The sequence below is a fragment of the Arachis ipaensis genome, chromosome B1 (genome assembly GCF_059453495.1).
Source record: "Arachis ipaensis isolate K30076 ecotype BB chromosome B1, ASM5945349v1, whole genome shotgun sequence".
Classification (NCBI taxonomy): Eukaryota; Viridiplantae; Streptophyta; class Magnoliopsida; order Fabales; family Fabaceae; genus Arachis; species Arachis ipaensis.
The window spans coordinates 142,981,268-143,053,356 of record NC_142436.1 but is presented as its reverse complement, the minus strand read 5'-3'; the positions used below and the strand labels follow the sequence as shown (position 1 = coordinate 143,053,356).

The 72,089-nt window shown below is 33.0% G+C and overlaps 6 protein-coding genes and 1 non-coding gene across 7 annotated transcripts in view; 3 read left to right on the top strand and 4 right to left on the bottom strand.

Annotated features, from left to right (window-relative positions):
* The first annotated feature begins 41,373 nt into the window (after positions 1-41,373).
* Positions 41,374-44,502, top strand: LOC107637855 (primary amine oxidase). The gene is made up of 5 exons (XM_016341136.3): positions 41,374-42,220; positions 42,305-42,686; positions 42,789-42,902; positions 43,484-44,022; positions 44,109-44,502. Exons 1-5 carry the CDS (start codon positions 41,430-41,432, stop codon positions 44,305-44,307), a joined length of 2,025 nt encoding a protein of 674 aa, XP_016196622.1. The 5' UTR covers positions 41,374-41,429; the 3' UTR covers positions 44,308-44,502.
* A 2,994-nt stretch (positions 44,503-47,496) lies between these two features.
* TRNAP-UGG (transfer RNA proline (anticodon UGG)) lies at positions 47,497-47,568 on the top strand. Its single transcript has one exon. It is a non-coding gene; the product is annotated as a tRNA-Pro (tRNA).
* Positions 47,569-47,620: 52 nt separating this feature from the next.
* Positions 47,621-48,710, bottom strand: LOC107637843 (AWPM-19-like family protein). Its single transcript, XM_016341130.3, has 4 exons — positions 48,570-48,710; positions 48,262-48,481; positions 48,131-48,176; positions 47,621-48,011 (listed from the first exon to the last, which is right to left on the bottom strand). The coding sequence occupies exons 1-4, from the start codon at positions 48,685-48,687 to the stop codon at positions 47,901-47,903; spliced, it is 495 nt and encodes a 164-aa protein (XP_016196616.1). The 5' UTR covers positions 48,688-48,710; the 3' UTR covers positions 47,621-47,900.
* Positions 48,666-52,292, bottom strand: LOC107637831 (glutamine synthetase leaf isozyme, chloroplastic). Its single transcript, XM_016341122.3, has 15 exons — positions 52,021-52,292; positions 51,615-51,871; positions 51,495-51,534; positions 51,304-51,407; positions 51,163-51,211; positions 50,976-51,082; positions 50,790-50,877; positions 50,550-50,678; positions 50,388-50,462; positions 50,165-50,218; positions 50,057-50,094; positions 49,818-49,977; positions 49,668-49,728; positions 49,357-49,491; positions 48,666-48,803 (listed from the first exon to the last, which is right to left on the bottom strand). The coding sequence occupies exons 2-15, from the start codon at positions 51,866-51,868 to the stop codon at positions 48,745-48,747; spliced, it is 1,353 nt and encodes a 450-aa protein (XP_016196608.2). The 5' UTR covers positions 51,869-51,871; positions 52,021-52,292; the 3' UTR covers positions 48,666-48,744.
* An 8,500-nt stretch (positions 52,293-60,792) lies between these two features.
* LOC107637813 (uncharacterized) lies at positions 60,793-67,361 on the top strand. The gene is made up of 14 exons (XM_016341115.3): positions 60,793-61,158; positions 62,222-62,303; positions 62,992-63,095; positions 63,231-63,357; positions 63,454-63,548; positions 64,066-64,189; positions 64,295-64,375; positions 64,617-64,715; positions 65,314-65,472; positions 65,566-65,626; positions 65,723-65,793; positions 66,051-66,095; positions 66,363-66,536; positions 66,635-67,361. The coding sequence occupies exons 1-14, from the start codon at positions 61,121-61,123 to the stop codon at positions 67,190-67,192; spliced, it is 1,818 nt and encodes a 605-aa protein (XP_016196601.1). The 5' UTR covers positions 60,793-61,120; the 3' UTR covers positions 67,193-67,361.
* A 248-nt stretch (positions 67,362-67,609) lies between these two features.
* Positions 67,610-70,427, bottom strand: LOC107613769 (uncharacterized). The gene is made up of 2 exons (XM_088502020.1): positions 68,161-70,427; positions 67,610-68,076 (listed from the first exon to the last, which is right to left on the bottom strand). The coding sequence occupies exons 1-2, from the start codon at positions 70,339-70,341 to the stop codon at positions 67,645-67,647; spliced, it is 2,613 nt and encodes an 870-aa protein (XP_088358146.1). The 5' UTR covers positions 70,342-70,427; the 3' UTR covers positions 67,610-67,644.
* A 1,500-nt stretch (positions 70,428-71,927) lies between these two features.
* The window catches only part of LOC107637802 (mitogen-activated protein kinase 15), a 4,505-nt gene continuing 4,343 nt past the window's right edge, over positions 71,928-72,089 (bottom strand). The window contains exon 10 of the mRNA XM_088502021.1: positions 71,928-72,089. This exon is cut by the window's right edge and continues 569 nt beyond it. The gene's annotated coding sequence lies outside the window, so the exon portion shown is untranslated.

The window sequence follows — 72,089 nt, the reverse complement described above, 5'->3', positions numbered from 1 at the left end:
TAATAATCATTACTATATAAAATGTGATTAGTTAAACTTATTGTATTATTATGCTTATTAGTTATCGTAATAACAAATGAATTTTTATTATGTTTATTATCTGTACTGCTTATTATATATTGTAACCAAAATTCTGAATTTAATAAAAAATTTAAAATAAATACTTAACAAATAAAACATTTAAAATAATTGATACATTCATGAAACTAATAATACTAACAATAACTATATAATAAAATTTTTGTAACAACATATATCTTTTAAAATTAAGGAGAAAAACTGAACAAAAAAAATTTAAACACAAAAACAACAATTAATAGATACTACAAAAATATTGATGTCCTATCTCATGTATTTAAAAATAAACTGTACAAATTATATGGGTCCTTTTTATTATAAAGTCATTAACAAATTAAGCATTTAATAAATGGTGAAATTTACAAATAGCACAAAGTGTTCTAATTTTTTAAAATAAAAAAAACTAAACATTATATTAAAAGTTACAAGTCAACACGTAACTAAATAATGTAGATTTCAAATTAAAAACATAGATAACGGTATATACATTCTTATGAGTTATAAAATTTTTTTTTAATGAATCACTAATTTAAGTACTAACTCAAAAAAATGCTACTACATCGTTTATCCAATAGCAAAAACTATGAGACACATAATATTATTTAGTGATGCAAAATAAATTTTAACATCGTTACAGTTATTAGGGAATAAACCCTTGATGATAACAAGATTATCAAATTAAAATTTAATAATATATAAAATATTATAAACATAAACACCAACAAAAATAACAAAATAAAAAAACACCAAGTATGTTAACCATAAAAAAATATTTATGCAATTTTAATGGACAAATTTTTTATTATATCGTTAATTTATCATAATAATTTTAAAAAATATAATTAAAATTATTACAAATTAGTGGGCAACATTCAAAATTTTCATAAAATTAAATAGCAAATAAAAACACAATAGAATTATATCATTTTAAAAATATTCTTTGTATATTTCAGTATAACTCAGAATAAAAATTTGCTCTATTAAATATATATTTAACTTCATATATTACCTAGAACTTCAAACTTTGACAATCTTATATGAGTTTAGGCAATAGAAAAATATAGAAAAAGACACGACATTTTTAAAAATTACGTTTAATTTTGAAAACACAAACCTCAATTGAAAAGTTGTATATATATTCTTTGTTCACCCTTGATTTCACTATCTAAAATAATATGAAATAATTAATAAATTCTACCCGAGTACCTAACCATACAATTATTGGCACATGTAGGAAAAGAAATCTATAACATAATATTTTAATATTCCTATGCGAGTGCAGAAATTAGACACCATGTCCGAACATCTCAGAATTGTGCTCGAAATTTTCAAGAGAATACAACAGTGCTTCAAACTACACTGCCTCCTACAAGGACATATACACACTGTAATGCACGTCTGTTTCACCGTGAAACATTTGACATGTGTTGCAATGGAGGAAAAGTCTCTTTGCCCCAAGTAAATGCTCCTCAGGAATTACTAGACATCTTCTTAGACCCTTCTGCAGAAGGAAACCATTTTAGGAAACACATTCGTGGTTACAATCATGTTTTTTCATTCACTTCGTGTGGTGTACACATAGACGAACAATTAGCTTCAGCAAGTCATGGTGTATATACATTCCGTGCTCAAGGATCAATGTACCACAGTATAGGAGGATTTCATCCGGATCAGGGGGCGCGGCCACACTTCTTGCAACTATATATATACGATACTGATCACGAGTTACAAAATAGGATGCTGGAGAACACACAACTGCATAAAAGTTTGGTTTTGAAGCTACAACAATTGTTGCACCGATATAAACCTTTTATCCATGTATTCCACCAGCTTGCACAACGACTAGATGTGCAAGAGTGTAGTTTGGTGATCAGAGAGCGACCTGCTAATCAACCACAATACAGTCTCCCAACTGCTTCACAAGTAGCAGCCATAATAGTCGGTGATGATATTGAAACAATGGTGCGAGGACGGGATATCAAGGTTCAAACTCATGCTGGTAACCTCAGAAGGATTCAAGAGTTTATTGGGTATTACAATCCACTACAATATCCTCTTCTTTTTCCATTTGGAACCCATGGATGGGATATAAATACTCGAACTCAACGTGGAAACAAAGTATCATGCCGGACATATTATAGCTATATGCTCCAGGTACAAACTCCTATATTTGTTACATCATTTATAGACTTCCGTAGATGATAGTTTGTACCAATAAATCATTTCACAATTTCTAACAATTTTCTATAATCCTCAATATTCGTAGATCCGCCCCAATGATCACTCAACAGTTTTGCAAGCGGGGCGACTTCTTCAACAATATGTTGTTGACAACTATGTGAAAATGGAAACAGGCAAGTTAAGATGGGTTCGACAAAGACAAAAGGAACTTCGAGCTGAACTGTATCAAGGCTTGCAAGATGCTTTGCACACAGGAGAGAATAATGCTGGTAATTATTCAACTTAACGGCCACATGATTGATCATTACGTGTTCCTAAATTTAAACTTTAAAACTAATAATACTTTTCTCTAAAATCTGTTTTAGAAAATGTTGGCAGAAGAACGATATTACCATCGTCGTTCGTGGGCAGTCGTCGAGACATGACTCAACGGTAAGAGGATAGAATGGCTATTGTTCTTAAAGAAGGCAAACCGGATATTTTTCTAACTATGACATGCAATCCATCATGGTCAGAAATAGTTTCGAAACTCAATCCTACTCAAACTCCACAGGATCGTCCAGATCTAACAACTAGGATTTTCAGAGCCAAGTTCGAACAATTAAAGCAGGATGTTATTACCAAAGGTGTATTGGGAAAAGTGAAAAGTTATATTTATGTCACCGAATTTCAGAAAAGAGGATTGCCACACGTACATATGTTGCTAATCTTAGAAAACAATGACAAGTTGAGTGATCCTGACCAATATGATAGTTTGGTCCGAGCGGAAATACCATGTAAAGAAACAGAACCCCACTTACATGAGGCAGTGCTAAGGAATATGGTCCATGGTCCTTGCGGAACACTAAATCAATCTTCACCGTGCATGAAGAACGGTCAATGTAAACGCAACTACCCAAAAGAGTTCGTACCAGAGACACGACGAGGTGATGACTCATATCCTCAATATAGGAAGCGATTTGATACTCCAATCCCTATAAACCAAAATGTCACAATTGACAATAGATGGGTGGTTCCGTACAACCCTTGGCTACTACTAAAGTATGATTGTCATATCAATGTAGAGATATGTAGCAGTATCAAGAGCATAAAATATCTATACAAGTATTGCTATAAGGGACCAGACCGTGTGGCAATGGAGGTTCACAGAAGTTCTCATTATGATGAGGTGCAACAGTTCATTGATGCAAGATGGATTGCCGCTCCAGAGGCATGTTGGAGGATATTTAGATTCAACCTTTACCGAATGTATCCATCAGTTGAAAGGTTGCAAGTTCATTTGCCAAATCAACATCAAGTGAGCTTTTATGAGCACCAAACTATTTCTGAAATAGTTAATAATGACTATTTCTCAAGAACAATGCTCACTGAATTTTTTGCACTTAATCGGGCCGATGACCAACAATCTAGGCATCTTTTGTACAGGGAAATCCCAGAATATTACAGTTGGCACAGCAAGGAAAAAGAATGGCATCGACGCAGGTCACAAAAGAGAGCTATTGGTCGGATCTATACCGTTTCGCCAACAGAAGGTGAAAAATTCTATTTGCGTATTCTGTTGTCAAATGTAAGAGGCCCAACTGGTTGGGATGATTTGCTAACAGTCGATGGTGTCCAATATTCGTCCTTTAAGCAATCCGCTCAGCATCGAGGACTGTTGGAGAGTAATAGTAGTATAAGATCATGTTTGGTTGAGGCATCCATTTTAAGAATGCCATGTGCTCTAAGAAGGTTGTTTGCCACCATTCTAATTTTTTGTGAGCCAACAGATGTAAGAAGTCTGTGGGACGAGTTTCTTTCATGTATGGTGGATGATTACGCATCAACAAGCACTACAACCTGTAATGGGTTGACAAATCGTTTGCTTAGGGATTTAAATGACATCCTCCTACAACATGGAAAACATATTGCACAATACGATTTACCAGCTCTAACCTCAGATAACGACAACGACAACTTCATGTCTAGAATTATTCAAGAAGAAATGTCCATCGAAGTTCCTCAAGAAGACCTGTGTTCTATAGAAAGATTGAATCATGACCAGTCTGCAGCTTTCAGGTGCATTATGAATACAATTGATCGAAGAGAAAGTGGAGTGTTCTTCGTGGATGGACCAGGAGGAGCAGGTAAGACATTTCTTTACAGAGCTATAATTGCAGACTTAAGAAGTAAAGGGCATATTGTCTTGGTAACTGCGTCCTCAGAAATAGCTGCAACTTTACTGCCTGGTGGTCGAACAGCTCATTCTAGATTTAAGATCCCAATCAATGCAGAGCCATCCTCCACGTGCAATATAAGTAAACAATCTGATCTTGCAAAACTGATTAGGCAGACGACCGCGATAATTTGGGATGAAGTGCCATTGACTAATAAAGAGACAATGGAATCACTGGACCGCACATTACGAGACATCTTAGAAAACAATAATCCATTTGGAGGGAAGGTGATGGTTATGGGAGGGAATTTTTGCCAAGTACTACCTGTTGTGCCGAAAGGAAGTAAGTCGCAAATGATTTCAGCTTCTATTGTTAAATCACATTTGTGGGCATTCACCAAAATTTTCCACCTGCGACAAAATATGCGATCTCTTAATGATCGTGATTTTGCGGAGTATCTTATGCGCATAGGGGATGGGATTGAGCCTACCATATGTGAAGACTTGGTACAAATAGAAGTAGGCATGGCAATACCATGGGAAGGTGAGGCATCATTACACAAATTAATAGAAGAAACCTTTCCAATTTTACAATCTCATGGGTGGGATGCATCTTATATGGTGGAGAGAGCGATATTGACACCCAAGAATCATGATGTGCAACAGCTTAATGATATTTTCATCAACCAATTTCCGGGAGACGAACGAATTTTAGCATCCTTTGATGAAGTAGAAGGAGATACAAATAATCTGTATCAACAAGAATATCTTAACTCGATCTCTACAGGTGGATTTCCACCTCATATGTTGAAGGTAAAAAAAGGTGCTCCTCTGATGTTACTGAGAAACATAGATCCTAAGGCAGGCTTATGCAATGGCACAAGGCTACTGTGTCGAGGAACTTTTCAAAATATGTTAGACGTGGAAATCTTAACAGGCCATCACTCTGGAAAAAGAGCTTTTCTGCCTCGGATAAAACACAAAACAATTGAGAACTCAGGACTATCCTTTGTGCTTATTAGAAAACAATTTCCTGTAAGGTTGAGTTTTGCCTTAACGATAAATAAATCACAAGGGCAAACTATCCCTAAGGTAGGGATCTATCTCCCTAAACATGTGTTCAGCCATGGTCAATTATACGTTGCTCTACCTCGAAGTGTTTCTCAGTCAACCACAAAAATCTTAGTCAAAGAAGGAACAGTAGATGGAAAAAGGGGACAATTCACAAAGAATGTGGTGTTCAAAGAAATTTTGTTACCTGCACCTCAGGTAATTTATGTCCTTGGCAAATATGTGAGCCTTTTTACAAGTATAATCCGTGTATTGTGTAATTTTATCATTACAATATCAACATTGGAATAGATAGTTTTGTTCACTAATTTTAACAACTAATGACTAAGATTTTTAACAGATAAATTGATATCAAGAGAGCTCATCAGCATATTAAAAGAGATAAGCGAAAGGAACTGGAACCTCTACTTTACCCAACAGGTATGCACCAACTACGATTCACATATAAATTATAAAAATTATATCATACATCCTTAAAATATATCATTATTGGTTTTTTAATAAATTATAGTTTGCAATGTTTGTATATACTTTGAAAAGAATTCAAAATTTGATTTCTTTAAATGTTGCTATCAATTTTATAATTTTATCAATAAAATTATAAAAATTAAAATTTTAAAACTAATAAAAAGTAGAGGTATGTCTTATTTGGGATATATCATTACTTAATTCTACACTACTGCAATATATTGTGATACATATATGCAATAAATTACAGGAAACAGGATTTCAATCGTTATGGAATACATGGAAGGATGAGCAATCAATTGCATCAATGAGACCAATCGACAATAAAGTAAGGATTACAGAATTAATGACAGTGACAACTACACTGATGATACATATTTTTGTTTTAGTGTTACTGATCAAACGTGAAATTGACACAGGTTCATCCAATCAAAATTTATTCTATTGGTTGGGGAGGTACAGTTAAAGCAGACAAAACTCAACTATGGAAGATGGTAAAAAGAGAAATATTGGAACAAAAAAATAAAAGGAAATGCAATAAACTTTTGTTACATAATAAATATTTCCGTCTATTTCGTCCTATATACCATATATGTTAAAACTTTAACTCTTTTCTTTCAGCCATGAACTTAGAAGAACACAACTAACTCATTTCGAACCAAAACAATATCATTGCAGGTAATTATTATTAAAAAAATTCCTAACAAAAAAAGATGTAATTTCATTTAATTTACATTTTGTCAATGATAAACAAGGATTAATGTCATTTCTTTTGTCCTTTTAGAAAGTTCAATGCAAAACAAGATGTCACAATTCTACAGGTTTTAATTAAATTCTTTTCTATAATAAGCAATCAATTTAATTGAATAAACCTTAAGCGTTTATACGGTTATTTTTATGATAAATAAAATCTTACAGTTTTTCAAGATACAAGAAGTTATTGACAAGGAGATGTATGATGAATTACAAAGGATTTTTTCCAGGTACACATTCAGTAATACTCTTATAGTTTGATCTTTTAAAACGAAAAAAATAAGCATATTCATTTCTTCTATCCTTCCATTATTTGTAGGAAAATGCAAGTCTCTTCAGATTCAGAATCATATTTTGGCCTACCACTTAAAAAAGAAGAAGACAAACATGAATATCCATGATATTTAGAAAAAATTAATCTTTTGTAAATAACTAACATGCATTTGGGTTTATAGATATATACTCTTTTTAAATTAGGATAATATTTTTGTCGTTATTTCTGGAATTATATCTTTTTCTGATAATATATATATATATCTTTATTGTGTGCTTTTATAATTTAGCATTTTAAAGGTTTTCTATAGTAGTTTTACCCTCAACAGAATATGAAACAAATAAGATTACGTTAATTTTAAAATGATGAAAAAAATATTTATTTGACAAATTTAAAGAATAAATGATATATTAATATCAACACTAAAATATGATATAAATAAGATCACGTTAATATTAAAATTTAACAAATATAATCTAATAAATTTAAAGCACGAATAATATATTTTAAAAATAAAATTAAATTCTTCAGAACAATAGAAAAGCGGCTGAACAGGCAAGTGCCTGTTGAGCCGCTAGTATATATAACTAGCAAACGACGGCTTGAATTTAAACAACAATTGAACATTCGAACGTGCAAAAAAGGGAAACACATCCTATAATAACAATGTTTTAAAATTATATCTTCTTGCACATTAAGTAATAATTATATTTGTTAAGAGATGACACATAGGATTATAGGAGAATATAGGAGAATTGTAGCACATGAATCAGCAAACCATACACGTACTCAAATTTATTTGAAACATAACAAATTTGACATGTTAATAGGATCCCCATTTTCCGGGGATATATATTTGAAGAGAGTTCAATTATTATGTATGAATAACTTTAAAAAATTTGTTGTTATTAAATCAAATACTATATTTAATTTATATTTCTAATAAAATTATCAATGCAACTAGTATTCTTAGCAAATGGCCTGCTAACTAATAATAGAAATACAGCTGTGTTTCTTATAGTTATTTCCCTATTCAATGAATTGTGTGATCCACGAGGAGATGATTTTTTGTTATTAAAAAATATAAATCAAAGATTGCATTTTCTTTTCTTTTCTAATATAATCATCCCAAGGATTGTCTTTGAACGCATGATTCGCCATCTCCTCCAAATCTACTAAACTATTCGGTGGATTACAATTATTTTGTGTACATTCACTAAGTCTCTAGAATAGTCCTTTAAATTTATAAATTTTATTATTTTAGTTTATTAAATTTAAAATTTATTATATTAATTTTTAAGATTTAATTTTAAATATTATATTATTTTTTAGATTTTTTAAACATTAAATCAGCAAATAAAATATTAAACTAACTCTAATTTATTATTCTAAATACAAGATTAAATAAGATCATTTTGTTTTATCGTTTAAATAAGATAAAAAAAAGTTTATATGATGTATAATTTATTTTATTTTTTTATTTTTTAAAATAACTTTCTTTTTACGTTATAAACCAACAAACATCATCATTTAATCCCGTGTCTAGCGTGACAAATTAAAATTAATTATTTAATATTCTATTTATTGATTTAATGCCGAAAAAAATTTAAAAATTAATATAATATTAATAATGTCATGCCTATATAGTCTGATTTTAGTATGGTTACGTAAATAATATTTTGCGGAAAACCGAAGTCTCCAAGGCAATGTGTATCATTATATGCGTTTTAATAATATGCTGTAGACTACTGTAGTTTGATGTCTTATTCTGTCAATTGGCCAATATTTTTTTTTTTTCATAAAATTCTATTTATATTTATTTATATTAAGCTTTTTATTAAATACCAGTTATAACCACAATTTATAGAATTTTCAAATAATAATGGTTAGTAATTAACTAATTATCATGCTAGTGAAAATTAGATACCTCCTCCATTTTTTCAAAGTAATGCTAACTTGACAAAACGCATAATTATTTTAAAAAGTTGAACAGTAAATAGAGAGAATAGTAGAATAATTTTAATTTCAACACTTTAATAGACTAAGGGATATAAGTTGATGTATAATTAATTTAATAACAAATTTTGTATAGAAAAATGAGAGTTACAATATTATGAAAAAAGGAAAATTAAGATATTTTAAAAACGGAAAGAGTATATTTTATATTTTTAATATAAGATGTATATATTATCTTCAAATAAGGGCAGGTTAATAATTTTTATTTTAAATTATCCTTGATTTTAGTTTTTTTTTTTTATACAATGAATGCATTTAGCATATGAACAAATAATTTAAAATAGAAGAATAATATATATCACTATTACTTATATGTCAATAAGTTAGCACTATTATGAAATAACTGTTTTAGTTTTGTATTTTTTCCCTTTTTAATGAAAATGCTGTGCAAGACATTTCATATATATATCATTGATCTATTTTAATTCTAAATTAGGAAACTGATTAAATCAAATTGTTTATCATTTTCCAATTGCTTGATGATATATAATTTTGTTTAGTAAAAATATTTAGTCATACTAAAAATAAAATATGATAGCTAAGTGAATTTTTTTCTTTTACGTTAATAATAGCATAAAAGTTTTTTATTTGAATACTATTTTAAAATCATATGAATAACTTTCGTAAACAGAAAATACTCATAATTTTTAATTATTTTATTTTATTGAATGTGTTTGCTTAGTTTGAATTTAATTTTTTTTCCATTATCAACTACTTGCGATATATTTGAGTACGAAACAATATTTAGATATCTCGCTATCATGGTAAATTTTAGAAGGTTGGAGTTAACGGTATTTATATGATTTTTTAGAATATTTAAAAATATTCTAAATAATTTCGGAATATTTTAAAATGTCTTAGAAGACTTCGAAATACCCTAAAAAATTAAAAAAAAAATTAAAAAGTCATAGAAAATTCTAAAAAAGTGCATATGTATATAGAAGTATAAAGAGTAATATAGAATAATTTAGAAGTATTTAAAAAATTATGGTAGGATAGATATTTGTAGTGAATGTTCTGGATGATAAATCTGGACCGTTAATTAGATTTAATTCTAACCATCTATTGAGAAGGTGGATGGCTATAAATAAGGGTGGGAGTTAGAGTTTGGGTGTAGGAGTCATTTGTAACAAACATTTAAGTAATAAAATGTTTTTTCCACCAAAATTTTTTTTTCTTGTGTTCTTAGCTTTCTTGCTAAATATTGAAGGTTAGACTGACTTGGTCTTAACTCAAGAGGTTGAGTAAGTCCATGTGTCGACATAATAGCATTGGAGTGTGTGCAAGACCGTAACATCGTGCCTTAAATGAATAATGATTCCCTGAAGTTTTTATATTCTCCAACGACAGAATGCCAACCCAGTATATTCACATAACAACCCTCAAATGTTATTCCTAGCAATAATATTTGTGTAATGCGAATAAATTTTTATAATGGTCTTTGAGATTGATAGAATTACTCAATTTGATTTTAGAAATTCCAATTTTACTATAGTGGTCTCCCAAATTAAGCTTCGGACACCATAATTGTCCCTAAGCTCATTTCCAATAGTGATAACTCAGCTGTTCAGTGCTGATGTGGCTATCCTTGACCCTGCACTTTACACCTTTATCACCCTCCTCTCATTCTCCTTTCTCTCCACCGCACTCTTCTTTTTTGGGATCTTCTTGTCATCCCTCTCCACTCTCCTACACCCTCTCATCCCTCCCCTCTCTCCTTCGCCGCCACCACACTTCATCCCCAAAGTCTCACATATAGCCTCCACCTTGCACCAGCTTATCCACAACTATGTTTAGGATTCCGATTCTAGTTTTGATTCTCCATTTCCTCTCAATTGGTTTTGGTTGAAGCAACAACCGAGCCAATTTGGATTTATTTTTGTTGTAAAGAGGCAAAGAGTCTCATGCTACTTGTTCTCCCTTACAAAATGTAGTGAAGTGCCATATTGTCACTATATTATTTTTTTTCAATTTTTTTTGGGTAATTAGACAATATTAATTTTTGTGTGAGTAGATTGATGAGGAATGTACCGAAGTGTATGATTTAAGGAGAGAAATTACGGAGAGCAAAAACAGTTCTTTTCCATGAATTCAATATTTTAACACTCTTCTTCGTCATGTTCAACTACTACTATTACCACCCTTCTCAAGACCTAAAAGATCATCCATACCTCTACCAAGTCCATGCCTCCATCATTCAACAAGGCCTCGAACAAGATCATCTAATCATCTCCCGCTTCATTTTTCTTTCTATCTCTTTCACCGCCACTGCTTTATATTACACCGCCGTTTTCAACCGCGTCCTTAGTCCTTCTCTTTTCTTCTGAAACTCCCTCATCGAAGCCCATACTAAAGGAAGTTATTTTTTCGACACCCTCTCGGATTTTATTCGCATGAAGGCACATGGGTCTCTTTTCGATAGGTACACTTACCCTTCGGTGATTAAGGCCTGTTCAAGCATGTCTAAGTCCTGGGAAAGAAAATTGCTTCATGGCTCGGCGTTAAGGTGTGGAAGAGGGGAGGGATTAGAGGGTGTAGGAGAGGTGGCAGATGGTGGAGGAAGGTAGGTTGAAGGAGAGGGAGAGAGAGATGGTGAGAGTTGAAGATGAGAGGATAGTGGAGAGGGATGACTAAAAGAGTTTGAACAAGAAGAGTGCAGTAGAGAGGGATAGAAAGGAGAAAGGAGGGTGACAAAGGTGTAAAGTGTGGGGTTAACGATAATCACATCAACATTGAGCATAGTTTAGTCATCATCGAAAATGAGTTTAGGGACTATTATAGTGTTCGGAATTCGATCTAGGAGACCATTATAGTAAAATTGAAATTTCGAAGACCAAATTGAATAATCCTATCAATTTCAAGAACCATTATGAGAATTTATTCGTTGAAACTAAAATTTTGCCTCGCTATTTAATAAAAACTAATACACTACTTGTATGCGTATCCGATAAGTGTATATTAAAATTGATTATTAAAATTAATTATTAATATAAAATATATATTAAAATATAAAATATATATTAAAAATAAATTAAATTATAAATTTTTGGTATGTACATAATATTTGTGATATATATTTATTTGAATTTAAATATTAAATATTTTTAATATAAATTTTAGATTTTTATAAAATTTTATAAAAATACTTTTATTTTTAATTTTTATTAGAGATAATTAATCTAAATATTTTATTATTTAAAGTAAATTAAATTATACCTTTAAAATGATCCATAATAAATAAGATAAATATCAATTCAAAAGTTAATTTTAAATTATATGTTCTTGTTATTTTTCTATAAATTGTTTATACTTTAAAATAATTTATTATATTAGACAGTATTATTCACTGCTAGTTTATGATATATATATCCCTTAGCTTATTTTATTTATAGATTATAGATAGAATTTGAAATAATCGATTAGAATTTCAAATTGGAAAAGTTTAGAGAATCAGCAACTTTATTAAATTTTGGCCAACATATAACTAATAAAAGAAAAATGAATAATCCTACACCATTGAATGAAATTTCACACTATTAAAAATATCATTAATAACTACTTAATTACTACAAATTACAAAAATTACTGCCCTTATCACTCTTCTCTCAATTTTTTGTTGCGCGTCTTTCTAAATTTCTACCGTACCCGCTACCTCTGCTCTTGTTTTAAACTCAAACCTTTGTTCTTATCCAAAATTGCTTCTACTTATTTTTCAACCTTGGACAAGCCACGATCTTCTTGTCAAAAATAATATTAACATGCTCTCTGTGTTCATTATTTTGCCTCGACCTATGGTTTAACTTTTGACCAATTATTGTAGTATAGTGGTTGTCTTCTTTTTCTTAGATCTTTTAACCGTAATAAATTAGTGTTTTAGTAGTCTATACTTGATAATTTTGAGTGTCACCAGGATTCTTTCTCTTCTCTTTTTTCTTTTACCAGTTGAGTGATTTAGGATTATTATTGACATCTTGACTCTTGAGTGAGGGTTTTTATGAACAAATAAACTCTCTATTAGACTCAAATGTCATAATAAACTGAGCGACACACTATTTCTGCAGTCATCACTAAAATATGATATCCTTTAATTAATTAGGTTATTATTACTGTTAACTAATTATGAGATTAGATAGTTCAATTAACTAGACTATCTCGAGAGAAGCTACACATATAATATTTGGAAATAAACTCTCTCTCTCTCTTTTTTTTTTTCAAAAAAAGGAAAATGCTAAATCAAAGTAGAGCAACAAGCTAAACAAATAAGCAATAGGTCAACAATCATAAAGCGGCATCATTCTACTGTTTCTTTGTTATCTTCAGCATTATTGCTATCGACTGCAACAGAACTTAAGCACCACTCCACTCCGTAAAACTATTGAACGATTTCTCAATATTGCTTATCACTTTCGTTATTTTATTCTGAGCGATGTTATTATTCTTTCTCAGCCAAATAATTCAAATAACAAAGAATAATAATCCAACTAACCACTTCTTAAGTTTTTTTTTTACATAACTCTCTAAATCTCAAATAATTATTTTTTTAGGCGGTGTTTGTTTAGGTACATAGACTGCTGAGACAGAAACACAAAAATTTAAAATTATATTTGACAGATGAAATATAAACATAAATATTATATATTTAAAAATATTAAATTAATATATTTTGTATCTATCTTAATAGAAAATATATAAAAATATTATAAAAAATATAATTTATTTTTTATTATTTTTATTAATTTTTTATAATTATATTTTTTATTATTATATTTTTTTAAATTTTTTAAATAAAAAATAAAAATAAATTAAATTTTTATAATTTATTTTAATTTATTATTAAACAAAATACAAAAATATTATTTTTTGTATTTTTATTCTCAATATTTTATCTTATTTTATTATCAGAACTAAAGTCTTAAATATTTTGTAAGGTCCAAAGTTATTTAACATTATTAGCTATTGAATTACATTACACTTGTCAAATAAACACACAAGTAATAAATAACAATGGTACAATTTTAATATCTTTCATATAGAGTACACACAGTATCATATTTTGTTTTAGGGAATAATTTTTTTCAACTAACTTTATCAATTTTTTTATTTTAAATTTTAAATTTTTTAAATATAAATTCTAATTTTAAATCTTAAATTCTAAAAAAAATAATTTAAAAAATTGATGATTAATATTATTGGTTACTTAAAAATTGACTCCCTAATCCCTATATTTCTATACGCTATTATTAATTAAGGACAATAAAATTATGAAAAAAGTATAATAAATAAATTTTCAAAATAGCTAATATTAATCAACTTTTTGTTAAAAAATTATCTTGTTTGCCCCATTGTTTTTTGAGGACTTAGGATTAAAATTTGAATTTAGAAATTAATGTTTTAAAAAAAAAATCTGATATTGAGAGAAAAAAAATTAAATTGACACCTTCTTTAAAGTTATTTCCACTTAAAATTCTGTTAAAATCCTCAAATTCTATTCATTCTATTACTGACTTTATCAATTTCATCAAACTTATCGTGATGAAATACTTTCATTTTCTCCTTTCCTTCAACAACAAGCAGTGTGGTCATTGACATTGGCTGAATACAATAATGTTGACAATATATCGTTTGGTGCACAATGCCAATTGATAGCAGGAGCTGCTTTGTTAGTACTAGAGCTGGCAATTTATACTCTACCCGCGGGTACTTAACCCGATCCAACCCGTTCGGGTAGGGTAGGATACTCTACCCGCTGCGGGTAGGGTAGGGTATGGGTTTAGGGTGTACCCTACCTTACCCTATCCGCACCTCAAATATGATACATATTATAAAAATTAGGTATATAGTGAAGGAAGTGAGAGTTAAACCCACAACCTCTCTTATATAATGATTTACAATAAGTGAACAACCACTAAACTAGTTAGTTAATTTAGTAATTTAGAGCATTAGTTTGTTATTTTTTTATGTTATTAATATGTATAAAATTTGAAATGATTGAATTTTATATTTACTTTGAAAAAATTTGATATTTCTGCGGGTAAGATAGGGTAGGGTAGGGTTTAGAACTTCAGGGTGCGGGTAGGGTTAGGGTTGAGAGATTCTCAATTCGCGGGTAGGATAGAATAGAGTTTTAATAGAATTTTCAACCCGCGAGTAGGGTTAGGATAGGGTCCAAACCCTACCCTACGTACCCTACCCATTGCCAGCCCTAGTTAGTATTTAGTAGAGTCAATTAATTTTCATTTTTATGATTGCCAATCGAAAACTACATTCGTGGTCCACTGGTCCATACTTTCATTAAATGTAGAAAATGATGAGTAGGGTAACGATAAAAGAAAATAAAATATTTCTTATATTAAGTTAAAATCTAGTTAGATAATTTAATATGTTTAATAAAATTATTAAAATAATATATGTTTATATATTTTTTTATTTTTATATAAAAATTATTTTAATAATCTTTACGTGAATAGTATTTTTTTTTAATATAGTGGACAATTGTTCTAATATTAAATCAATACAATTTAATAAATTAACTTACAAAACATTTTCTTAAAAATATTTTAGTTTGTCGGTCGATATTAAATTCCACTTTTACACTATAAAGGAAATTAATAAGCTTTAATTTGTTTGCGGCTGTCCATTAGTATTAGCAATGAGGGACCCGAAAGTTGAAGTAGTGGAGGTAAAAATATATTAAAATAAATTGTTAAAAAATTGACATTTATATTTTATTTTTATATATAATAAGAATATAAAAATTATAAAGAGTTGGTACATAAATATTTTTTATTATATATAATTTATAAAACAAATTTTGTTATTTCCAAGATTTGATATAATTAGAATTATATATTATTAGAAAAAATTAAACCTACATATATATAATGATGAATGAATGAATAGTAGTTAACTTGCAAATGAAATTTTTTTTCTTTTTAAAACAATTAAATATGTTTTATATCATTTTAAATTTAATTTTAATATATGAATTTAGATTCTCTAAAACAAAAAAAATTAATAAAATGAGAATTTAATCACTATTAATTTTGTAATTTTAATAAAATATGTGTCTCTATTATTTTAAATTAAAAATAATTAATTTCTTATTTTATTATTTTACAATTTTTTTTTAATTTTAGAACGGATCTTAATCCTTGATATATTTTAAGTTTAAATATTTATATGCATCTATTTTATTATATACTGTAATGTTAATAAAAATTATTTGTTACATTTATTATTGTTAAATTAAAAAATTAACTAACTCAATTGATGATGACAGATTTAATGGGTTAAACACCTAATTAGTTTTTAATTGTTTTGAATAATGTTGCAGGCCAAACTTACAACAACAACAGCCCAATAAGATAGAGTAATTGAAAGAAAGATTGTTAGTGAGTTCTCTAGCTAACAAAACCCAAAAATAATAAAGCAAAGAATTCAGCTGGGCCAGATGGAATATATATCCAACCTAAGTCCAAGAAGCTTCCACCAAGCTGAAACTTTTCAAAGCCAATGTTCACATAATTTGCTTAGAGACGTAAAACTCAAAAGGTAGTGTCTAATCACCCAAATCAAAGCAAGCTAAGCTAAATCAGAGGATAAAGGTGATTTATTTCCATTTGCATGCAATTTACTTTCTTTACTCCTTCTCCAAATCTCTGCAACTCCAATTTGAGATAAATGGAGAAAGTGTTTTCTGATATTCACTGTTGTGAATCAAAGGCTAAAATTATTTCTTGGGGACAAAGCACTTGCTCAAGGATTCAGATTTGGGATTACGATTGAAACCTTTTTCTTTGTTGATCTGAGGTCTTCGGTCAAGCAAAATGACCAACTTTGAAATTTCTAATTTGGGAGTTACTTGAAGAAAGAGAAATGACAAGCTTGGGAAGCACACAGCTCGAAGAGTTGACTCAGAAGAGATCAATACAGCAACTTGGAAAGAGGTAGTACAAAAGAAAAAAATCTTCATTTTTCTGAAGGCAAGGAGAAAGAACCAGAACTTGAGTGTGTTTGAAGAGCTTCTCTGTGAAGAGTTCATCAATTTTGGACAGTGTTTTCTAAGTTAAAGAAGCATCCGCCAAGATGAAGAACTTAATCAGAGTCAGCTGAATCCGGTTCAACTTATAGCAACAGAGGTTGTTAATGCATTAATCTCCTTCATGTTTTACGGTTTTTATTTCATTTTCAATGTATATCTTTCTGTAATTTCTTGAGAGGTAAAAGGCTGAAAGAGAGAATTCAGAAAAAGCCAATGAGTGATAAAAAGTTGAGTGAAATACTTGAAAGAAAAGCCTAGAGTGATTTTAGATTTCTTTAGGTTGTTTCATATGTCTTGTGTCTTGTACTTGTGAGGTGCCCCTTTCTAAGTTGGGTTAGCACTTAGAGTAAAGAGTTAGGTATTAGCATAACCAAGTCAAGTTAGATAAGAACTTGAGAGAGAAAGGATTGAGTGAATCCTAGTAAATTGGTGTATGTAATACTTTAACTATAATAGAAATTCCACCACTGTTGTAGTGGAGACTGGATGTAGGTTGCATTGCACAAGGCAACTGAATCAGGATACATGCCTGTGTCATTTTTCTTCTCTTTCTCTAAGTTCTCTTTGCTGATATTTATGAGACAAAATGAAATTGTCTCATAAAATTTCTGCTCCACAGTTCAAATAGTTTTTATCTGTAACTTTGATATTAAAGGCTTAATTCATTAAAGCAAAAGAAGGCCATAGATTCAACTCTCATTCTCTAAGCCTTATATAACCTTCAATTGGTATCAGGAGCCAAGGTCTCAAGAATCAAGCTTCATCGCTTGGAGCAAAGCTCCAATGGCGAACAACTTGGGCACAACCACAGTTACCTACACTTTAACAGAAGGTCAGTCAAACAATAGGCCTCCCTTCTTCAATGGGAAGAACTATGCCTACTAGAAAGAACGGATGCGAATCTTCATCCAATCCATTTACTACAACATATGAAAGATTGTTGTGAGCGGCCCCAAGATTCCAACAAAGACAATGTTGATCGAGTGGTGACTCCAAAAGAGGAAACTAAATGGAATGATGATGACAAAAAGAAAGTGGAGCTGAACGCTAAAGCCATCAACCTTCTACACTGTGCTATCAGTTTTGAGGAGTACCAAAAAGTGTCTAGATGCAAGACTGCCAAAGAAATTTGGGAGAAACTCTAGGTTACACACGAAGGCACCAAACAAGTCAAAGAAACAAGGATTGATATGCTGTGAAAAGAGTATGAGATGTTCAACATGAAGGATGGAGAAAGTATTGATGAAATATTTGAGAGATTCTCAATCATAATAAATAGCCTTGATACTATGGGTTTAACACACAGAATAAACACTAGTGAGAAAAGTCCTTAGAAGCCTTACAAAAGAATGGGAAACAAAGGCCACTGTCCTAGCCGAAAGTAACAACCTAAGTCCCATAATATATGATGAGCTGAGAGAGAAACTTCTTATCTATGAAACCACACACACAAACCAAGACTAAAAAAAAGGGAATAGCCCTTAAGTCATAAGTCGAATCAAAAGAGAGTGAGTCTAGTGACAGTTTTTCAGATAATAAACTTGTATTTTTTGCTAGGAGACTTAGAAGGCTAATGAAGAACAAAGGCAAGTATAAGGGCTCAAGCTCAAAGGAGTACAATAAGGACATGAGCAAAGTGATTTGCCACAACTGCAAGGAGGCTAGACATTTCAAATACAACTGTCCGAAACTCAAGAAGGAAGACAAAGGAAAGAAAGAAAAGAAAAGAGTGCTCATGGCATCTTGGGAGGATCTTGAAAATGATTCAGATGAGGAAGAAGACTCCGAATGTGAAGCTCAAATCTGCTTCATGGCTGGTGAGGATCAACTTGATGAGGTAAATTACTATGACCTATCCATAGATAACTTACATGTTATCATAGATGATCTCACCCTCAATTCTGAAAAATTGCTAAACAAATACAATAAATGCAAATCTGAAAAAGAAATGTTGAAAGTTGAAAATGATTTTTTGAAAGAAAAGGTGAAGAAAATCAAATGTGCTTTAGATATTATTGAAGAAAATAGATTTCTAAAATCTGAAGTTAAGAAACTAAAAGAAAAGCACATTATGGATCTTTCTCAAGAGCTTATTGCTGAAAATGAAAGATTAAATGAAATGATTAAAATATTAAATAATGATTTAGCAAAATTTGCTCAAAGTTCTAGCAATTTGGACAAATTACTTGCAAACTAAATACCATTGTTTGAAAAATTTGGTTTAGGATATGTGACAAAAGATAATGTAGTTTTTTATAGTTCTACAAAGTTCATGGACTCTTCCTCGAAAACAAAGTCTATCATTAGCAAATCTGGTTTGGGACATATTCCCACCTATGAAGAGGAATTTGAAAAACCCTATCCTGATGAAATTGCATATTTAAGAACCGAACCTATATCAAATAAGTCGGGTCTGGGCTATGTCTCAAATAATGAGGTTGCTTTCGAAATTCACAGTTTCACAAAAGAACCTCTTATTCAAGAAGCCCATATGGTTTCAAAAATTCTGATTTGAATGGTTTTGTAAAAAACAAAAATAACAAAAATGAGTTTGTCATGAGAAATGGTCATTCCTCAAAAATTAGAAAACCTCAACCTTTTAATCATTTCCAGCTTCAAAATTTAAATCGACTTCAGCAAGATGCTTCAGGAAATCATTGCTTTAATTGTAAGAAAACTAGTCACTCTTACTTACAATGCTTCATTGAAAGAAGAAAAGTAGGAAACCAAACTTACAATGTTGTATGTGACTTTAATGCACTTGGGCAACTAAGGTGGATTAACTTCAAAGGATCCAAATTAATTTGGATACCTAAGGTTACTTGAGATTTTATGCAGATTTGCCTAGCATCCAAGAAAAAGAAAGATACGTGGTACTTGGATAGTGGATGCTCTAGGCACATGACTGGAAGGTCAACTTTCTTCATCAAACTCAACAAGTATGATGGAGGTTTTATGATCTTTGGAGATGATAGAAAAGGTAAAATCGTTGCTGTTGAAAAAGTAGGTAACAATCATTCTACTTTCATCGATGATATCTTTTTGGTTAATGGTTTGAGGCATAATCTTTTGAACATAAGTCAATTGTGTGATTTGGGTTATTTGGTGATATTCAAAAGATTGGAATGCTGTGTTGTGAGTGAAAAGATCCATGATGTATTGTTTATTGCTAAGCGTTGTGATAATGTGTATGTACTTACTCTTGATGAACTAAAGGATCAAAATGTAGCTTAATTTCATTCTAAAGAATCTGAAAAGTGGCTATGGCACAAGAGATTGGGCCATGCTAGCATGTTTCAAATTAACAAGCTTGTCAAGAAAGGATTAGTAAGAGGTCTTCCTTTGATAAAATTTGACAAAGACATTACTTGTGATGCTTGTCAAATCGGAAAACAAACAAAGAGTTCATTTAAATCAAAGAAAGACATTTCTACTAAAAGACCACTTGAATTGCTACATATTAATTTATTTGGTCTAACAAGAACTCAAAACTTAGGTGGTAAACATTATGATTTGGTAATTGTGGATGACTACACTAGGTTTGGTTGGGTTTTATTTATTGCACACAAAAATGAAGCCTTTTCGGCTTTTGAGATTTTTCGCAAGAAAATTCAAAATGCAAAGGATTTAAAGATTGCCTCAATAAAAAGTGATCATGGAACTGAATTTGAAAATAAGTTATTTGAATCCTTTTGTGAAGAATTTAAAATATCACACAATTTCTCTTGTCCAAGAACACTGCAACAAAACGGTGTTGTTGAAAGAAGAAACAGAAGCATTCAATAAATGACAAGAGCTATGCTTTGTGAAAATAATGTTCCAAAATTCCTTTGGGCTAAAGCTATTAACACGGCTTGCCACATTTTGAATAGAACAATCATAAGAAAATTCTTGAAGAAAACTCCCTATGAACTTTGGAAAGGTCACCCACCAAACTTGAATTACTTACATATCTTTGGATGCAAATGTTTTGTCCTAAATAACAAAGAAAATCTAGAAAAAATTGATCCAAAGGCATATGAATGTTTATTTATAGGATATTCCACAACTAGCAAAGCCTATAGAGTTTATCATCAAGATGCTAGAATTATAGAGGAGTCCATACATGTTACCTTTTGTTTTGTGACACTAACTTGGTTCAAAGTATCTTGAAAGATTGTGATGCAGGAAATCAAGTTTAGGGCAAAGAAGGAGAATCCAAAAATCAAGAGAAAGAAATTTCTGGGCCATCTAAATCTGATAAAGCTGCTGCAGGAGATTCTGCAGGAGATAATTCTGTTTTGTCTCATGAATTTGGCAAAATTTTTGACAGTACAACTTCTTTGGATCCTACAATGACTGAAACTGCTCCTAAGTCTACAAGATCCCATGAGTGGAGATTCTTAAAGAATTATCCACAGAAATTTGTCATTGGAGATGTTTCTTAAGGTGTTAAGACACGTTCCTCTACAAGAAAAGTAAATGAAGAAACAAATTTGGCTTTTCTCTCTCAAATTGAGTCTCAAAACATACATGAAACTCTCAATGACCCTTCGTGGATAAAGGCTATGGAGGAAGAGCTTGGTGAATTTGAAAAGAACCAAGTTTGGACACTTGTTCCAAAGTCAATTGGAAAGAAAGTGATTGGCACCAAGTGGATATTTAGGAACAAATTAGGAGAAAATGGTAGCATAGCTAGAAACAAAGCAAGACTAGTGGCACAAGGATATGATCAAGAGGAAGGGATAGACCTTGATGAATCCTTTATCCCTGTTGCCCAAATGGAAGTCATAAGACTTTTTTTAGCTTATGATGCTCATTGTGGTGTCAAATTGTATCAAATGCATGTGAAATGTGCATTCTAAATGGTGTAATTGATAGAGAAGTGTATATGGCACAGTCACCTGGTTTTGAAAATAAGAAATTTTCTAATCATATTTTCAAACTCTCACAAGCCCTTTATGGGTTGAGACAAGCTCTTAGGGCTTGGTATGAAAGACTTAGCTGTTTTCTTTTGAAAAATGAATTTCAAAGAGACACCACTAACATTACTCTATTTATTAAAAATTCTAATAATTCTTTCATTTTAGTCCAAATTTATGTTGATGACATTATTTTTGGATCAGCAAATGAGACCCTTTTATACTGAATTTGAAAAACTCATGACAAGTAAATTTGACATGAGTATGATAGGTGAACTTAATTTTTTCCTTGGGTTTCAAATTAAGCAAACTAAAAATGATATTTTTATTCATAAAGAGAAGTATACCAAGGAACTAGTTAAGAAATTTGGTATGGAAAATGCCAAACCCATGGGAACTCCCATGCACCCTAACTTAAAGTTAGAAAAGGGTGAAACTGAGAAAGATGTTGATGACACTAGGTATAGAGGAATGATTGGATCTCTTATGTACCTAACTTTCTCTAGACCTGACATTGTACAAAGTGTTAGAATGTGTTCAAGATTCCAATCAAAACCAAAAGAATCACATCTTTTAGTAGTTAAAAGAATTATTAGATATGTTCATGGCACATCCAATTTTGGTTTATGATATCCTAAGATTGATGAGTTTTTGCAGTTGGTTATTGTGATGCAGACTTTGCTGGAGATAGAGTGGATCGAAGAAGTACATCAGGCATATGCTGCTTTCTTGGAAAGTCTCTAAACGTCGAGTCAAGTAAGAAGCAGTCCACAGTAGCATTGTCCACTGCAGAAGCTAAGTATATCGCTGCGTCTTCATGTTGCTGTCAGCTTATTTGGTTGAAAATCCAACTTGCTGATTATAAATTAAATGTTGAAAATATTTTCTTACTATGTGACAATATGAGTGCCATAAATATTTCCAAAAATTCAGTCTTGCACTCTAGAACTAAATTTGAGGTGAGATTTCACTCAATAAGAGAACATGTTCAAAAAGGGAATATTAGCATTAAATTTGTTAAATCAGAAGATCAATTAGCAGATATTTTTACCAAACCTCTAGCTGAAGACATATTTTACAAGCTTAGGACTAATCTAGGGATTTTAAGTCATGATTCATTATTTGCACATTGCTGATGTATTTGTTGAAGTTTTTGTCTCTAAGGTGTGGATGAGACAATTCTGGGCAAATGAAGAACCATCTCTCTGAACATCACTCTCTGGGCTCATTTGCACGATCTGAAACTTCTGGGTCAACACTTCAATTCAGAGTTACGTTGGTCTAACATGTTTCCTTAAACACTACCATCTATGGGCCCAATGAGTGTTACATTATCCATGTGATATTTTGTGTTTTGTCTTTTAGTGAAAAAGTTTCTTTTAAATCTACTTTGTTTTATTTATTTATTTTTTCAAATCACCTTTTTATGATGTCAAGTCTTTTCAAGGTCTAGTCATAGGTGATGCAGTTGCATGTTTCAAGAAACCTCCTTTCTTGGTGCAGTTACCAAACTTCTCTCTTCTTAACTCCATCCACTACCTCTTTGTTTCTTCTCCACTACCATTATTGCTTTGTTTCATTCGAAACCAGAGTTCACACCAATGAGGAAGAAAATTATGATTCAAAAGAGTCCAAGGACAAAAATTCTCAAACTCCCAGAGAAACCTAGACCCTCTACTCGCTCCAAAGATTAGACCTTCACACCTTTTCCATCTCCTCCTACCTCTCCTCCTTGTACAGACCCAATGGCGCGAACCAAAAAACCCTTCAAGGGTTCCTTCCTCCTCCAAGCCGATGGCACCTCCTAGCGCTCCTTCCAAGCCAAGCACTTCGAAAGGAAAGCGCCTTGCTGCTAAGGAACCTGCGCCTGAACCTACACGACCTAAATCTAGGTCTGCTCCTTCTCGTCCTCAAAGAGGTAACCCTTGCATCCCTCTCAAATCAGTTAAAGAGCCCTCCATTGATCCTTTTGCACACAAATCACACTTTATGACCTCCCACTCAAACTACAACCCTCTCCGTTTTCGCTCAGCCATGAACAATGATTTCTATGATGGTGTTACTGCTCATCGTACCATATGTCTCACCTTCTTGGTAGATTTACTAAATCTGAAAAAGAAAGGCTTTGTTTATGCTGAAAATTTTAAATTTTTGGACCGGAACCACATTTTTAAAATAAAAAAATTAGTTTATCCAATCTTAGTCAAAGAATTTTATGCAAATATGACCTATCATGAGGGCAGCTTTCACTCCTATGTCAAAGGCCGAGCCTTGTTCTGAACAATGAAACCATCAGTGATTCTTTGAAATACACTGATGTTGGTGTTTGTGCATACACCTCGGGTAAGTGGGATGAAGGAGTAGGTCTTTCTTATAATGATGCTATGGCCTATGTGTGTGAACACATCTCTTTGATTGATGGAATCACTCCAACTCACAAAGCCCTTGATTACACTCGTGCTCAGTTGCATCGCATAGTGAACCATATCATTCTTTCTTAAAGTGGATCATATCAAAGGATGTCTTTCTGTGATACTCTGGTTTTGTATGCTATTCTCACAAAAACTGAAATTTCTTTTGCTTACTTAATGGTAAGGTATATGTTTGATTGTATTAGAAGTGAGAAAGATAAAGCTCTTCCTTATGGCATGTTCTTAACCTGTATTTTTGAACATTTTGGTGTTGATTTGTCAAATGAGACATATGAAAATAGACACTCATATCTAAAAGGAGGTGGTTCAGTGAAACAGCAGAAAAAAGGACCAACTCGAACTGAAAGGGTGGTTCTTGATGATGATGATGATGACTATGAACTAGAAGAATCCTCTCCTTCATCTGCCTCTGGGACTTCTGCTTTCACTGGAAACAAATCACTCTTATATGGAGTAATGAAAGATGTAGTTCAGGAATTTGTCTCTCAATCCAACCATCTAATTGCAATGAGCAAATAACAGAGGAAACTTGCTGCCAAGCATGAAAACTTCCTCAGAAAGTCCAGAGATAGAGTGGCAGTGTTCATGAAGTTCATTGACAATCTCCAAGAGGATGAAACCATGGCTACCAACCCTGAAGATCCTGCTGATTCTAATGAGGAGGATCAGTCGGATGCCTAAGGATGCCTCCTCCATTGCTACTATCTGTGTTATTTTATTTTGATAATTGTCTCATAGAACTATTGTATTTTGTGTTTAGACTTCTTATTAGTCTCGGATGACTGTAAACTGATTAACAACTGTTAGTTTTGCTTTTACTTTTCTAATTATCTGGACTATTTCTTAACTATTTGCTGCATGTTTGAAAGTTAGTTGCATTTCCTCCTTTGATGACAAAAGGGGGAGTATTATCATGTTTGATGTTTGTTGTTGCTCATTTTTGTTCTTGCTATTTTTGGTACATTTTTTTGGCTCTGTTTCATGAGCGGTTGAAATTGTTTGAAATCTTACTGAATGCTTCATCCATGGACAACAAATTGTATATAGTATATTATTGTGTTTCCTATGTGAATATGTAAACATGAAAGAAAAGAAGAGCACAAATTCAGGGGGAGCAACTCTTGGAAAAGAAAGGGGGAGAATTCAAAAGCAAGTGACATCACCTAAAATGAAGTACTTTAATCTTATTGAATTAAATCTCTTTGATCAATTTCATAACTATGTTTGTTATCAAGGGAGAGATTGTTGAGTTAAGAAATTAACTAACTCAATTGATGATGACAAACATTGATCTAATAGATTAAACACCCAATTAGCTTTTAATTATTTTGAATAATGTTGCAGGCCAAACTTACAACAACAGTAGCCCAATGAGATAGAGTAATTGAAACAAATATTGTTAGTGAGTTCTCTAGCTAACAAAGCCCAAAAATAATAAAGCAAAGAATTCAGCTAGGCTAGATGAAACATATATCCAACCCAAGTCCAAGAAGCTTCCACCAAGTTGAAGCTTTCCAAAGCCAATGTTCACATAATTTGCTTCAGTTAAAATAAGAGAGAGAGAGAGAGAGAGAGAGAGAGAGAGAGAGAGAGTCGTTCTCCTTGTTCATTTCACCAGAGAAGAAAGAAAGAGAAAGAGAAAGGTAAAACTCAAAAGGTAGTGTCCAATCACCCAAATCAAAGCAAGCTAAGCTAAGTCAGAGGATAAAGGTGATTTATTTCCATTTGCATGCAATTTACTTTCTTTACTCCTCCAAATCTCTGCAACTCCAATTTGAGATAAATGGAGAAAGTGTTCTCTGATAATCACTGCTGTGAATTAAAGGCTAAAATTGTTTCTTGGGGACAAAGTACTTGCTCAAGGGTTCAGATTTGGGATTACCATTGAAACATTTTTCTTTGCTGATCTGAGATCTTCGGTCAAGCAAAATGACCAGGTTTGAAATTTCTAATTTGGGGGTAAATTGAAGAAAGTGAAATGACAAGCCTGGAAAGCACACAGCTAGAATAGTTGACTCAGAAGAGATTAATACAGCAACTTGAAAAGAGGTACAAAAGAAAAAAATCTTCATTTTTCTGAAGGCTATGAGAGATAACCAGAACATGAGTGTGTTTGAAGAGCTTTTCTGTGAAAATTTCATCAATTTTGGACAGTGTTTTCTAAGTTAAAGAAGCATTCCGCCTAGATGAAGAACTTAATCAGAGTCAGCTGAATCCGGTTGAACTTATAGCAACAGATGCTGTTAATGCTTCAATCTCCTTCATGTTTTACAGTTTGTATTTTATTTTCAATGTATATCTTTCTGTAATTTTTTGAGAGGTAAAAGGCTGAAAGAGAGAATTCAGAAAAAGCTAATGAGTGACAAAAAAATGAGTGAAACACTTGAGAGAAAAGCCTAGAGTGATTTCAGATTTCTTTAGGTTGTTTCATATGTCTTGTGTCTTGTACCTGTGAGGTGCCCCTTTCTAAGTTAGGTTAGCACTTAGAGTGAAGAGTTAGGTATTAGCATAACCAAGTCAAGTTAGAAAAGAACTTGAGAGAGAAAGGATTGAGTGAATCCTAAGAAATTGGTGTAGGTAATACTTTAATTATAGTAAAAATTCCACCACTGTTGTGGTGGAGACTGGATGTAGGTTGCATTGCACAAGGCAACTGAACCAGGATACATGCATGTGTCATTTTTCTTCTCTTTCTCTAAGTTCTGTTTTCTGATATTTATGAGACAAAATAAAATTGTCTCATAAAATTTTCATTGTACAGTTCAAATAGTTTTTATCTGTAACTTTGATATTAAAGCCTTAATTCATTAAAGCAAAAGAATGATATAGATTCAACCCCTTTCTCTAGGCCTTCTATAACCTTCAATCATCATACCAATGATCATAAAAAAGAACGAATATCATTCAATAATTATATAAAAAATTTAAATTTATATTATTAATATATCGAAATTCAATACTATATATGTTTTTAAATAATTATTCTACGAGCAATGTACTTATATAAAATAAAACTGAGAAACCTTTACCTAAATACAACATTTGCTAATTCGTTATGTAAGTGTCCTTTTTTATTATTATATAAACCGTGGGAGCTAACCACGGTTTCTAATTTACATGTAAACCGTTCTAGCCTTGCACGGTTTATGGAGGAGAAGCATTGAGCGTGATAGGTAGCCACGGTTTAGTAAGGCAGAAATATCACCATAAAATTCTGTAACCAGCCACGGTTTATGAAGGATTTTTTAAAGGCATAAATCTACCGTTTATGAGGAAAGGAATCTGAAGAGATCATTATCACACAATGGCTAATGAAGAAGAGAGTTTTCTTGTCTTAGTGTATTGCTCTCGAGAAATTAAAAGAAGCAAAAGTTATGGTGTGAAGTTCACTGACAGAGAACCATTGAGTGTATTGCCAATAAAAATATACTAATACAATTTAAATCGTATTAAAACGTAAACAAGTTTGTTGAGTCTATAAACAAACTTTACGTAAATAAACTTATTTATTTATTTACTAAACTTATTTATTTACGTAAAGTTTGTTTATGGACTCAACAAACTTGTTTACTTTTTAATACGATTTAAATTGTATTAATATATTTTTATTTTTAATCAATTTAATTTTATTTAAATAATTAGATTTTTAAATTATAAAATTTGTATTAATTTGTAATTTAAAATTTAAATAGATATAACTTAAATTAATGATTTATAAAATTGTATGTATTCGTATTATTGTACTCATATGATTAATTATATTTATTCAATTTTTAAAAAATAACAATGGTTAATTTTTTTATTTAAATACATTCATATTATTTTCAAATTAAAAGACTATACTTATTTAAAATAATATGAGTACGTTTATTTAAATTTAAAAAATTTTAAAATATTAAGAGTATGTTTATTTAAAATATTAAAATTTTAAATTTTAAATAAACTTACTTATATTAATTTTAAATTTATTTAAAATAATACAAATATGTTTATTTAAATTAAAAAATTAAAATAATAAAAGTACATTTATTTAAAATAATAAGAGTACTTATATTAATTATTTAAATAAAATTAATTATTTAAATAAAAAATATATCTATTGTAAAGTTTGTTTATGGACTCAACAAACTTGTTTACGTTTTAATACGATTTAAATTGTATTAGTATATTTTTATTGGCAATACACTCAATGGTTCTTTGTCAGTGAACTTCACACTATATCTTTTGCTTCTTTTAATTTTCCCAGAGTAATGCACTAAGACAAGAAAACTCTCTTCCTCACTAGTCATTGTGTGATAATGATGTCTTCAATTTCTCTCCTCATAAACCGTGGCAACCAACAAGGTTTATGCCTTTAAAATTTTTTTCATAAACCGTGGCTGGTTACAGGGTTTTAATGGTGATATTTCTGCCTTGCTAAACCGTGACTATCTACCACGGTTTACGCTCAATGCTTCTCCTCCATAAACCGTGCAAGGCTGCAACGGGTTACATGTAAATTAGAAATCATAGTTAGCTCCCACGGTTTATATAATAATAAAAAAGGCCATTCACGTAACGAAGTAGCAAATATTGCATTTAAATAAAGGTTTCTCAGTTTTATTTTATATAAGTACATTGCCCTTATTCTACTATTGACTACTTCCAATTAAATTATAAAATTTATTTGTTATAATATTTATGGCATAATTTTTTTTTAACCAAAACAGTTGTTACAAATAAAATTATTTAAGAGTTAATATAAGAAAATATTATATAATTCTAAAATAAATTAAAGAATATTAATAGATGAATAATATTTTTTATCTCGATTATTTTTTTAAGACAAAAAATACTAATAATTTTATTTATGATTAAAAAACTAAGCCTTACTTTGGTAATTAATTAATCAGTTAGCTTCAAAAAAATATCACTACTTATTACTTTTTTATTGAGTCGATTTACGTATTTATTTTTAGTTTTATTATTAAAATTAAATTTAAAAGATAAATATTATTACCTAGTAAGTTTAATAATATTTTTTAACATAAACCTCAAAAAGATATTTTGTTATTTATAACAAAAATACTATTTATCTTTTAACAATTATCCATTCATCGACCTTTGATTTTAATTTATTAATTATAATAATTTTTAATAGATTTATATTTTAAATTTATAAGAAAATAGAATATATTATGTAATATTTTTTTCACCAATTGATATTGTTATATTTTTTTCACTCTTCATTCAAAAAATAATTACTTTTATTCCTTTCATTTGTTCATTTTTTTTAACTTGTATTTTTTGCCATCTTTATCATAAAAAATAAGATAATGAGACACTAAAATAATTTAAAACGTGTTTTAAAACATGGTTTCGTTTTAGATGTATTTATAATTTATTTTGTATGCAATTATATTATTTTGCATCTGTTGTAGATATTTAATATAGTATTTTAAATATGTTCTCAAGACCCATCCAAAATAATAAAAAATAAGTATAACGTTTTTAAAACACATTCAAAATCTATCATTTGTTTATACAAATATTAAATGAAAATATCCAAAAATACAAACACATTCACAATTCAAATAAATAATATAAACACATTCAAAATTAGGTATTGACACATTCAAATTATATTAATATTATAAATTTCAAAAAAAAAAGAGTAGTACAAAAAAAATATCAACACAAACACATTTTAAAAAAATACCACAAAGACATCTAACATTATGCATAGATTAAAAAGATCGAAGCTTTTATTAAATAGAAAAAAAAGAGATGGGATCAGAGACTAAGAACTCTAATAACACAAAATTTGAAGGAGGTAACAAATCCCAAATCAAATAGAGTAACGAAAAAGAAAATTACCAATACAAACAAATAAAAAAAAACTCGAAACACATTTAAAATTATGCATATATTAGTAAGATATAATCTTTTATAAAATCAGAAAAAACGAAGGAATAGGAGACAAAAAACTCTACTAATCTAAAAAATGTAAAGAAGGTGACGTTTTACGAGACAGAAGTCGTAGTGAAGAGACGTAGAGAAGGAGAAAAAGAAGAAAAGTGCATTGCTGAGACGCATTTTCGACGCAAAGAAAGCGGTGAAGAGAAAGACCGTACTAATAAGAAGTTGATGAATGATGCAATAAAGATGAGAAGCGCGCTGATAGAGAAGAGCAGCGCGGAGGATCGGAGGAGTGTAATGCGGGCAAGGAGCGCGATGATAGAGACTCATTTCAGGTGATGCCACTGCTAGATTTTATAAAATTTTATGGATATTTAAAGATTTGTTTTGGGATGTTTTAGTATTTAGAAGGATTAAAACTGATTTAAAGGTTTTAAAATTAAATTTTAGGATTTTAGTTTTACTTAAACTGTTTTTTAAATTTAATTTGTATTTTAAATTAAAAAAATCTATTTGAATGTTTTTTTTTGGTGACTCTATTTGAATGTTTGTGTAACATTAAATAATAGTTTAAAAAATACCTAATTGAATGGATTTATTACCAGCAACAAAAATATTATGACAATAAAAACAAATGTATATCTACTTTTAATATATATATATATATATATATATATTTTTTTTTTTTTTTTTTTTTTTCTCAAAATCTTGTGGGGGCAAATGCCCCCTTCCCCAATACATGGTCCCATTGGTCCGTGCCTGACTATTAGCAAAGTCTATTTTTCCTTTCTTTTGGCAGTTGGCTGAACATGATAGGGATACACATTTAATTGTTAAATTATATATGCGGTTAAAAAATGATAAGAAATGAAATTTTAGTTAATTAATATTAATTAATTTTTAATTAAAAAATTATTTTTTAAAAATTTTAAAATTTATAATTTATAATTCAAAAATAAAATTAATAATTTAAAATTTAAGATAGAAAAATATAAAAAATAAACTTTCATTTTAATATTAGTCAACTTTTTTTTATTTTAAAAATTTTATTTTATTTTTTGAGAATTTAAGATTTAAAATTTATAATTTAGAATTTAGAATTAAAATGGTATGATTTAGGATGTGAGAGATATATATTATTTATGTATGTATCTCTTCTATTCTATCAGCTGAATAAATTTTTAAAAGAAATAGTTTTATCATATATTATCAAAGTTTATATAACCAAAAATTTAGAATTTGATTCTTATTGAATTTAAAATAAAGAATTTAAGTATAAGATAAATAAAAAAGATTATGTAAAAGAATTCAAACACAGCAACCTCAAAATGGTCTCTTACTTGAGAGAGATATAATAACATTGTATGTATATTCTTCTATTAGTTTAAATTTAAAAAAAACAATATTATGACATAAGATATAAAATTTAAAATAAATAAAATAATTTAAAAAAATTAACTAATGTTGACTTGGAAAAATAAACTCTTTTCTAATATTATTCTTTGAGATAAAACGTGTTTTAAAATATGGTTTCGTTTTTAATGTGTTCATAATTTATTTGTGTTCAAGTATATTATTTTGTATGTATTGTAGATATTTGATGTAGTATTTTAAATATGCTTTTAGGACCTATTCAAAATAACAAAAAATAAATATAACGGTTTCAAAACACATTTAAAATTCATCTTTTGTTCACACAATCTTGCATGAAAATGTCCAGAAATAACATTCATAATTAAATGAAATAAATAAACACATTCAATATTAAGTATTGACACATTTAAATTATATTATTATTACAAATTCCAAATCAAATAAAATAGTGCAAAAATAATATCAACACAAATACATCTTAAAAAAATACCACAAAAACATCCAATTATATTATGTATAGATTAGAAAGATTAAACTTTTTACTAAACAAAAAAAAAATAGATGAGAGACTAAGAACTCTAATAACACAAAATTTGAAGGAGGTAACAAATTCCAAATCAAACAGAGTAGTTCAAACGAAAATTATCAATACATACACATTTAAAAAAAAAACTTGAAACCCATCCAAAATTAAACATATATATTAGAAAGATAACATCTTTTATAAAATCAGAAAAAACAAAAGAATGGGAGATAAAAAACTCTACTAATCTAAAAAACGTTAAGAATGTGACATTTTACGAGATGGAAAGAGATACGCAAAGAAGGCGAACAAGAGGAATAGTGTATTATTGTGAGGCATTTTCGGTGCAGAGAAAGCGGAAAGAGAAAGACCATGTTAATGAGAAGTTGACGGAGGATGCAGTGAAGATGAGAAGCACGCTAACAGAGGAGTGCAGCGCAGAGCAGGAGCACGAAGCGGGCGAGAAGCGTGATGATTGGCGGAGGAGCGCGATGACAAAGACTCATTTCAGACGATAATGTAGCTGCTAGGTTTTATGGGATCGATTTTATGGATATTTAGAAGTTTGTTTTGACATTTTAAGAATGTTTTAATATTTAGAAGGGTTAAAATTGATTTGATAATCTTAAAATTGAATTTTAATATTTTAATTTTAGTTAAACCATATTTTAAATTTATATTTTAAATTAAAAAATATTAAATTTATTTGAATATGTTTATTTTATTTTTTTAAAATTAATATATTAAAATACCGATTAAAAAAATAATTTTAAAAAAAATACTTAATTGAGTTGATTTATTACTAGCAACAAAAATATTATGACAATAAAGATAGATGTATCTACTTTATGTTGTGATAAAGATGGATGACCAGGTATGGCTTAGGTGGATATCATTCTCAAGATTGAATAAATCACTTTACAAGACAAAATCTAATAAATGAAGGTTGAAAATGGAGTCACTTTATATGTATAAATAGAATGCATCATCAGATGCATTTTACACACACAATAATAATAAAACACTCTTTTCTTCTTCCATACATTATAATAATAATTTTCTCTTTCTCTATCTATTCGAAGGTCTTAAGTTTATAATATATTAGTGATATAATAATCATCTCGATTATATTAAGATAGTAATTGTGGTGAATACTATTACTAGAGTTCTATATTTATATTTCTCTATCTTATATTTATATCTTCCTTATTCTTTTATTTATTTTACAACACATTATCAGCACGAGACTCTAATCAAATTTTTAGGAAGACTCGGGTAACAAATTTTTATTATGTCGAAACTCTCTCATCTTGAATTCAATGCTCTTAATATATCTGGAAACAATTATTTATCATGGATATTAGATGCTGAAATCCATCTTGATTCAATGGATCTTGGAGATACCATTAAGGCTGAAAATAATGCATCCCAGAAGGATAAAGCCAAAGCCATGATTTTCTTTCGTCGTCATCTTGATGAAGGATTGAAAATGAATATCTCACATTAAAAGATCCTGCAGATCTATAGAAAGACCTTAAAGAAATGTATAATAATCAAAAGACGGTGATACTTCCTCAAGTCCGATATGTTAGAGAAAACTTTCTCAGCCTTCTATGTCTTGAATGTGCTCCTGCAGCAGCAGTATGGAGAAAAATGATTTAAAAAAAATATTTTGAGTTAATTTCTTGCCTTCTTGTTGCTGAACGTAACAATGAATTGCTTTTAAGGAATCATGAAGTGCGCCCAGCTGGTGCCGCCCCATTTCTTGAAGAAAATGCGGCAAATTATAACCCCAGAAGAGGTAAATGGCAAGATTTTGATAACAAGAAAAATTATAGAAGGAAGAAGAATTATATTTATAAGAAAGGATCTCACCAGAAGTGAGATAAAGAAAGAAACAATGGGCAAAATAAATCAATTGAGGATAAATGTTTTCGTTGTGGTGGAAAGGGTCATTGGTCGCGTACCTGTCGTACACCAAGGCACCTAGACGATCTTTATCAAATATCTTTGAAAAAAGACGACAAAGAAAAGGAAACAAATTTTGTTTCAAATGATGTTGAAAATTTCCTTACTCATTATAATGTATCTAATTTCTTTGAGGACCCTAAAGGAAATATTGGTCATTTGATCAATGATGGAATAGTTTAATATGTGGGATTGTTAAGTATCCATGTAAATAAATAATGTAAAGAACTTATTGTTAAGTTTTATTTTCTATGTATTTAAGTTTTAAATATGATGTATATAAATAATGAAATATTAATGTTTATGAATTTTGAAATTATTAAATGTGTCAAGTTTTAAAATAAAATTTTAGTATATGACATTATTTTTATGTATAGTGTTTCTTAGAAAAATAATTCCGATCAAGCATTCAATTTAACTGTGCATACTACTCATTTTATTATTATTTGTCTTTGAAGAAAATGGCAAGGATATATAATGAAGATATATGCCTTACGGATAGTGCAAGTTCGCACACTATTCTCAAAAGTGATATATATTTTACCCATCTGGTGTCAAAAGAAGAATGTGTTAATACTATTATTGGCTCAAGCAATGTGATAGAAGGCTCCGGAAGAGCTATAATTTTGTTTCCTGGAGGAACAAAATTTATAATAAATAATGCACTATTATCTACCAAGTCTCTGAGGAACTTGTTGAGTTTCAAAGATATTCGCCGAAATGGATATCATATTGAGATAATGAATGAGGAAAATCATGAGTATTTATATATCACAACTCATGATTCAAATAAGAAATTTATATTAGAAAAATTACCCTCACGCTCATCTGGGTTATATTACACCAAGATTAGTGCAATTGAATCACATGCCATTGTAAATCAGAAGTTTACTAGGCCAAATGAATTAATAACTTAGCACGACCGATTGGGTCATTTGGGAACAACCATGATGAGGAGAATTATTGAAAACTCCCATTGACATTCACTAAAGAACCAGAAGATTCTTAAATCTAGTGAATTTTGTTGTGCTGCATGTTCTCAAGGGAAGTTAATTTTAAGGCCATCACCAGTAAAGATTGGATTTGAGTCCCCTGAATTCCTAGAAAGGATTCAAGGCGATATATGTGGACCTATTCATCCACCATGTGGATCTTTTAGATATTTTATGGTCCTAATAGACGCATCTTCGAGATGGTCGCACATGTGCTTACTGTCTTCTCGCAACCTTGCGTTTGCGAGATTATTGGCTCAAATTATTCGATTAAAAGCACAATTTTCAGAAAATCCAATCAGAGCAATTCGTCTTGATAATGCTGGTGAATTTACTTCCCAAGCTTTTGATGCTTATTGTATAGCTAATGGAATAAGTGTTGAACATCCAGTAGCTTATGTTCACACACAAAATGGGTTAGCAGAATCACTTATTAAACGCCTCCAATTAATTGCTAGACCCTTACTTATGAGAACAAATCTCCCAACCTCAATCTGGGGATATGCTATTTTACATGCCGCAACACTTATTCGTTTGAGGCCAATGAGTTACCATCAGTTCTCTCCTATGCAATTAGCTTTTGGCCAGCAGCCAAATGTTTCCCATTTAAGAATATTCGGGTGTGCGATATATGTTCTCATTGCGCCACCTAATCGCACCAAAATGGGATCCCAAAGAAAATTGGGGATATATGTTGGATATGATTCTCCCTCTATCGTGAGGTATCTTGAGATACAAACTGGAGATATATTTAAAGACCGGTTTGCGAATTTTCATTTTGATGAATCAAAATTTCCAACATTAGGGGGAGAGAATAAGCTTCCTGAAAAGGAACTTAATTGAAATGCATCATCCTTGATGCATTTAGATCCTCGATCAGGGCAATGTGAACTAGAAGTTCAAAAGATTATACATTTGCAAAGAATAGCAAATGAATTGCCTGATACATTTTCTGATACAAAGAGGATAACCAAATCTTATATACCAACGAAAAATGTCCCAATTCGAATTGATGTCCCAGTAGGACAAGTAGCCACTGAAGCAAATTCACGCCAGAAGCGTGGCAGACTTATCGGTTCCAAAGACAAAAATCTTCGAAAGCGAAAAGAGGTAAATACTATTCCTGTTGAAAAAGACATAGGAGAGACACCTGCAGTTGTCCAAAATTCTGATATAATTTTAATGCCAGAAGACGTTCAGGTACCTGAAAATTGTGAAAATGACGAGATTTCGATAAATTATGTCTTTATAGGAGAGAAATGGGACTGAAATAAGACAATTATCAATAAAATATTTGCATATAATGTGACATTAAATATCATGCATGAAAGTAAGGATCTTGAGCCAAGATCAGTCGAAGAATGTCGACAAAAAAATGATTGGCTAAAATGGAAAGAAGTCATGAAGGTTGAGTTAGACTCACTTGCAAAACGTGAAGTCTTTGGACCTGTAGTCCGTACACCTGAAGATGTAAAACCTGTTGAATACCGATGGGTATTTGTGAGAAAACGAAATGAGAAAAATGAAATTATACGCTACAAAGCTCGACTTGTAGCACAAGGTTTTTCTCAGAGGTCAGGTATAGATTATGAAGAAACGTATTCTCCTGTAGTGGATGCGATAACATTGCGTTATTTGGTCAGTTTATCTGCATATCATAAACTGCATATGCATTTAATGGATGTGGTAACAGTCTATTTATACGGCTTATTAGATCGGGATGTCTATATGAAAGTCCTTGAAGGACTAAAGATATCTAAATCATCCGATGAATATTCGCAAGGGTTATACTCAGTCAAATTGCAAAGATCTTTATATGGTCTGAAGCAATCTGGACGAATGTGGTATAATCGTCTTACTGAGTATCTGGCCAAAAATAGATTCAAGAATGATGATATCTGTCTATGTGTTTTCATAAAAAAATCCACATCTGGATTCATTATAATTGCTGTGTACGTTGATGATTTAAATATCATTGGGACTCCTGAAGAGATTCCAACAATTATAAAAACTCTAAAAGAAGAGTTTGAGATGAAAGATCTTAGAAGGACTAAATTTTGTCTTGACCTGCAGATCGAGCATATAAAAAATGAGATCTTTATTCATCAAACAACATACACAGAGAAGATCTTGAAAAGATTTTATATGGATAAGTCACATCCCTTGAGTACCCCAATGATCGTAAGATCTTTGGATGTGGAGAAGGATCAATTCCGTCCTAAAGAAAAGAATGAAGATATCCTTGGTCCTGAAATACCATATCTTAGTGCCATTGGAGCGCTAATGTATCTTGCTAATAATACACAACCCGATATATCATTTGCTGTGAATTTACTAGCAAGGTATAGTTCCTCTCCAACCAGAAGACATTGGAATGGAATCAAGCAAATCTTTCGATATATTCATGGGACAGTTGATATGGGATTGTTTTATCCCTATGGATCCAAGTCATAATTAGTTGGCTATACAGATGCTGGATACTTGTCTGATCCACATAAAGGGAGATCTCAAACAGGATATCTGTTCACATATGAGGGTACAGCTATATCATGGAGGTCCACGAAACAGACGATTGCTGCAACATCCTCTAATCATGCCGAAATACTAGCGATTCATGAAGCTAGTCGCGAGTGTTTTTGGCTCAGAATTCTGATCCAATATATTCTGTCATCATGTGGACTGATTGATCATAAGATATCTCCAACTGTCCTGTTTGAAGATAATACAACATGCATTGCTCAACTTAAAGGTGGATACATCAAAGGTGATAGAACGAATCATATTTCTCCCAAATTCTTCTTCACTCATGATCTTCAAAATCAAGGGACAATTGATATCCAACAGATCCACTCAAGTGATAATCTGACAGATTTATTTACAAAGTCACTCCCAAAATCCTCCTTTGAAAGACTGGTACATGAGATTGGGATGCGCCGATTTCAAGACATTAAATGATGTCGGCAAGAGGGGGAGACTGTACTCTTTTTCCCTTGATCAGGTTTTTTTCCAATGGGTTTTTCTTGACAAGGTTTTTAATGAGGCAGTCCCCATCACTAAAGGATATTGTACTCTTTTTCTTCACTAAAGTTTTTTTTTCACTGGGTATTTCTTTAGTAAGGTTTTAACGAGACAATAATCCTAAATGATCATCATATCCAAGGAAGAGTGTTGTGATAAAGATGGATGACCACGTATGGCTTAGGTGGATATCATTCTCAAGATTGAATGAATCACTTTACAAGACAAAATCCAATAAATGAAGGTTAAAAATGGAGTCACTTTATATGTATAAATAGAATGCATCATCAGATACATTTTACACACACAATAATAATAAAATACTCTTTCTTTCTTCTATCTATTATAATAATAATTTTCTCTTTCTCTATCTATCTGAAGGTCTTAAGTTTATAATATATTAGTAATATAATAATCATCTCGATTATATTAAGATAATAATTATGGTGAATATTATTACTAGAGTTCTATATTTATATTTTTCTATCTTATATTTATATCTTCCTTATTCTTTTATTTATTTTACAACACTTTTGTTATTGTTATTTTTCTTTCAAAATCTTGTGGGCGCAACTGCGCAAGTGCCCCCTTCCCCAATACATGTGGTCCCATTGGTCCGTGCCTGAGTATTAGCAAAGTCTGTTTTGATATTTTCTTTCTTTTGGCAGTTGGGTCAACATATGATGGTGATACACATTTAATTGTTAAATTATATATGTTGTTAAAAAATTATAAGAAATGAAATTTTAGTTAATTAACATTAATTAATTTTTAATTAAAAATTATTTTTTAGAAGATTTAGAATTCAAAAATAAAATTAATAATTTAGAATTTAAGATAAAAAATATATATATAAGAAATAAACTTTTATTTATTAATATTAGTCTATTTGTTTTTCTAATTTAAAAAAAAAAAATTTTTTGAGAATTTAACATTTATAATTTAGAATTTAGAATTTAGAATTAACAGTGTATGATTTAAGATGTGAGATATATATTGTTTATGTGTATAAGAGAAATAATTTTATGATATATTATCAAAGTTTATATGACCAAAAAATTTAGAATTTGATTCTTATTGAATTAAAAAAAAAATAAGCATAAGACAAATTCAAACACACCTAAAAATCTCTTGTTAGAGAGAGTAAATAAGAGATATAATAATAAGGCAACAATTAATATAGCATTTATTAAATGTTTGTAACCAAAGAAAATCAGCCAAAAACAGCCATAACTTGTCTTATTTAGCATTCATTAATTGTTGCGACAATTAATTAATACTAAATAAAGCAAGTCCTGTTTTTTTTGTCTACCTAGCATTACCCCATTCATTAAATGAATTAGGGATGTTCACAGGTACAAATAATTCGACTTCTTGTTTAAAATTGATCTGATTCGATTATATTGGCTGTGGACTTGATGGGTAATAGAGTACAATCGGATCAAACCCAATTAAACCCGATCTTAATTGATTCAGGTATTGGTTATGGGATCACAGAATTTGAACTAATCTGATTAACGTTGATTAGTTTAATATTAATTAAAAAATAAATAAAATCTAATAATATATATACAAATTTATCTCTTAATCTTAAAATCTTTTAAATTATAATAATTATTTACTTATTTAAGTTTGAATCGATAACGGATTATTTTTTTAGTATTATTATTATATATTTATAGTATTTAAATAATTTTTTATTTTTTTTAAATTTTTTTAAATTTTATTTTCAATCGAGTGCCCATTATTCAAACCGATTTAATATGATTTTTTTTTTGGTGACTCGATTTAATAGAATTTAATCTATTTGAATTGGCTCCGATCTATTTACTAAATATTACAAATTCAAACCAATTAAAATTTAATCGATTCGATTCACATTTTTCTCTAAATTTAAACCACGAGACCTGTGAAAAAAAAAGTCGAAACGCGAAGGAATCTGCGAATCACCATTCACCGGCATAAATTCTTACATCACAGACTCACAAGTTGTTACCGTAGGAGCACAATAATTAGTTTAAAAAAAAAATATTATAAACATTTTTTTATTTGTCAATCTATGAAAAAAAAAATGAACTAAATGTTAAGGGAAAGAGATTACTGGTTTCCTTTAACATTAACGTACCACGTGATCTCGAATATAGAAACAAAATTTTAATATTGGCATTCAAAAATATTAATCTGGAATTATTTGAGAACTAAGATGCGCGAATCAAATTGCTTGTTGCTTAAATGACCATTTAATCAAGTCAATTATAAGCAACTGTTTGCTTGAAGCGTGACCTTAAATTCCCATTGGCCACTGGGCTGACACTTGAGAACTTCTCTTGCTCATGCGATTATTATTGCATGAAAATTAGAAAAAAAAAAAAAAAAAGATGTTTAAGATACTAGTAATATCTTTTGTACAAATTATATATTTATTCCAACCGGTTACTGTTTTATATATTTTTGTTATTACAGGACAATGCTATCTAGCTAATAAAATTTATTAATTTTAATTAATATATAAACAATAAAAATGTTTTTATATATAATATCCTAAGAATATAATATTGTCTGAATTCTAAATTTTAAATAATAAATTTAAAATTTTAATAATATAAAATAAAGAATTTACTAATATTGATAAAAGGTATTATCCTAACATTTTTCATTACTATATAATAAATAATGGATCAAATTTTAAGGCGAGAATTAGACTACATAATAATAATAATAATAATAATAATAATAATAATAATAATAATAATACATCTTCCTAATTATATTATTATTAGCATTGTATTCTTCAATCTCCTTTTATTAATCATTATCACATTTTTTCAAGATGCTTCTAGATACTATTTTTAGAAAAATACACATTTTGAAAAGGTATATATACAAATAGCTAGCAAGCTCCAAAAAAGTAAAATAACATATCAATACTCAATGAAGAATTATAATATTATTTAAGGCCAGGACAAACATAAACTAACAGGCTATAAGACATAATACCATAGCATAATAATAGAAGGATATGACAACAAGGAGAACGTGTATATAATCTTAGGGGCTCTCCATGAGTTTCTCAATGCGAAAATAAATAATGATAATAAGAAGATCTGTGTATCTTTATTGATTGTAGAGAATATATATATAAAAATATTATCTCTAATATAATTGGTTCAAATTATTGGCAATAAAATAATAAAAATCATAGGCAGAAGGTGGATATATTAAGGGGTTTAGGGGGAGCTTTCATTCCACAAACACAGCTAGGGTTTGAGCTATTATTCAATCAAACATGGGTTCCAGCATGAAGCTCATTCTCCTCTTAGTGTTGGCCTTCCTCTACTTCGAAGCAGTGGTATCAGCAGTGACGCCACTGCAATTCCAACACCCACTTGACCCTCTAACCAAAGAAGAAATAACTACAGTCCAAACCATAGTCCGAACCAAGTACCCAACCTCCAAGAACAGCCTTACCTTCCACTACATTGGCCTTGATGACCCTGACAAAACTTCTGTTCTCACATGGGAACACTCGATGCTTGGAGCCATAACCATCGCTCGCAAATCCTTCGCGATTGTCATTATCAACGGTGAGACCCACGAGATCCTTATTGATCTGAGGCTGAAGATCATCCTCTCCGACAAGATTCACACTGGCCATGGCTTCCCAACGCTGAGCGTTGAGGATCAGAGTGCCGCCATACTGCTTCCGCTGAGTCACGAGCCCTTCAAAGAGTCGATCAAGAAGAGAGGACTCAACCTCTCTGAGGTGGTCTGCTCTACCTTCACCGTCGGATGGTACGGCGAGGCCAACAGCAAGAGATCCCTCAGGGTCGATTGCTTCATGAAGGAAACCACCGTCAACATATATGTCCGCCCTATCAGCGAGCTCTATATACTCGTTGACCTTGACCTCATGAAGATCGTTGAGTACCATGACAGAGCCACTCGCCCTGTTCCCACCGCCGACAACACCGATTATCGCTTCTCTAACCAGCAACCACCCTTCGGTCCCAAGCAACATAGCCTTGCCTCCCATCAACCTCAAGGTCCTGGCTTCCAGATCAAGGGTCACTCTATTAGGTATTCATTTTCTCATTACATATTGCACTCTAAACCTAACTAATAGTCATATTAATTAATGGATTCTCTAATATGAATTCTCAGCTGGGCGAACTGGAAGTTCCACATAGGTTTTGATTCACGCGCAGGAGTAGTGTTGTCGCTGGCATCGATCTACGATTTGGAGAAGCACAAGTCAAGGAGAGTGATGTACAGAGGGTTCATCTCAGAGCTGTTTGTGCCCTACCAAGACCCATCGGAGGATTGGTACTTCAAGACATTCTTCGACGCTGGCGAGTTTGGGTTCGGACTGTCAACAGTGTCCATGCAGCCCAACCGTGACTGCCCTTCTCATGCTCAGTTCTTGGATGTGTTCGTCCACACAAATGACGGCAGCCCAAGCTTGTTGAATAACGCTATCTGTGTTTTTGAACAATACGGCGACATCATGTGGCGTCACACTGAAACTGGCATCCCTAATGAAACAGTATGTAATTTAATTAAATTTTTTATGATAACCGTGCAAGTTTGGGCTGTTAATATCTATAGGAAATTAATTAACTTTAAAAACATTTGTGTTGAACATCAGATCCTAGAATCCAGGAGTGAGGTGAACTTGATTGTAAGAAGCGTGGTCACTGTGGGTAACTACGACAACATCATTGATTGGCAGTTCAAAGCCAGTGGCTCCATCAAACCTGCGGTATGTGTCTCATTTCATGCTCAGATTAATTATTATCAGTTTATCACTTTCTTTATTTATTATTAATAATTTTTAACATGTACCACATGAATCATATTAAAATATTTTTTAATAACATAAATGAAAAGAATTTGCATGGGCATTTGCTTCACGTGGTTTTCTTGCAGACCCCAAGAAAAGTTCAGTCCGCATACTAGCTTCTCATATTAGAACACCTTAAATAAAAGGATTAAGCCGTACAAAATTCAAAAGTAGAGATTTTAAATTGGTTTTTTTTTTTTAAATATATTATTGGTTGTTAGATCACATGATTTAATATTAGATGAAGACAAAAAAAAGAAAAAAAAATACAGCCTTTTGGCTTTTTTTGGTATATTCAAGTTAAAATATACACAGCTTGCTTAACATAATATGAACTTTTTGTAAGTTTTTTGTATAAAAAGACACATCAAAAAAATACATCTATAAAAACATTTCTATTAAATTCAATCATAAAAAAGATATTTTTAATAGACACATCTACAAAAATACTTCTATTAGCGGGATCGTTAATTAATTAGTTACATTGTTAATGTATGCAGATAGCACTATCGGGTATATTGGAAATCAAGCCAGTGGAGGCTAAGCACAAGAGCGAGATTAAGATAGACGAACACGGAACATTGGTGTCAGCAAACAGCGTGGGAATATACCACGATCACTTCTACATTTACCATCTTGACCTTGACATCGACGGCGTGGAGAACTCTTTTGAGCAGACCAACTTGAAGACGGTTAGAGTAACAGACGGAAGCTCCAAGAGAAAGAGTTATTGGACCGTTGAGACCAAAACTGCCAACACCGAATCGGACGGCAAGATCACCATCGGTATGGCCCCTGCTGAGCTGGCAATTGTGAACCCTAACAAGAAGACGGCAGTCGGAAATGACGTGGGGTACCGTCTGATTCCGGGAGCGACAGCTCATCCCCTTCTGACGGAGGATGACTACCCACAAATCAGAGGCGCTTTCACAAACCACAATGTTTGGGTCACTCCCTACAACATATCCCAGAAGTGGGCCGGTGGACTCTACGTTGACCAGAGCCGTGGAGAGGACACCTTGGCTGTTTGGACCCAAAAGTATATAAGCCTTTTCATTATCATTTTATTCTTAATTTCTCAGTATGAATCGATAATCTTACTCCTACTCTGTTCTTTAATTGCAGGAATAGAAATATTAAGAACACGGACATTGTGTTGTGGCACGTAGTGGGAATTCATCACGTTCCGGCTCAAGAAGACTTCCCAATAATGCCATTGTTGAGCACTGGATTTGAGTTGAGGCCAACCAATTTCTTTGAGAGGAATCCGGTTCTTAAGACCCTCTCTCCCAACGATCTTACATGGCCTGGCTGCCCCAAGTAGATGAACAAGCACACGCCAATTGAAGACCTCAATTACCCTGCTGGATACATATATTTATTTTGTTGTAACCGCATTGTTACGTTATTGGGGATTGGAAAGTGTGAGAATTGAGATGTCGTTTTATTATATTGGATTCTCCTTGCCACTTGCCAGTATTGGCTTATTCAATCAAAATCTGAATAATTTATTGGCTTATTGCAAGTTTGCAACCTCTTTTACTTGCTTATCATCATTTAATTTGCTCACATACCCTTCGTGTTTTTTCTTCCCCAGAATTAGTTAGCAACTATATCTTCGTTCTAACTTTATTATAAAACCTAAGTAACAGTGGATTTGGAAGAGGAGGAGAAGAACCTATGCAAATTTGGAAGAAGAAGAAGAAAGACGAAAAAGAGGAGAAAGAGAAGGAGAAAGAATGCGTGATTTGAAGAGTCGTTGTAACAACTTGGATAAATTTAGAGAAGTATTTTACTTGGATACAGCACTTTGTTTATTATTTTTAGCTTAAATTATAATTTTTAAATTTTAATTTTAAATCTTAATTACTATAATAAACTTTAAATTTCCCCAAAATAAAAAATAAAAAATATAATTTTATAATAACAATTAATTAATATTAATTGATTAAAAATTAATTTTGATTCTATATTAACTTTTTTTTTAAAAAAAAAATTGCTATTAGACCTGGAATATATCTATTTGCACCTTTATATATGCCATTGAAAGTATTCTTTAGGTGGAGGTATGATTGATAGTTTCTGTCACTTCAATTAACAACAATGCTTTATGGGAATTTCTGAAAGCAAATTCTAGATTGGATCTTCCCCATCTATATTGATTCGTCTTTTGCTTATAGAAATTTTGGAAGGTAATCCAGTCCCGTGATTCCAACTTGCCATTGTCTTCATTAGAAGAGGTAAATGAAATCTGAAAGGTCGCTGTATGGGGCTCCATACATATTTCTTTGAACACTGACATAAGAAGATAAGGATTTGGTAATCATCCACTCTCAGTTAAAAACATAAAATTCAAGATGAAAATTCAGCTGCCGTTTAAAACATATAAATCGAATTTCACATGAAAAACGACTGCATGTGAAGATTGCAAGATAGGCTCACTACATAGAAAGAAGAAGAGTGCTAAAGAAGGAACACATTTTGTTCTCATGTTTCCGTGTATATAGAGATGTTCACGGTACGGTTTGATTCAATTTTTGAGAGAAAAATCATTCGATCCAATCGTTTAATTAAATTGCGGTTTGATTTAGTTCGATTTTTTATCGAAGTCATCCAAATCAAATCAAATTTATTAAAATCGGTTTGGTTTGGTTCGGTTTATTTGGCTTTTTTAATCAATTCGAAAAAATACTACCATACTATTTCACAAAGTCATAACATTGAAATCAACAAACACAAATACACAATAGCTAACAAAATCTTGATCAAATGAAATTTAACGACAAAAGGAATTTAAATACGACAATTAAAGAAGTTTAAAAGTTCAATAGTCAACACAACTGAAAATAAATATAAATTTCCATAAAAAGATAGCCAAGTTATAGTGTCTTCTCCAACATAATAGCTAAACTTCTTTAGGCAAACCAACCTGGGAAGAAGGTTTCGACGGCGTTGCCAAGTGGTGGGAGGAAGGACTTCGAGCTCGAGACTGAGAGTGCGAGAATGCAAGACTGAGAGAATAGACCTAGGTTTACGTTTGGAGCAATTGGGGATTTGGGGCTGGGGAGATTAGGTCACGAGGCATCACGTTGGGCGCGGGGGGATTTGGTCTTTTAAAGTTTTGAATATACAGGTTCGATTCAGTTTGGTTGAGGTTTTTTTTGGTCAAAATCAAAAACCGAATCGAACCGTAATAAAAACAACAAAACACCTTTTTTCGATTTTTTCGGTTATTAATTTGTTCGATTTTCAATTTATTCGATTCTGTTAATCGGTTTAAGTCGGTTCAAATCGGTTTTGAACACCACTAATGTATATATAGAGCAGTTACCTATTCTGCATTCAAGTGCACCAAAATTACTATACACTACTACTGATAGTAAATAAAGACTAGAGCATAATGAAGAAGAATAACAAGCTGTTTTTTCTTTGATCCGTTTTAAGTGCGTCTCCAAATCATGGCTCTCTCTAATCTCCACACCCAAGTTTGCTATATCACATTTTGAGTTAGCAGCCGAATGCACCAACAGAATTATTTTTCTAGAATCTTCTTCTAATGAAGCTCTATCCATAGACTTAGATGCATTGCTTCATGATCACTCTGCGTCAACAACAACAATAACGCTTACTTTTCCACTTCCCTTACCATATCCTCAAATTCCAATTATAAATTCTTGTAGAGGGTTTCTTCTACTTTGGGATCTTGGTTCAGATATCTACCTGTGGAATCCATCCACAGGTGTTCACAAGAAGCTACCTCTCTCACTTATTGCTTCAAACATAAATGGGGATGTTTGGCCATATCTCTATGGTTTTGGTTATGACTCATCAATTGATGATTACTTGGTGGTTCTAGAATCTTGTGATGTAAATACAGATGATGTGGCAACACATGTTGAGCTTTTATCTCTTAGAGCGAATTCATGGAACAATCTTGAGGGTACTCATATATACTCACTTTCTTTATATGAATTGTTCTGATGACGCGAGAATGGGAACGTTCTTCAACGGGGCTATTCATTGGTTGGCCTTTCGCCATGACGTGAACATGAATGTGATTGTTGCCTTTGATCTAGCGGAAAGGGCCATCTCGGAGGTACCTTTGCCAATTGATTTGAAACTGACTTCAACTTCTCTGAATTATGGGTTCATGGAGAATCTGAGTCTACATATCAGAGAGGCACATATGAGGTTGAGATATGGGTGATGGAAGAATAATATGGAATGCAATGTTCTTGGACCAAGTCCATTTCTGTTGAGCATAATAATAGTCCTACAAGATACATTTCTCCAATTTGATCCACCAAAAGTGGTGATATATTGGTGAAATGCAATGTGAAAGAACACAAGACAGAGCATCGTTCATATCATGCAAGCAAAAGTGAAGAAGGGTTCACTTATGCAGCGGTGTATACAGAATCAACAACAATTAGTTTGTGGAATATATCCAGCAATTTATTCAATATTTCTTAATCTTTGTCCATATATTAAAATGAAAAGACCATTTTCAAACGGGCATTTGGTCTAGTGGTATGATTCTCGCTTTGGGTGCGAGAGGTCCCGAGTTCGATTCTCGGAATGCCCCAATTTATATTTTTCCGTCACACTTTTAATTACTTGAAAGAACATCCTTATGCTTTTCCACTACGAATGCTTTTGCTTTTTCGAATTTTACATAATTACAATTTTACATGACAAGTAAAACAAGCGAATTCACAAAAACCTCGTACTTTCAATACAAATGATGCATTTACATATGCTTGGTGAAATAAATAAAGAAAACAATATGAATATTAACATTAAGATATGAAATAAACAAAACAAAACAACTTCAGATAAAAGTACAAAGAGAATCACGCATTCATATATGACATAAAGAATTCATATATGGCACCAGGCCACCAGTGAATCTGAAACTCATACTCTTCCATCTCTATATGAAATGATTTCTGAGACTCCAATATGGATAATACCCGTGTTTAGCAGTTGGGTTCCACTTACAATTATGGTGATTATTTCCAAGGTACGCTGGGAAAAAAAAAAAGAAGAAGAAAAAAAGTGATTATTAACTTTATGGGCACCTAAATGTTTGACACTTTTTTCCAATGATTGAAATTATTATATCAGAATCCAGAAATAAAGGTTACCAGGTTTGAGTCTGTCCAGCCAAGTTGAATCTCTTTGCATGCAAATCTGCAAGAAAAGAAAAGAAGCATTTAGTCAGCAATGTTTATGAACAATTCAATTAGAAATATGAAAGCAGAGAAGGGTGACCAACCCCATGGCTAGTAAAGTGAGTGCCCATGTTGCCATTGAGGACATGGCTGCTGCATACAAGTTTGAAGCATTCCATTTGGAAATGTTGTGCAATCCAGTGAGTGAGGTTGTGAACCCCACAACGCCGGCAATGAGAGCGAAGATTATGAAGAAACCAGTCGCCATGTTTCCCATTGGGAAGTATATCGGAAACAGGTGTGCCGGAGTGGACAGAACAGATGCTGCAAATTAAAGCAAGATCTAAACCACATGAGTTTGTCTCTAGTTTGTTTTTTGCTTTCATCATCTCATAAAGTAAACCAAATTTACCTGTTTCACGTGTTCTTTGAATCGCATGATTCACTGCCCATGAAGCAATCACAAGCACAATGAAGTACAGAACAAGATTCAGTACCGAGAGGAGGAGAGCTGCTGATTTGGAAGCCATGGCGCGCCTCGAAGCTCAAAAACTGAAAATCAAACTCTGTAATTGCTATGTTCTTGTCTAGCTTGGGAGGTCAACATATATACAAGGAGGTAGTCCAGTTGCATGGTTCTTCTTTGCTGTCACCAATTAAAAAGAACTTTCTTCAATGCAAAGAAATGGCTCGTATTCTTTGATCAATATATGGTTTTCCTCCCTAAGAGGAAAGGAACTTTTTCATATATTTTAACTTAGTATCCCAATGAGCATAATTAATTTTGCAGCATAGAAGGGAAAAGAAACCATGTCTATACAAATCATCATTTCATCATATTGGTTTGTGCTTAGTGACAGCACAAAGAAAATGCCGCAAAATTGAACCTTTTCTTGCCAGAATTTTCTAAAGTTACATATAACATGCGCTATAGATGTTAGCACGTGTACAATAGTTATAGATTCATAAGCTTATTTGTTAAGCCATCCTTTAAAAGTGTAAAACTTCTTTTACATTATCATTCATAAGATTTTTAAGATAGTACAAACATGAGGCTAGTTTACAATTAGTAGAAGGTTTTGATACAAACAGGACTAATAAGGTTTTGATACTCCAGCTTCATGCTTGATTTATTCCTAGACAATTTTGGGTCGATGCGAAAAGGCGATGGCATCACGAAACAAAGATTTATTTTAGACCTTTAAGGCTTGTGTTCTGAGCCGCAAGAGCTTCAGCCTCAAGAGTAGGTTCCCATAATATGGAAGTTTCTGCCAGTAATGCTGTCACAACATATGGATCCATGTTTGAAGCCGGGCGCCGGTCCTCCATGTAACCTATGATGACCAAGAAAATGTAAATGGTAAATATATGACCTTGCTATTACATTGCTTGTTTTGAAAAATCTTTGGAATAAGATTAAGGATTCAAAACGTTTCCACTATTCATCATTCAGTTAGACTTATCAAACACCTGCAAACAAAAAGTATTGTTTGTAATGCACTAATCCTACCTTTCCCATTCTTCTCTGTGTCTCTTCCAACACGGATTGAACAACCACGGTTAGCCACCCCCTGCAAGTTCAATCTTTTTAGTACAGTTCATCACAGTTTCAATCTTCAATCAGAATAGGCATTCATGATTTTGATGCATAGTTTAATACCCAAGAAAAAGTATCAATGTTGGTTGTTTCATGCTTTCCTGTCAACCTTCTCTCATTTCCTTCTCCATATGCACTAATGTGTTCCTTGTGACGAAGCGATAGGTTGATGATCGCCTTCTTTATTACCTCATAACCATCATCTTCTCTCATGCTCTTGGTACTATAATGCAAAAGATAGTTCATCAACTTACTTATTCAGGATAGCTATGATGATTAATGATAAAAGCAAGTCCAAAAACCTGAAATTGGTGTGGCATCCTGCACCATTCCAGTCACCCTACAGGGGAAAAATAAAATTCCATAGCATATCTATAAAGATGGCATAGTTATTGTAGTTGAAATGATACCTCTATTGGTTTTGGATCAAATGAGAGAACAACCCCAGCTTGTTCAGTGATTCTCTGTCATAATACAGAAGAAGTTACATAACAAGTACAATAAGTCATACACAGAATCCAAAGTCCATAAGACATGAAACAGAACCAGAAATCTGTAGTGTAACGAATTAAGTTGTCTTAGCATATCTATAACTGATTATTTTAGAAGCCAGATATAATAAATTACAATTACCTCAAGGATGTACCTTGAGCACCAAATATGATCAGCGGCTTCAATACCTACACAAGGGCCAACTTGATACTCCCACTGCAATGTTCATGGAAGTGATACTGTGAAAAACCGAGTTCTTGTATTTATAACCTCTAAACAGAATCCTAATGTTGAGATCAGAACCTGCCCAGGCATAACCTCTCCATTGGTGCCACTGATATTAATTCCAGCATACAAGCAAGCCTTGTAATGAGCATCTGCTATGTCGCGCCCAAACGACTTATCTGCCCCAGTACCACAATAATAAGGGCCCTAACACATGAAGGCATATTTAAGTATTTAGCTAGTTACTCATCATGAACCTCACAAATTCATGTGAATTGTGAATGATATCTGAACAGAAAATACCAGCATTGATATTACCTGTGGACCAGGATAGCCTCCTAGTGGCCAACCTAAAGGCCATTTTACATTCTTTTGAAGTAAGGTGTACTCTTGCTCTATTCCAAACCTTAGAACAATCAGTGTAGAATATAGCATCAGATTGTTATAGTTATATTTGTGAGTCTGCATTTTAAAAAGACATGGAGAAGGGCTTATAATAGATACCATGGAACTTCAGCTACAACCTTGGGATGACTAAAGATCTCTGCAGCTCTGCGTCGCTTGTTTGTAGGGATAGGTTCACCTTCTTGTGTGTATGAATCACAGATAACCTTCACAAACCATATCAAATTCAATCAACATGCCATTTCCATCAGATTTCTTAGATATATAAGTCCATAAGAGATCTTACCAAGATATTATCACCACCCCGGAAAGGATCTTTGAAAATTGCTTGAGGACTAAACAAATTAAGAAACTAAAATTAACCTGTAGGTCTGTAACTCCAATAGTATATAGCAAAAGTAATGGAAATATTAGTTTGAATTCTTACTACAGGTATACTTCACTATCTACACCTGTTGTTTGTCCAGTGCTAGATCCATCATAGTTCCACTTAGGGATCTCAGAGGGATGTTCAACAGGACTAGGAATTGTCTGAGAAGATCAAGAAAAATTGGATTGCTCATGAACAGCAATGGACTGCATAAATCAAATGCCAAATAATGGTTGTGAATCACATACCCTTGATTTACTCCTCATATCAATTCCTGTCCCTCCAATCCTGTTTTATATAACATAGAGGGTTAGATTACTCAGTATAGAAACAAAACCTGGAGAAGTGAAATAGTTCATACTTCATACCAAATGTACTCAGCAATTATTTTATTGGTGTATGGAGTGATGTCCAAGTTAAGTAGATTCTCAAGCCGGTTGATGGTACTGTTTTCCGATTTGATCGCCAGCACCTGAAACTTATTAGAGCTGGTGGGTGCACCTTTCTTGTTTTGTCTCAACAATAAAGAACTCATTTTTGAGGTAGTGGGGGTATTATAGGTAGAGTAGATTTCTGCTATTTTCATCTTCCATTGTGTAGAGGGTGCCAAAATCTGTGCCATGTTCTGTTTTGCAATAAGTAGAAAGATAAAATCAGGTTACAAGAGAGTTAGCATTCATGTAAATAATAATTAAAAAACATAAAAGCCATGGATGGGCATGCATGGACAAGTTATAGGGGCCATGCCATGCATGCATGTTCCTTAATCCTTACCAGTGTGTCAAGCAAGAAGAGGAAATTGTACTACATGTACTTATTAGATTTCTAATGCCAGCATCCAATAAGAAACTCATCAAGAAATGTGTGTGAAAATGGATATATATCCGAAACCGAAGAACTTGAACTGGTTTTGGTTTAGAATGGCACCCTGTTTTGGGTGGTGTGTGTCAGTGTCACAGACATGAGCCAGGAGGAACTTTAATAGTGTGACTGCATGGAAGCCTCGTGTAAAACAAGCCTCAACTTCAAATTTATTTTGGATTCTCAACATGCATGTATTGTTTTTTGAATTTTTGTATCTTGTATTTTGGGATAGGTGTCACGGTAAATTTTAGAAAATTAAATTTAACAGTGTTTGTATAATTTATTAGAGTGATTGAAAATGCTCTAGATGGTTTCGGAACGTTTTAAAATATTCTAAAAGGTTCTAAAAGGTCCCGAAATACTTTAAGAGGTTCTAGAAGACTCTAAAAGATTGTAGAATATTCTAGAAGAGTGTGGATGTATATAAGAGTATGAAGAATAGTATGGAACAATCTAGAAGTATTTAGAAAAATATTGTAAGATAGATATTTGTAGTGAAAGTTCTAGATGATCAATCTAGACCGTTCATTAGATTTAATCCTAACCAACCATTGAGGAGGTAGATGACTATAAATAGGGAATGAGAGTTAGAATTTGGGTGTGTGAGTCATGTGTGAATCATTTATAACAAACACTTGAGTAATAAAGTATTCTTTCTACCAAAGTTTCCTTTCTCTTGTGTTCTCTTGTGTTCTTAGCTTTCTTGCTAAGTATTGAGGGTTAGGCTGACTTGGTCTTAGCTCAAGAGGTTGAGTAAGTCCGAGTGTCGCCACGGTAGCGTTGGAGAGTGTCCAGGGCTGTGACAATTTGGTATCAGAGCAAGGTTCGAGAAGGAGCACAAGTGGTTTGTGGGTATGACTTCTAGTATCACCATGGAACATGCTGAGTCTGAAAAGGGAAAGGATGCTATTCCTTCTCAATGGGGAGGCAAGAAGACCCGTTCTTCAAGCGAGCCTAGAGGTAAGGACTCTAACTTCTTAGAAGAGAGAGTTTCTATGTTGGAGAATGTTCTATCCTCTATGGATGAGCGTTTTCAAAGGATAGAACATGATAAGGAGACCTTCGAGGCTCACGTGTTAGGAGAACTAGATACTTTCAAAAAAAATATGCTCCAAATCAAAGAGAAGCATGAGAATTCCTTGAAACTATTTGAGGAAGTTCGAGTTTGGTTCGAAGAGGAGAAATCTCGACCAACCATTATAAGGGAGATGACAAAGATTGATCTCCCCAAGTCAAAGGTGTTCAAGGACGTGAGGGACGCTCGAGAGGTGGAGAACTTCCTATGGCGAATGGAGAGGTACTTTGAAGGCTAAGGAGTAGTCGAAGAAGCAATAAAGGTACGCACTACAGCCATCTACCTTTCTGATAATGCTATTTTGTGGTGGAGGAGAAAGTGCGTAGATATGAAAAATGGTACTTACAATATAGCCACATGGGAAGATTTCAAAAGGGAGCTGAAAAGACAATTCTTCCCTAAGAATGTGGTTTATGAAGTAAGGAAGAAGTTGAGGGAGTTGAAGCACAAGAGTACGATTAGCGATTACGTAAGAGAGTTCACTACTCTTATGCTTCAAATCCCAAACTTAGCATCAGAGGATGCATTATTCTTCTTCATTGATGGACTCCAACCTTGGGCAAAATAAGAACTACAAAGAAGGAATGTTAAGGATGTCGATGAGGCTATCGTGGTGGCCGAATCACTTACTAAGTATCATAGGAGAGATTCTAAACCCAAGTCTTCCACCAAGCCTAGTTCTATTAAAGGTGGAGGAGACAAGAGAAAGAGTTTCTCAACTAAGAAGGAAGGAAAATACTCTTCAAAGAAAGAGTACAAAGAAATTAAAAGAAGAAGGCTTTTGTGCCCAAAGGAGGATGCTTCGTGTGCAAGGGACCACACCAAATGAAAGATTGTCCCAAGTTAGGGACTCTGGCATCTATCGCCGAGGAACGAGAGGCTCAATCTCAAGTAACCGAGTGTGTTGGATCTATCCAACTCATGAATGCTGTGAAAGACAAAGAGACAAGCATTGCAGAAAAGAAAGGCTTGAAGTATGTAAAAGCCTTTATCAATGAAAAATCCGTCATGGCTATGATCGACACTGGTGCTACACACAACTTCATCACACCTGATGAAACAAAGAGGCTTGAGTTGAAGATCATTGAAAAGAATGGTTGGTTCAAACCCGTGAATACCAAGTGTGAACCCCTTAAGGAAGTAGCAAAAGGGGTTGAGATGACTCTTGATTCTTAGAAGGGTCTTGTAGATTTCTCAGTAGCACCCATGGACGATTTTAAAATAGTCATCGGGCTCAATTTGGAAAGGAAAGCAAATATAATACCTATGCCATACTACGACATAGTATGTGTCATGGAGAAAGGGTCTCCATGCATGGTCCCTACAATCTCTAAAGTTGGAGGACCATCGATGCTCTCTGCTATGCAACTCAAAAAAGGGTTCAAGAAGGGAGAGATTACATATTTGTCTCTATTACAAGAGGAGTCAACACTTGAAAGAGAAGACGTTCCTCCTGAAATCAAGGAAGTCCTTGAAGAAAATAAGAATGTGATGCCTCCCGAGTTGTCAAAACAACTACCACTTAGGAAGAAGATGGACCACAAGATTGAATTGGAGTCAAGAGCAAAGCCGCCTGCCTCAACACCTTACAGGATGGCACCGCCAGAACTTGAGGAGTTGAAGAAGCAACTCAAGGATTTGCTAGATGTTGGGTTCATCCGTCCATCGAAGGCACCTTATGGCGCACCAGTCTTATTCCAAAAGAAGCATGATAGTTCGTTGAGACTATGCATCAATTATCGAGCATTTAACAAGGTAACCATCAAGAACAAATACCATATTCCTTTGATAGCTGATTTGTTTGATCAACTTGGTAGAGGTAAGTGGTTCTCAAAACTGGATTTGAGGTCAGGATATCACCAAGTGAGGATTGCTGATGGTGATGAGCCTAAAACCACATGTGTCACGAGGTATGGATCGTATCAGTGGTTAGTGATGCCTTTTGGTTTGACCAATGCTCCTGCGACCTTCTGTACCTTGATGAACGAGATCTTTTGACCTTACCTTGATCGGTTTGTAGTGGTCTACTTGGTTGATATTGTTGTCTATAGCAATACTTTGGAAAAACATGTAGAACATTTATGAACCGTGTTTAAGATCTTGCGAGAGAATAACTTATATGTGAAGAAGGAAAAGTGTTCCTTTGCAAGGGACGAAGTCCACTTCTTGGGACACATAATTAGAGATGGAACTCTCTGTATGGATCAAGGAAAGGTGAAAGCTATCAAAGAATGGGAGCCGCCAAATAAGGTATTTGAATTGAGATTATTTCTTGGGTTGGCTAATTACTATCGGAGTTTTATTAAGGAATACTCCGCCAAGGCTGCACCATTAACTGATCTTCTCAAGAAGAATCACTTTTGGAAATGGTCAAAGGAATGTCAAAAAGCCTTTGATGAGTTGAAGGCTGCTATCACAGAAGGACCAGTACTAGCACTACTCGACTACTCAAAGATATTTGAAGTACACACTAATGCTTCTGACTACGCTATTGGAGGGGTTCTGATGCAAAAAGGACATCCGATTGCCTTTGAGAGTCGCAAGTTGAATGATACAGAGAGGCGATACACCGTCCAATAGAAGGAGATGACCGCGGTAGTGCATTGTCTGAGAACTTGGCGTCACTACTTGCTTGGTTCACACTTCATCGTCAAGATAGACAATGTGGCTACAAGCTACTTCCAAACTCAGAAGAAATTAAGCCCCAAACAAGCTAGGCGGCAAGATTTTTTAGCTGAGTTTGATTTCGAATTTGAATACAAGTCAGGCAAGACTAATATAGTAGTAGATGCGCTGAGCCGCAAAGCTGAGTTGGTAGCCATTTTCATGGTCGAAGGAGATATTGTGCATACCATCAAGGAATGGTTACATCATGATCCATTAGCCAAGAAGTTGGTGAAGTTGGCTACAGAAGGTAAGACCAAAAGATTTTGGTTAGAAAACGACCTTCTCTACATTTAAGGGAGAAGACTATACGTCCCTAAATAGAAAAATCTAAGAAGAAAGTTAGTGAGAGAATGCCACGACACCAAGTAGGCTGGTCATCAAGGTCGCGAAGGACCTTGGCACTCATTGAATCTTCTTATTATTGGCCTCAAATGAGAAATGAAGTGGAGAGCTATGTGAAGACTTATCTTGTGTGCCAACAAGATAAGATTGAAAACGAGACACCAAGTGGGTTGTTGGAACCTCTGCCTCCATTAGAGCGATCGTGGAAAAGTGTCTGTCTAGATTTCATCTATGCCTTACCGAAGTCCGAGGGGTTTGGATCTATTCTCGTGGTAGTAGATCGATTTTCAAAGTATGCTACTTTTATAGCTCCCCCTACTGACTGCACTGCAAAGGAAGAAGTACGACTATTCTTCAAGAATGTGGTGAAGTACTGGGGATTGCCTAAGAGCATCATTAGTGATCGAAATCCACGCTTCACATGACGACTATGGATAGAGCTGTTCAAACTCCTTGGGTCGGAGCTTCATTTTTCAATAAGCTTTCATTCTCAAACCGATGGGAAGATTGAGAGAGTGAATACCTTACTCGAGTGTTACTTGAGGCATTTTGTAAGCGCTAATAAGAAGGATTGGACAAAACTCCTCGACATTGCTCAGTTCTCATACAATTTGCAAAGGAGTGAGTCCACAGAGAAAAATTCATTCGAGATTGTGATCGGATAACAGCCGCTTACACCACACTCTCTTTCTTCCTCTTACTCAGGAAAAAGCCCAGGAGCTTGTCATATGATTAAGTCATGGAAAGAACAAGCAGATATCACTCGTTCTTACCTCAACAAAGCTGCAAAGAGGATGAAGAAATGGGCAGATAAGAAGAGGAGGCATGCAAGCTATCAAGTGGGAGACAAGGTAATGATTAAACTTCTTTCACAACAATTCAATGCATTTTGCAAGGTTCATAAGGGCTTAATCCGCAAATACGAAGGGTCATTTAAGATCATTGGACGTGTTAGGGAGGTTGCCCGGTCTTCCATGTGAGTATGCTTAAACTATATCATGAAGACCAAGATGAACCGAGTAGAGGTGACTCGAGTCGTGCTCCGCCTATGGTGATTAGATCCTTTGATAAAGAAATCGAAGAGATCTTAGCTAATCGCGTCGTACGACGAAGAGGAGTACTACCAAGTATCCAATACTTGATCGAGTAGAAAGGACTCTCGATAACCGAAGCTAGCTGGGAAGCTCGTGAAGATCTGTGGCAATTCCAAGAACACCTAGAGCGCTATCATGAACAGAACACGACGAGGACGTCTGCGCATTAGGTGGAGAGAATGTCACGGTAAATTTTAGAAAGTTATATTTAATAGTGTTTGTATAATTTTCTGGGGTGTTTGATAATGCTTTAGATGGTTCCAGAACGTTCTAGAATGTCCTAGAAGGTCCCGGAATACTTTAGGAGGTTTTAGAAGACTCTAAAAGGTTGTAGAGTATTCTAGAAGAGTGTGGGTGTATATAGGAGTATGAAGAATAGTATGGAACAATCTAGAAGTATTTAGAAAAATATGGTAAGATAGATATTTGTAGTGTAGGTTCTAGATGATCAATTTAGACCGTTCATTAGATTTAATTCTAACCATCCACTGAGAAGGTGGATGGCTATAAATAGGGAATGAGAGTTAGAGTTTGGGTGTGTGAGTCATATGTGAATCATTTGTAACAAACACTTGAATAATAAAGTGTTCTTTCTACCAAAGCTTCTTTTTTCTTGTGTTCTCATGTGTTCTTAGCTTTCTTGCTAAGTATTGAGGGTTAGACTGACTTGGTCTTAATTCAAGAGGTTGAATAAGTCTGAGTACCGGCACGGTAACATTGGAGTGTGTCCAAGGCCGTGACATAGGGATGACAATAGGGCTGATATTTTTAACACCTACATATGTCTCGAATATTAATTATTTTTTATTTTGTAGATATTTTATTTATTTAAAATATTATTTATATATTAAAATTAGTTATTAATGTATTTATGTATAAATATATATGTTGTTTAATTTATTTTAATATATGTTTATATTTTAATATGTATTTTTTATTAATAACTGATTTTAATATATATCTCATTTTATTATTCTTTTATGATATTTTTTTTGGAATATAATTTATGATTTATAAAAATAAAATATAAAATATTAAAAAACATGTAAGTTTTAATTATAATTAAAATTATTATATTATAATTTCTAAATTAATCTTAAATATTTAATTGTATATATTCAAGATGAATACATTAGTTTAATCATTTTGTCGGTCCTATAGTTTTACTAAATTTTCAATTAGGTCTCTATATTTTTTTTCTTTTAAATTGAATTCCTATACCATATCAGATTTTGTAATCAAATCCCTCTCGTGACAAAATGCTAGAATTTTTTTTTGAATAAAGGGAACTCAACACAATAAAGTGGAGCATAAAGGAACACAGTACAACAAAATACAAGACATAAATATAGATAAAATGGTCGCATCCGTTGTCATCTCTAGCATTGCCATCAACAACCAAACGGATCAATTCCACACCATTCCCTGTAACTCAAGAAGGACCTAATCTTTACTCCTTCAACACTTGTCCCTACGCTCTGGAATACTCTGCTATTATGCTCCAACCGAATGTTCTAAACAACCGCACAGAATCATATCAGCCATTTCTTTTACTCAGACTTGTCACCTAGTACTCCGGTCCAACTCTCAAAGAACTCTTTACCGATCTCCAGAATGACTCATGCTCTATCAAAACAAAATATTTTATTGAATATTCTGTATAATTTAACAGAATATTCTATTAATTTTAACATTTTTGTCATGATAAAAATCTAATTAAAAAATAAAAATAAAAATTTAATTAAAAATTTAGTAAAATTATAAAAACCAACTAATAATTAAACCTAAATACATTGGAAGTACATGATGAAACCATGAAACCATTACTATTCAATATTCATACATGTCTCATATCCAAACAATTATTATGGGGTATTATTAGTATCCGACCAAAATTCAATCAACAATTTTGCCAACCCTGTGTACTGAGCGTGTAGGAAAGGAAAATAAGGGGTAGAGGTGGGAAGATACAATAACAATGTGGGGTCATAAACGAAAAGGAATACAAAATAGGGGTGCTTTTCTAATATTGCAAAACTCAACAAGGGTCAAGGGATACTTTTTGTAATTATTAGTTTTCAAATATGAGCTGAAAAAGCTGGGAGGAGCTGCACCCAAGACATGACAATTACTGGTCGGACTGACAAACCTGTGGTCCGTATGGTGCTTTTATTATTATGCCCTCGAATGTTTATTATGTTCTATTCCTATTTACTATAAATTGGTCATGCATGTGGGACACTCGTAATTAATTACCATCACAATGATTTTACTTTCTAGAGAGCAATGTTATGCAACAGTGCGAGGATGCTGCTATTACCTAGTATAATCAATTTTGTCTCGTTGATCTTAAACCCAAAAATGCAAGTAGCTTGTGTGGTTCGTTTCTCAGGAATAGGATTCTTGAATGGTAGGTATCACTGAATAACACACCATGGTCACATCAACTTTAGTCATAAGAAAGGTCTCTAGTCAAAATATTTAACTCTAAATTCTAATTACTTATTTTATATATAAATAATTACAAATTTAACTAAATAAATTTTAAATTTTATTTTACTATACTTTATATAAATAATTATTTATTTTTTATCTTAAATTTTTTAAAACATAATAAAATTTAATCAATAAATTATAAATTAAATAACATAGTCTCTCCATACTTACCTAAAAAATTAGGTGTTTAAGTTTTCCTACTTATAGGTAAAAAAAAAACGTAGTAGAATTTAATTTTAATAGTTGAAGGTTCATTAGTCGTTATTGGATTGCAAAGTGAAGATGGGGACGTGTGAGGGCGGTCCACTCCGTCGCGAACACAAGCGCCACCACCACCATTGTCCATTTGCAAGTTGCAAGAGCCACCTCAGACTCAGACACTGACCACCAACCGGGTCACGACGAACCACCCCTCGTTGGCACCAACCCATTGGCGTTATCAATTATCATTTGCCCTTTTCTGTTCCTTTTATTCCCCGTGTTTAGAAACAATTAATACAAGAGTAAAGCTAGGAACCAAAAGCATATCAGCTAAAATCCAGCTAAATATCTTTGGATGAATTTAAAATTTCTATGAACTAATATATATGGATGTTTCTTCTACTAAATATCAGAATGTTTCTTTTTCATATTAAATAGATGTTCTTTTATATATTTTTTAAATTTGTGATGTTGGAAGTGGATAGATTAATGTGAGAAAAAAGAAAAAGGTTTTTATAAGTTTTAATTAGATTTACTTAATCAATTTAAAATTTTTTAAATTTTAAATTTGAAAAAATTAAAATTAATTAATTATTAATATAAATTAATATAGTTTTGTTTAATTTTTGGCTGATAAACTTTTGGTTCCTTATACTTTTCCTTAATACAATCATTAGTTTAACAATCATTTTTTCCTTAAAATATATAACTATTTGAATTTAAAAAATGTATAAAATATTAAAATAACATAATTTGTCCTTGCGTTAATAATTTCATTTAATTATTGGGAAACTTGAAAAGATACATGTGTTAGAAAAAGATTAGAAAATATTAACGACGTGCAAGCAAGATTTTGAAGAAAGTTCAACACAAAACACAACACACAAGAGAGACCCACTAAAACAAAAAGACGCTCTTTCTCTCTCTGTTTTTTTTCTCTCTTTCTTTTACTTATTTGTCTGAAAAAAGCTTCATACCACCTTCACCGTCTCCTTGTTCCACTTCTCTCACGCTCTCTCCCGTTACCCACTTCGATTTTAACTTCCATTTATTTTTCTAATTTTCCTATCGATATGTGTTGAAGACATATTTGCTTATAGGACTCAAAGATATCATCTTGATCCAATTCTAATCCATGGAGCAGCTTGTCAACTTCATCATCCGGCCACCAAGGTATCAAATTTTCTATTTGCTTCTCTCACTATCTCTCTTTTCGGACACCCCTTTCAATCAAAATATTCTCTTTCTTCTAAATTCCCCAGATTCGGACACCAACGTATGTATGCTTTATGCTTATGCTTCGTATTGTTCTGCTGGAATAAGACGGAATTCAATTTGAAGTTTTGATTTTTTTTTTGTTTAGTCTTTCCAAATCCCCAGTTCTGCTAGGTCTAATTTAATCTTTAGTTGAATTGTGAATCCTTTAGGCTCTTCTTTTTTCAATAGGGAGGAACCAGAGCAGATTTTAGTAGATTCAAAACCTGATTTCCTCGGCATCTTCATAGAAATCATATTGTTTGTGGGTGCTATGCTATCACATCATATTTACTTTTGTTTACTGTCTCTTTTCTTTTGGGAATTTGAGATCTATTTTTAAGCTGCCTTGGGGAACTTCTTCCTTCTTAGTTTCCTGATTTTTCAGGTATTAGTTTTTCACTTTCCTTTTAAAATATATAAATAACAATAATAAAAAAGAATCTCTTACACACTATTATTTTGTGCTAGTGATCTATTCTTCTGTGTTGTGGATAACTAGATCATGCAATTTTATAAGTCCTGCTCTCATTTAGACAATCTTATGAGGCATGCCGTTTCTTCCTTTTGTGAATGAATATCTGAAATTTAGTCACCATCTGATTTGTTTTTACCCAGTATTCAATTTCTTATTGCTTTCAATTTTATGAAAGTGAGATCTATAGTTTTATATAATGGATAATGGAATAATCTGTAACAAGCAGATCCTAAATTTTGATAACTCTAGTCTTTAGGTATTTGTCGTTTTATCTCTGAGTGGTTGAGTATTATATTGGTATAAATGGAGACATTGGGTTAAAGAAAAGGCTTTTCCAGGCCATAATGCTAAGACATATCCTCTTGAGATGTTGGCCTTGTGACCAAATTATGCATATTATGCACTTGTCTTCTGTATAATTTTCAGAAAGCTGTATTGACTTGTATTACTAGGGTGCTTCCCTTGCTAATTTGCTCTATTTTCATTTTCATTGACGGGGTGCAGAGCTGAATATGATCCTAAGAGCGACTTATTGGATCAAGAGTTCATGCTGAGAGGGAAATGGTATCAACGGAAGGATGTAGAGGTAAACATGAAAAAGTAGATTTCATAATTTCAGTAAAGCTTTTTAATGTTAGCTATGTGAGAATGTAAATCTGTTTCTTCTTTTGTGTAATTTCCCATGAACATAAAAAGTCGTGGCAAAAGAGTGAAATATTAGGCAGCCAATTGTTGGCTTAAATGTGGATCATGAACCTATAAACTTAGTCTAGAGCTAATAAATTTCAGTGTAGATTGGATATTATAACTCGTAAGACATTAGGACCTGTAGATATATGCTTGAACATGATAGTTATTGTGGAGTTATGGCTTTATGCTAAAAGATATACAGTTTTGTAACTTGCTTTTTCATCTCTTGAAATTATATTTGGATGCCACACAATGTGTTCCTTACCTAGAATGTCAGCATGAAACAATTACTTAGTTATTAAGTTTTAAAAAATAAAGCTATAGTAGGATGACACAAATGCTCACATTTAAATTCCAATAGAAGATTTTTTTTTTGTTGGATTTGTATCTTTAAAATGACTGGTGATCCATTTTGTGTACAATACTTCTAGTTAATTTTCTTACCCTTTCTACTTTTCTATTCCGGTTCAACTGAGAACTTCTCTTGTTGATTTTACTCCACTCCCCCCAACAATTAAACCGTAGTCTGTTTTGTTCATATTGGCAACCTGTCATCTTGTCATGTAATATTTGATATTCTGCAGATAAAAAATAGTCGAGGTGATGTTCTTAAATGCAGTCATTATGTGCCTATAATCAGTCCAGAAGGAAAGCCTCTGCCATGTGTAATATATTGCCATGGAAACAGGTGACTCTGGGGATTCTTTTAATTCACGGGCAATTTGACATTAGAGAATGACCCATGGAACATTGTTTTCCAATTGATGTTGCTTAGTTTTTAATTATATATAATCATACTGACTGGTTGACATCTTCATGACAGTGGATGTAGGGCTGATGCAAGTGAAGCTGCTATAATTTTACTTCCTTCAAATATTACAGTTTTTGCTCTGGATTTCTCAGGGTCTGGACTTTCTGGAGGGGAGCATGTCACTCTCGGGTGGAATGAAGTAAGTGCTTGCCCAACTTGCTTCTAAAGGATATTATATCTGCCTGTATCATTATTGACATAGTGTTGTTACTGTATCATTATTGACTTTTCTCAGAAGGATGATCTGAAGGCTGTGGTCAACTATCTGCGAGAGGATGGAAATGTGTCTTTGATTGGCTTGTGGGGTCGCTCAATGGGAGCTGTAACTAGGTAGGCTTTTATCATTCACTTTCTACCTTCGACCTTTTTCTTTGGAAGGAGGGTTAGAAATGGCTTGCTAAGCAACAATGGGTTTGTAGGGGAAAAAAACTTGGGTTTGGTTCACAGTTAATGCATTGTCATAATTAGTTGCCACCGAAGAGATCTCATTAATTTGTTAAATACTTCCTCCATTAAGATTTTGTGGTTATTTGTAAGGAACTAAGGATCATATGAAACGTAAAGGGATTACAGTCCATTATATGGTGGCTGAAATGGCTTGTGAAAGAGGGTGTTTCCATCATTGTGATTCTTGAGAAGTAGATTTTTATATCTCTGTAGCACTAAGGATTTCATATTATATTCATGAGCAGAAATTATTTTAGGTAATTTTATTTGTTGAATTGGAAACTCATGTATGTTTTTGTTCCAATGTGAATCAATTTTTTCTCCTTGTTAAGTGCATGTAATGGTTCAACTTATCATTTTGACTGGTATATCATGCCATTAATTATGTGACTCTCTTCAGCCTTATGTATGGAGCTGAGGATCCGTCAATTGCAGGGATGGTTTTAGATAGTCCATTCTCTGATTTGGTTGATTTGATGATGGAACTTGTAGATACATATAAAGTTCGTCTTCCAAAGTTCACTGTGAGTATATATAGTTGTTTTTATACTTATAACTAATGCTGAATCATGATTTTGTAACAGTTATACTGTTGTTAAGCTGATTTTGTTTGATTTCTAATGTTATAGGTAAAGTTTGCAATCCAATACATGCGAAGAGCAATTCAAAAGAAGGCAAAATTTGACATAACGGACCTAAATACCATTAAGGTTATTTCTCCTTTGTTAGTACTACTGTTTTAACGATCTATCCTTTTATTACTGATAAATTTGTGCTGAAATTCTTTTAAAGTGATGTGGTTTTTTGTACATTTATTGGGTTTTACTCTGAATTGAGATGGGAAATTTATTGGAGACATTTGGGGAAAACTAATAAAACTATATTTCTTTTGGTTTTACACATTATTTATGTTCTCCATCATATTCATTCATTATTTGTTTTGCATTACAGGTGGCAAAATCTTGTTTTGTTCCTGCTTTATTGGGGCATGCCATTGACGATGACTTTATACACCCCCATCACTCAGATAGAATATTTGAGGCTTACATGGTGAGTGTGCCACTAGATGGGTTAGGCTTTTAGGTAGCATTTGTTTTCAGAGACTAGGGACTGAGACTCAATATTATGTTTGGTGGTTAAAGATTGGAACTAAAATTTCAGTCTCAGGATTCAAAATTTCAATCCCTTCAGTACCTCCAGAAAGTGGAGACAAAGGGAACTGAAATTTTTTGTGACTGAAACTGAAACTTTAATAATATTTCTTCTCAAAAATACCTTCATTTAACTTTTCAAATTTCAAATCCACTCCTCAATCTCCATATTTATCTTAAATTAAACATAATACTGAGACATAACTCTGTCCAGTATATTTTATACCAAACACAATACAAAGACTTAATTTAGTCTCAGTCTCTCAGTCTCCGTCTTCCAGTCTTAGTCTCCCAGTCTCCGTCTCCCTTCCAAACGCAATATTAGTGTTTAGAGCATGCTTGATGCTTTTGGAGTTGTAAAATATGCCTTCTAGATATGGATTCCCTATCATGTAATAATCTTTATATAGAATTCATCTGCCTTAGTTTTATCTTACTGGATTGTTTTCTTGCCCTGCCATTTTGATCTCGATAACATGGCTGCCTATGCACTGCAGGGAGATAAAAACATAATTAAATTTGAGGGAGATCACAATTCACCACGTCCTCAGTTTTACTTTGACTCCATAAACATCTTTTTTCACAATGTTTTGCAACCTCCAGAGGATGAGGTTGGGGAATCATTTTATGACAACGTAAATGATTACTTCGGTAAGGTAAAATCAGCAATGCATCTCATCCGTACTATTTTTATCAAATTGCAGTGTTCTGTTGCCAAGTCTTCGAAAATTGATTGTGTTTACATTCAGGATGTTTGGAGATCTGTTCATGAAGTAGCCTACAGCAATGAATCATCTTCTATGAACAAAGGTACTACTCTGTACATATTTTCTCTTAAATATTGCTCCTGTACTAATTAACTTCTTTTTGAGCAAATCTCTTACTTTGTTTTTGTGTGAGTTGCAGAACCATCCTCAAGCAGTACGATAGATGCCATTAGGCAAGTCCGTTCAAGACGACCGATGAGTAGGATGGAGGTTTGTATTTATTAGCTGACTTAGTTTATTATCTGAACAGCATTCCAACACAATGGCTGAGCAAATAATTCTTTTGCCCCAGAGTACTATGTGATGAATGTTAAGCTTTGATAGGCGCATAGCGAAAACATTAAGTGTTTTTTGTGTAATTTGCTAAAATCCTTTGTATTATTATACATGTGAAAATTTGGCTGTTTGAGCAATGTGACTTTTATAGTGTTTTTTTAAGTGATATGTTTTGTACGATTTTTTTCCAGGTTCCCTCTGATATTTCTTCAAAAGATGAACATTGTGATCATGAGGTATCTCTATTTTCTTCCTTATCCTTTCTTCTGTTGTATGCATTGTAACACGAACAATAGGCCAAGTATTGCTGTGGTACATTTGAAATGCAGGATTCGATTCTTAATAATGATAGATTGAGTTGAATATTGTAGTAACTCAATCATCTATGTGTATGTGTATGTGGAATGCCCTTCTTTATCCTTGATAATATGTAGAGTGAAGAGGGCATCAAGATAGATATTAATCGAGAGCCTTACATATTGTATGATATTCTTGCAAATCAGGAAGAGAAGGGTGGTGATCTCTCCCCATCATCATCATCGATGATAAGCTTTGAACTATCTAATGGTAATTCCTATGGTCCCCAAGTTCCGGCCGCATTGGACGATGATCAGTTTGTGGAATATCCACTTGAAGACCTTGCAGGCTTTCCATCTAGTGCAGAGGAGGAAGAAAGAGTGAGTTAACTCAACGGCTTTGTCTAAACACCGATTGACATAAATGCAGAGATTAATTATTGGTTTTTATTCATTATTGACTTGTCCATACTATTCAGATGTTCATGGAAGCTGTGATCCAGTCATTGAAGGACATGGAAGTGAAAAAGCCAGAGACAGAACAAGCACCAGCAGCTGGTAATGTTGGCACCGCATCTTCAGAGCCATCAGATAAAGACGACTCGCATCTTTCTTCGCAGGAGGTTTCTAGATCAAAGGAGACAGAACCCTCTCTAGACAAACCCAGCACAGATTCGAAATCTAAAATGGTCTTCACCTCTTCTGAAGATTGTATACCAATGAAAGCCGAGTCGAATCCCAGTTCAGCGAACCATTCTCAAAGTTTGGCGTCTGTAGGATCAGGTATTTCACTAGAAGTAGCACCAACGCCGTCACAACCAGCACCGGACATTCCATCAGTCAGTGAGTCCAGCAATGCAAATGCCAGTGGTTCCTCTCAAAGTGATAGTTCTACAAGTGTACAAAGTTCATCAGACACTGATGTATCACATAACACCAAAGCCACAGTAACTGTTGTTAAGAATCCAGCGGCCGGCCATGTGATGGACGGCCTAATGCGTCGATGGGATCTTTTCCGAAATAGTAACAATCGATAAGATGTTACCTTCCCTACATATGGTTGGTTATACATTGTTTTGTAACTAAGAAATCATAGTTTGTAACATGTTTGACCAAAAAGAAATAGGTTTCCCGTGTGTAAAGTTAGCATGTTTAGAATTCTCATTTATCAAATCACCTAATATTCTTTGTCGGTGGGAATTTTCATATTTAGTTCTGTTTCTCTTGCTTTTCTTTTCTTGTTTTTCGTTCTGGAAATTCTTGTCTTCAATTTTTAGTATTCTTATATGTTTATTTATGAAGTGTATACAAAAAAGATGTATATGTAGGGTGTTGTAACTAGTTCATATAATCATATTCATCAACTGCAGTTAATGTGAAAGAGACTACGTAACGTGTAAACCAAGCTACCATTTTGTTATTTCTTCTTTTGATTCAAGTCAATTAGTTACATGTATAAAATGGTTGGAGAGTAGTGTGTTTTGATCTTTTAACTAAGTTCCAGTTGTAGCAGTTTCAGTGCTGTTTCTACGAGTGATTGAACTGATAGATTGTGCCTATTGTGTCCAACAGTGCCAGAGAATACTTTGAAGCTTTCAAGCTCTGATGTAGTTTCCAGTACCCTCTCCAACACCTCCTCCATTCCCAGATCCTTGTACGTCTTTATGTTTTCTGATTTGTCATTCATCATCCAAATGGCTAGCTCTATCACGAACCTCCTCATTCTTGGCACCTTTGTTTCTGGACATTCGTATCTCTTGAGAATCTTGATCAACTTCTTTGCGAGTTCACTCTCCGTTATTCCGGCTTCCTCCGAAACGATCCTCAATTCGTCACAACTCAGGTATCTTAAAACATTTGTTGCTAGTCCAATCATTACTTCTTGAATCTTGTTTTCTTCCCACATGATCGCCTTGAGTATCTGCTCAGTGACGAAAGATTTCGTTACAAAATTTGATAAAGATAGAAACACAAAAGTGAACTGTAATAGCGGAATAATACTTACTACGGGAGCTGCAGCTTTTATTCCCTTCAGCTGGTTGTAGCACTCTGAATCACTGTATGTGCATAAATTTCCTAGGATTCTTGCCGCGTTGACGCGAAGTAATGGATCTTCCAATGCTTCAATAAGCCTTTGAAACACTTTCAATTTCAAAATTCGATGACAGTTACTCCTGCTTTCTAGTGCCAGCATTGCTAGGGCCTCACCAGCAATGATCCTTACATGCTTATGTCTTTCTGAAATGCTGCCATTGAAAAATATGTTAAACAATTCCTTAAGCACTCCACCTGTGCCTCCAATCCTCTCAGTTGCTTCCTCTTCCAATGCCAAACTAGTTAGAATTTCTATGCTCAGTTTCTGAAGCGGGGGATGCTTCTCTCCATGCCTTAAGATATCTCTAATATTGCTGATTGTGAAAACTATCTCTGAAATCTCAAGGCGGAGATGCTTCCCGGTGGTGCCTATTGTGCTGGCTAGCATCTTCACCAGCTGCAGTGATCTCTTCACTGTTAGGATTTGTGATGGAGCAACATTTTCATTCTTCAGCAACCATTCTTGGGCGTGTGTGAAATCTATGATCTTTGGGAGAAGGCCTCTTGTGTTTCCAATCTTTCCACAGTTGTCATGATCACGTGCTAGCTTCTTCAGTATGAGTAGTCCTAAATGGTTGAATGTCCAAAACCTGTAATTCTGATGATCAAACATGAGTTTCTTTTCGCCAATCTCATCTGCCGCAGGAATATGATTCCTATTGGTTTGAAGCAGAGATGAAATTGATTCCATAGCTCCTGGTATTCCGGCTATTCGGACCGAATTCTGTTTCTTTCCTGCGAGTTTGGACAAAATCTCTGCGGCCGAGAGCCTAGTTTCTTCTTCATTGTGATCTGTCCAATTCAGCATCTCAACTAGCCTCCCCACCATAGATATGTCAGTCCCAATCTTTTGCAGTGTATCATCCGAAAAGCGCTGGCTGATCGAAAATTGCCGCAGAATTCTTGCTCCAATTAACTGCTCATCAGGTGAATGGGAAGCCAATAAATCCATAGAAAAACTAACCATGTCCATATTCAGTCCATCAAAAATGCATCCATTGACACACCTCGAGTATGCATCATAGAAGAATCTTGTAACGGAAGGCAATTCAAATTTCCCCAACTCACACTCCATGTTAACCTTTTCCAACAATTTGCAGTAACTAACTTGCCACTCCCAATAAGCTTTCTCCATTAAAAACACCAAAGCTTCTGCCAAAGCCAATGCATAGAAGATAGTGAGAGCGGATTGCCGGTTTCTCTCTTGTGAATGTACCTTCGATATTGCTACATAATCATGCTTGATGAGCTTTATCAGTGACAGAACCACACAAGCTGTTGCAGAGAGAATCTGAAGCCAGTAGAGGATCCTACTGACATGCCTTGAGATGAAGAACCACTTGGTATATGGAAGAAGAGGAACATCTGAAGTGATCCACATCCTAGTTTGTGTTCTTGGTGTACCACTACTCGCACTGGCCTCTTTTGTATCTTTCTTGAAACTGTTGCTTGTAGAATCAGTGATGGACCATGTAGCATGGTGCTGCCACTCAAGCTCATGACTCCTGCTGAAGATTCTAGTCCCTTCCACCAAGAGTATTATGGTGATGAACCAGAAATCTGTTTTGTCCAAGGTTATTGCAAAACCGCCCAGGAGGACAACAGTTGCCCAAATAAAACCAAGAGTTCCCAGACCTGTTGCTGCTTTCTCCAGCACTGCTAGCTGCAGAGCAAAGAGGGTGAGGCTCTTCTCCGGTGCCCGAACGGTGGCGTTGCTTGTTGGGGAGACAGAGTTGGAAGTAGTGCTGCTAAGGCCGTGGCCAAGAGGCTCGAATATTGTGATGTCTAGGCTGCATGTGTGGCTTAAATTTTGGAGTTCATCACCTTTTAGATTAATGCTTCCATTTGCATCTCCTTCCATAGAATGCTTATGATCCATGGCAATAGTATATATGTAATGAACTAAGTTTGAGCTTTGAAGACAATATGTAATGATGAGGTTAAAACTGAAAAGTGGGTTATTCCTATATATAGAAGAATGAATGAGAAATGAAAGTTTAGGGGAAGAGGCACGCGTTTTATGTGGCTGACATGTTGGGAGAAGAGTAACGTCAATTTTCCTAAGAAGTTGGTTTATGCTTTTGCAGTACATACCTACTAATACTACTAATTTGTTAATTAACTTGTTCCATCTCTTTAGGCTATGCAGAAACTAGTTTCTTGTTTGAATGAAGCTGCGTGTAGTTCCTACTAAGTAACCCTCTATTTTTTAAGTTCTTATCATTATCCCCATCCCATATAAACAAATATATAACTGTTTGTGAACCATTCAAAACTTGGATAATGCTGCTGCCAAGACATGTGAATTGTTTAGCTTTATGGAACAAGAATGGAAATTTGGCAAGAGATGAAATATGTACATGACTGTTTATTTACGTTTCTTCTAATCCATACACCATTGACTTTGTTTAACTATAAAAGAAATTGGTACATGAGCTTACATAAATAAATGACGGAGCAAACTACTGTACAGATTGAAGTGATATAGAGAAAGAATATAATTCTTTTTATAGTTATTTTTTATTATTTTATTATTATTTAAAATGTGAGTCCTACCTTTATTAATTTCTCTTTCATTCTATTAAAAGAAAAATCTGTAACCTTATATCTTTATCATATAACTCACCATAAATGACACCTAACATAAACAAATTGTGTTGGTCTAATGATTAGCTCACTAGTCTACTTAAGCAAGTGTCGGGGGTTCGAATCCCACCTTGTGCATACAGCAATCCATTGGCTAGCGGCAAATCTTTAAACGGAATTTCGATCTGCGACGGATTAGTCCTTGACCTCCCGGGTTGGATGGGAAACAAAAAAAATAACACCTAACATCCTTGTATTGAACAAGGAGTGATAACTTATTGCCATTACTATGATCATATTATTGACCGGCAAAACATTACTCTAATACCTGTTTCTTTGCACCACAATCTTAAAGTAACTACTAAATAAGCATTTTACTCTTTCTTGCATTTGTAGAACTTACTTGTGTCTATTCTTTTCAAGAAAACCGATCTAATGTGCACGCCTAGCAATTTATTGACATAGTTTATGCATTAGACACAAAGAATGAGGTTGTCCTCTGGGATTGGGATGGGACCACTGTATCTTAGAAGTTCCTGTGCACGCCACATATATCTACACTTTTTGGTGATTGATTTTGAGTAATACACTAATACTTGAGGATACAAGGTGTTTAATATTTCCTCAAGTGTTCCTCTGATGCGTGGGCAGAAGAAATAGAAATGGATAAGGAGGACTTTACAATATTAATTGCAATTAATAAAAAAAAAAATCAATTTTTGTCTACTTTGAACGAGTGCGTGCAACAATGCATGCCCTTACAAAGTATAAACAGCATGAGAATTTATAACTTCTTTATCTGTGAATCCCACAAACTTGATTTAAGTATGATTAAGCTTCTACTTTCTTACTTAAGAAGAATTTAGTGTGCAGCAATCTTAAGTATGATTAAACTTTCACTTTCTCACTTTAAGAGAGTTTGAATACTTCCTAAAAGTCTTAAGCTAAAGCTAACTTAGTTTTAACCAAATTGGGTAGTACTAATTGTAATAAACCGCGCAACAAGTGGTAGTGGACAATTATGGTGATTAAGCATTTCCAAGTTCGCTTAGTTTTATGACCATTCATTCAGCTTATAGAGAATAGAAGACATTTCAAGGGAGAACGATTATTCTGACCAAAAGCAGGAAAGTTAAACGGCTACAATATATCATTGTTACGATGCCCAAAATTTCAAGGCTAATACACTTTATAATTTATATATCTATTCAGTAGAGAACACCACAAATTTGTGGGCAGCAACTGCACTGCTTC

Bases quoted from the DNA above. Each gene is read 5' to 3' on its own strand.
- LOC107637855 (XM_016341136.3), top strand. From the start codon at position 41,430: ATGGGTTCCAGCATGAAGCTCATTCTCCTCTTAGTGTTGGCCTTCCTC. The intron at 42,687-42,788 runs GTATGTAATTTA...GTTGAACATCAG, and splicing joins CTGGCATCCCTAATGAAACA to ATCCTAGAATCCAGGAGTGA. The intron at 42,903-43,483 runs GTATGTGTCTCA...TAATGTATGCAG, and splicing joins GTGGCTCCATCAAACCTGCG to ATAGCACTATCGGGTATATT.
- LOC107637843 (XM_016341130.3), bottom strand. From the start codon at position 48,687: ATGGCTTCCAAATCAGCAGCTCTCCTCCTCTCGGTACTGAATCTTGTT. The intron at 48,482-48,569 runs GTAAATTTGGTT...TTTAATTTGCAG, and splicing joins TCAAAGAACACGTGAAACAG to CATCTGTTCTGTCCACTCCG. The intron at 48,177-48,261 runs GTTGGTCACCCT...CTTTTCTTGCAG, and splicing joins CTCACTTTACTAGCCATGGG to ATTTGCATGCAAAGAGATTC.
- LOC107637831 (XM_016341122.3), bottom strand. From the start codon at position 51,868: ATGGCACAGATTTTGGCACCCTCTACACAATGGAAGATGAAAATAGCA. The intron at 50,219-50,387 runs GTAATTGTAATT...GTATTATGACAG, and splicing joins GCTCAAGGTACATCCTTGAG to AGAATCACTGAACAAGCTGG. The intron at 49,978-50,056 runs GTTTTTGGACTT...TTTGCATTATAG, and splicing joins GGATGCCACACCAATTTCAG to TACCAAGAGCATGAGAGAAG.
- LOC107637813 (XM_016341115.3), top strand. From the start codon at position 61,121: ATGGAGCAGCTTGTCAACTTCATCATCCGGCCACCAAG. The intron at 64,190-64,294 runs GTGAGTATATAT...CTAATGTTATAG, and splicing joins TTCGTCTTCCAAAGTTCACT to GTAAAGTTTGCAATCCAATA. The intron at 66,096-66,362 runs GTATCTCTATTT...CTTGCAAATCAG, and splicing joins ATGAACATTGTGATCATGAG to GAAGAGAAGGGTGGTGATCT.
- LOC107613769 (XM_088502020.1), bottom strand. From the start codon at position 70,341: ATGTACTGCAAAAGCATAAACCAACTTCTTAGGAAAATTGACGTTACT. The intron at 68,077-68,160 runs GTAAGTATTATT...GTCACTGAGCAG, and splicing joins TAAAAGCTGCAGCTCCCGTA to ATACTCAAGGCGATCATGTG.